The following is a 71,542-nucleotide window of genomic DNA, read 5'->3' on the forward strand; positions in this document are numbered from 1 at the left end:
CTAACGTAAACACGCTGCCTTAACATTGAACTGCCTGTTTACAAGCTCGGGAGGGAGACACTCCACTGGTTTGTTGGACAAGGTCGCCCCCTGGAGATGACTGTGTTTGGGCATTAATGATATTTTTCTTTTACGCACGTCTAAAAAACAACAACTAAATATAACGTAAAGGAAGATACAAAAAAAGTTAAATATCACAATAATCCAGGTATCATTTTAAGGCAATGCATAAGTAGGTACTTCTGTTGTGCGCACAGCACACCTACTCAAAACGTAAACATGTCATGACGCAAACACGTCTTCCAATTTCACAATGGATGTCGTTGATATTTCTTCTGGTAAAAAAATAAATAAATAAATAAATAAATAAATAAATAAATAAATAAATAAAAAAGGAAAAGAAGAAAAAACGTTGTATTCCCATATGCCGAAACCCGGGATCGAACCAGGGACCTTTAGATCTTCAGTCTAACGCTCTCCCAACTGAGCTATTTCGGCATACGTCACTTGTTCGCAATTAAGGTAATTGAACTCATACCATGCCAAGCAAGCAAACGATTGTTTCTCTTGGTAATGATAAACACAATTTACGTGGTCAACATTTTGAAGACAACGTAGCATAAAATTAGGAATAACATTCTTACCGTGACGGTATGTCGAAAATCTTGGCGTTTTCCCACCACTTCAAGCTTTCTGGGCCTTGTGACGTCGTTCTGATTTTTGAACACAAGGGGACGCCAGAGCAGCAAAAATACTAGCTGCAGTACATAGGAGAGCTGGAATGGCATTGTATATCGATCACCGACTGAGGGACCTGAACATTGCCAGAAAACCTACCCATTTTTACAAGTGTGTATGTATATATCCTTTATGAAAACATATGTATTAAACCCAACCACAAGCACTCGCCGGAACATATGAGACGAAATCACCCCTGGACACTAGTTTCACCCATCTGCACAAAATTGGATGTCTATCATTACATGATGCACAAAAAAAAAGTCTCAAGGGCCCATGGCTGGAATTTAAAAAGAAATCAGCCTTTTTGGTTAGAAGCCATTTTGGCCAAATTTTATTCATCCATCGACACTTACATTAATTGGGTGGACATGCCTATCGTAACAGGATGTAAAAAAAAAAAAAAAAAAAAAAAAAGTCTCAGAAAGTTAGCCATTTTGGTTTGAAGCTGCCATTTTTTTGTGTTAATTCCGAGGCTTGGTCCAAGTTTGACGATCATTTTGAGCATTCACCATGAAAAAGGGGGTGTGAAGGACTTCCTTGTTGTTTTCATTTGTTATTTTTATTAGGTAGAAATTCTTATTTATTTCAGTGGCAATCGGGGGACTGGCAGCATGACTAATAATAAGTGTGTCCTGTCCTCATATATTTTACTAACAACATTTTTATAAGGTACAGTATGTAAGACTATTGTACAGAGAGCAATGGCAAACTGCTAATCTGCAGTGATGCAGTGCTTGTCCCTTTATTAGTCATATAATGTTCTGATGCCAGCTCGCACGGCAGCCCCTCCCCTCGTAATCCCTCTCTCTCTCTCTCTCTCTCTCTCTGTTTTTTTTTTGTTTTTTTTTTTGTCTCTTTCATCCCTCAAGGTGACTTTCCTTCCTTCCAAGACACTGCAGCTGTTTCCCACTTTGTTTTGAAAGGCCCAAATGTGGATAAGAGATGAGAGAGATGCAGAATGGTGCACCAGAGAAGCAGGAGGAGAAGCACGAGCGGAAATTGTGGATGAGAAGAAGGGCGTAGATGGTATGATCCGGCAAATCATTGAACAGACAAAAGCTCGCAGAGAGATTTGCTTTGGTACAGGGGAAGAAAACTAAAAAATAATCCACAAAGAAGCGCATCTGAACTGTATAAACTCAGCGACTAAGGGTTCATGACAGTCATAAATACCACAAGTATCTGGGACAGAAATTCTAAATTTAGGGATCAAATACATGTGGAGAGTAAAGAGAAGACACTGACAGGGAGGGACAGCTTTAGGTCCAGGGGAAAATGAAAAGATGCAGCAGTGACCGTCTGTTGTTTTCCCAAGAAACTACAGCAACAAAACCTCTTCTTGAAAGCAAAACAAAACAAAACATGTAAACATGATCGGCTCCTTAATTTGAAGTCATTGTATTTTTGCATTGTCAAATTTGGACTAGTAATTCAAAATATTCAATGGGCATTTCTGCATTGCTTTTTCCACATCTATATTAATACAACTTTTTCTTTTTCTTTAGCCTTTGTGTACCCTGTGATTGGCTGACAACTTGTCTGGGGTGTACCCCGCCTACTGCCCAAAAGTCAGCTGAGATAGGCTCCAGCACCCCCCCGAATAAGCGGTCAAGAAAATGGATTAGCTATTGCCCTGGAATGGTTTTGTTCAACAGCACGTCCTATTACAATTAACAAAAATAATGAAATGCTCACAATTCAATATAACACACGTACAAAGCTGAGTTGGATCAACTCATAGATTACATTTTAATACAGATTCTGTTCTATACAATGACACAGTAATATAAATTTTTATACAATACTAATATGTCTCTATACACAGGGTCATAAATGTACAATACTGTTTACACACATAGAGATATAACACAAATACGATTACATGTATCTCTTTACAGTAGCTCACTTCATCACAATGGCTCTCTTTCTGTCCGGCAGATGATTTTGACCAAAAAAAAGGAGAAAAAAAAAACTGACTATAACCCAAATCTGACACTTCAATATTTACATCCCTGAAAAATGTACATGAACACACAAGAATTTTTTACTTTTGTTTGGTTCACCATTAGTGTAAAAGGAGTGAGTGAGAGTGTGGTGAAGAAGATAGCCCAAAACCTGAGGTGGTTTCCAAGCCTCGAGGAGTTTGTACAAAGTTTGATGTGTTTTCTACCTATGGAGTGACATAAACTTTACTTACTGTAACACACACAATAGGTTAGCTGATTGCGGGCTGGTTTTGTCATTTCATGTCCAGCACGTTTGTAAATGTGAGCCCTGAGGAAATAGAGAAACACAGGTACAGTGTAAATATGTCAAGGACTCAGTGCTGTAGATGGTAAAGGCCCATCCGCTTTAAAGTTCAGTCCAAATCTAGTTTCAAATGGAACAGTATGTGATTTTATTCTTTGTCAGCAGTTCTCCACAGGTGTGAGTTTACCTGCTGTGTCTACAGAGACATTTGAGACACTGTTCACAAAATATTGCCCTTTGATTTCCACTGAAAAGCTGAAGTGATACAGTGAGTGGCCTGTCATATACACATAGTTACAACATAATTAGATAGCCACATAATTAAAGTTAAACCCCAGCGCCCCTGCTGTTAAGCCCCATTGCTTCTCTGTGTTATCAGTACGGTAAATAGAAAACCAACAATTGTGTGTTCACATTCTTTTTGTTCACATCTTAGGGGGTCAATGCTTCGCTCATTTCAATACACACACACGCGCGCAAGCACATCATTATCAGCCACCCTGGACCATATCGCCAATGCGGCTTTCAAATCCATTTTAGGAAGAAAAAAAAAATCATGCCTTTTAAATTAATTCTGTTCTGCTGTGCTGCAAATTAAATTATGAATATCTTGTTTTTATTTTTACATTTTTCTACCAGTTTGCTGGTAATTTCACAATGTAAACTTCTGAATGTTTGCATTTACTGACCATAATATTGCACTAACGTGCCAAGTGTCACCCTTTACTCTGTAAACATACAACAGGACATTCAGCACCACGCGCATATATCATGAACTCAATTAAGGCATGAAAAGAAGAGGGAAAAAAGATACATCTTAAAATTTGTTCTCACTGAGAATACATGTGCAGGTAGATATTATAGATGCTTGTGTGCTTTTTAATGACTAAGCGCAGACCAGTGTGCAGTGTATGTGCACAGTAATTTTCATACAGTAAATTTTACTCGGAAAAAGACACTATATTCGTTGCCAGTCCAAACAGAGTAAACACCCGGAAGAGAGTAAAATATTATATATAAGATGAAAAAATCCCTCAAGGGTCTGTGTGTATAAAAAAATAAAATAAAATAGAGTGGTTAAATAATTATCCTGACCAAAACTAGACTAAAACGACAGTTTTTGTTGACTAAAACTAGACAAATAAAATGTATGTTTTCTTGGACTAAAATAAAGACTATAATGTTGGATTTATAGTCGACTAAAAATTGACTAAATGAAACGGGATGAGATTAACGCACTATGATCAAAACTAACATATATATGTAGTTTAGACTGGGACCGACTATAGTCTTTTTAGAGTAAAATTTGGAAAAGCAGTTTTCAACCGATCATCCAACCTTTATACTCTATTGTGGAATATTGTCAGCTTGTGTTCATTTAAGTTCATATGCTGCCATGGAGACACTTAAACGTGGTCGACTAAGCTTACATTAGGAGTGCAGCAAGGTGGCTCTTGTTTAGACCCTCCGGGCTCCTCATCTGCCAGAGGTCGTGGGATCTGTCCTTTGTAAACTAACTCACACACATGCAAGCATATACACACCATTCATCAACAGACAATGGCATACAATCCCTCAAATTCCAAAGACTTGACAAGTGCGCACGCACTGAAGACCAGCCTCATTCCCTCACCGCCTCAGTGAGGCATCGATCAGTGCCGTCGCTGGCCTCCACTCGGGGCTTGCGACTCTTCCTCTGGCCGCCCCCCTCAACCCAGGAGTTATGAATAACTGTGCCCCCAATGGGGGCTGGGTCCACCTGCAGAAGGGACACGACCCTTTTCTTGACTCGTGTTTTCAGGGCCCGGCGCAGCTTCTGCCTTGTGAAAGCATAGAGCAGAGGATGAAAGATTGTTGTCCCATAAGCCATCGCCAAGAAGCAAAGGCGGATCCGTACCAAACCGTCGCTGGGGCCCATACACAGGATCAGAATGTTGACTGCGGACAATGGAGCCCAGCAGCCCAAGAAGGTGGATATAATGATTAGGGACATTTTAAGGACACGACGTTGGCGCTCCCGCCGGTCCCTGTGTCTGCGAACGGCCCGTCTCAAGGCAATGATCGCGGAAACCGAGGCTTGGACCCCCATGGAGGAAGCCGGTAGTGGGGAGGTGGCGTGGGCCTGCATGGATCCTGAAGCAGGAGTCGGAGAAGCGGGGGTAGCAGGTGTGGTGGCGATGGGGGTAGTGGCAGCCGTACTGACCGTAGTGACCGTAGCACCGCTATCAGATATCCCTTGGGGCATGGAGCAGAGTGGTGGTGGGGATGTCGGCGTCGGGGTGGGAGACGGAATAAGGGGAGGATGAGACAGATTCTGATTCTGATTGGCGGACACGACCTCCGTTGGCAAGCTGAGGTCCTTCTTCTTCGTCCTCCTGCAGCGTATCCTGCAGGTCGAGTCCTTTGTACGGTTACTCCTCATCATGTGGGAACCTATTCGAATGTTGAGTGCCTGTAGGATGCGCGAGTAGGTGAACAGCATGACGACCACAGCGATGAAGAAGCAAGGTACTTGTAGTAACAGGTGGTAGTACATCGCCATTCCTGTGTAGTAGCCTTGCCCCCCAACGCATAGCAGTGTTCTGTTCTGCCATACTGGCGAAAGGTGGTGTGACGGGGAGGAAGGGTGCGTTGAGGGTAAAACGGAAGGTGGAAAAGAAGAGAAAAGTGTCGTGGGTCCTGTAATGGACTGAAAATCCGTGTTCAGGTCCCCTGGCTCCTCATCCTCACTGTCCTCGGCTCTTGAGGAGAAGAAGTCACCCTCAAGGAAAGGCAGGAAGAAGACGGCCAGAGAGACGGCCCACACCGCCGCCAGGAGCAGTCCGGCACGGCGAGGGTTCAGGAGGCGACTAGCCGGACGGACAGAGATGTCGTAACGGTCCAGACTGATCACCAGAACATTAACAGCTGTGGCCACACTGGTGAACGTGACACAGGCTTCGTGAAAGCAGCACAAGGTGGCCAAGCTCCCGACGCCACTTCCATTGGCCGGCAACAGGATGACAGCCACTGTCAGCGGCAGACACAGCACACACACCAGTATGTCCAGGACGTGGAGATTGACGGTGACAAGGTTACTGACCGAATCCACCAGGTTGGACTGGGCGCAGTACAGCACAAGTACAGTCAAGTTGCTGCTGAAGCCCAGTACCAGCTCTAGGATCAGCACTGTGGTCAAAGACACCTGGAAGCCGAGAGGATATGGGGCGCTCCAGTCCTCCTCCACCCCACCCCCACCCCGTCCATCCAGGAGGCCTACCCCCTGACCATCGCTGGTCTCCGGGAGGTCACGATAGCCTTCGGTCTCCATTGGTGCCACGGTACTCCTTTACACATAGCAACAGCGGCTACCACGCCAATTCATCGTCATCGATGAAGATAGAGGGGGTCAGGGTGGTGTTCTGTGAACAAAACAAAAGGACAGGAGAAAGATTAGAGGTGTTAAATTGTGCCATATTTCCTGTTCAACTCAAACTTGTCAACTGGAGACGGGCTTTGAGCTGATGTAGCGAGGTGAAAGTGACGGTTGATTGGAGTCATGTGGCGCAGTCGAGCTGTTTTTGAGGACCGAGGATCGAGAGCAGTGATTACCAATCATTGGGCAGTGTGAGAGATAATCAGATGTGCTTCGGGAGATTATCCATTTTCACTTATCTTATTCACTGGCTCACCACCAACACGGTTAACTGCTTTGCTGCCAAACGTTTTCCAAAAAAACAACTCAGAGTGCCAGCCGATTTTGAGCATTTTCACTCATCAAGGTAAACAGAATATTGTGTGCTCTGATGATGTAAACATGGTGGATTGCATATGAAAGATTGCATTCCATTCTCTTATTAGAAAAAAAGTATGATTCTATCTTATTCCTTTCTTTAGTAATCACCAAGCTATAATGTAAAAAATAAGAAGGACAAGCTTTATGTGATGATACATTTTGTGCACAACAGTGACTTTGACACGAATATTTTTTTGTTTTGTGATACTGTGAATTAGATTTAATGTGACAAACGCTTTGATCATTCACGACATCCTTGAAAATGTATTTTCCAAGATCCGTCATGTTGTCATCTTGTTTCAATTGCTTTGATCCCATTGAAAATAGATACAATGCTGCCATCTGCTGGCAGTAGTTAGTGGCTGTTTTTTTTAATTTTTTTATTTAGTCAGCTCATTCATGAAACCAGAACTGCCGAAGACATTGCGCTGCCCATTTGAACAAAATAAAGCAGTTGACGCCAATTACCGTTGATGGCAGTACTCGTTGGGACTTCCGTTAACGTGAAGTAACGTTGACGGTAGGAAAAGAGTTCAAATGGACTTTTGACGACTATAGTCATCAATGGCACTTGAATGAGGCTAATAATGATTATTTTTTTAACTTCAATGTATCTTTGTTTATCTATAGTATGCCAGCAACGTATAACGAAAAGCAGATCGATTACTGTTCCAGTAGATGGCAGAATGTAGAATTAACCTCTGTATCCACCTTTTGCCAATCAGAGTCCAGATACTGTAACAAGCCCAGATTTCATACCAAGAGGGTATATTTGTCAGTAAATTGAAACAAGATCATATTTTTTTCAGTGTAAATACTTTGCGTTTTTCTTTGGTGATGTGCCGTGAAATTTTTCTCATGTAAAATATGTTCCTTGGCTCACTAAAGGTTGGGAAACACTCCAGAGAGTCTTGATTTGAGAGCATTAGCATGGGATCATTGAGCAGTTAATAGATTTACAAAAGAGACACAAGTTTGAACGTCTCTTATGAAAATACTTTCAATTGTGTGTTGAATATAATGTAACATTCTGCTTAGGCTGAGTAGGCGGATGCTGGATTATGCAATATACATTAAATGGGTCAGAAAGCGTGTGTGTGGTCCACAGAATGGAGACCCGCAAGAACACTTGCTACTACCTGGCATCTTTCAGCCGGATACCACATACAACTCAGCCTGTGATGAGAATGAAAGCTGATTCGAACCCGGCATATGCCAATACAAAACCATCATTTTAAATACTTTCCAATCCCACAAGCAGCATCAAACTGTCAACTTCAACCTTCTTTAGAAGAGGCAGCAGGATTGCTGTGAGACTGTGTGGTGAATGTCAACATCGCAGGCACCCGACTGAGGGTGGCAGCAGTTAATAGTTCTCACAGGGGGACGTAATGAAGACGAATGGATCACTGATCCGCAGACAGTGGCACATAAACAAACCTATCAGAAAAAGACCAGCTTTTCACAGCCCTTCCCCCTCCTTCACTTTCCTGCGCCCCTCACATCCCATCTTGCTCTGCTCCCATTTTGGTTTACTGGAAGAGACAGACTGTTTTGCATAAAGATTCATGCTGGCTGAATTCTCTGGCTGAAGAAAATACAGTGGTGAACCTGTCATAAAGAGACCATCCAGCATTATAAACTCCTTTAATACTCTTTGACCTCCAAAAACGTTTAATAACGATAAGTAAAATAACCACCATGAATGTCAAATGACGTCAACTCCGTTTTTGTTTTTTTTGTTTTTTGTTTTTAAATCAATGGGCAGTGCAACGTGCAGCGATGCCTGGTCAATGGGTTGTGGAATCAAAAACACTCACTAACTATGGCCAGCAGATGGCAGCATTGTCTCCCTTTTCAATGGGCTGCCAGTGTATGAAATTACATTGAAACATGATGAAATCTGATGAAATAAAACGTTTTCAAGGATGACGTGAATGATAAAAGCTTTTGTCATATTAAAGTGGTTTTTTTTTTGATAACGTGTGGCAGTAAAAGAGTTAAATGCCAGTGAAACAAACGTTTTAATGGGAATGAAAGTGTTTCAAAGTGAATGCATCTTTTGTTACAATTAAGAATAATGAGATTTACAGCTTTTTTTTTTGGTAAAACTATATTTTGGAAAAATGTGGACAACTGATGTTATAGAACTTTTTTTTTTTTTTTTCTTTCATATTATTGAAATCAATAGTGGGTTATTTGACTTGACTTGACTTGAATGAGTTTACAGCTAGATGGTGCCAAAGATCATATCAGATCACCATATGGGCCCCTACATGCATAAGTATGTAGCATAAACTCACATAAACTCTATACTGAATGGTGGTCAAATTCATTTGCTTAGCACTTAATAAAAGTTGTTGGCTTGGGCTAAGAGGAGCCTTTTGGCCACACCTGACGCTGCTCTGCTCTGTAAATGAAGAGTTGCAGTTGCATTGTTGAGCCTTGCCCCGCTGTTGACCTTTTCTTTAACACAATTGCTGTTCTCACCCTCATGTGTGCCCTTTTCGCTTTGTTTCATTTCACACCTTCCATTTGTCCAGAGGGAGGAACCTGCAGGCAGAAGGGGGAACTCCGAGAGGAACAGTGGTCCATCTTAATCCACTAATGGGTTCCACGGGGTTTGCAGTGTTGCTGGAACATTCATTTTAAGCATCATCGATCTGATGAGCTTGGGCAAGAGCATACAAACACACCCCTATCGTCCCCTCACAGCTACCTGGGATCTCATTTGATGGGCTGTGATGAACACTTGTGAGTGTTGTTAATTTAGTGTGACACTACAGATCACGATATTGTTTGTTTTGAAAGCAGAAAGAGAAAAGACCCTACTTCAGAATCCTAAGTCCTTTGCATTGCTTCATGGTCATGTGTCATGGGAGACTGGACAAAAGACTGGCTTACACCTTGTCAATTACAAAGATGACACATACTGTGGATAATCTAGATTCAGAACAGCTGTCAGGGGAAAAACCCCCCCCCAAAAAACCAAACTCATCCACCATGAGAATTAACAGTGACATTGATTCGGCCAGTAGAGACAGACAACCATCCACACGCCCATTCACGCCATCACACAGTCGGGACTGAATCCATGCTACCTGCAACAGTCTAGATCAGAGGTGCCCAAGTCCGGTCCTCGAGAGCCCCTATCCAGTCTGTTTTCCATGTCTCACTCCTCCAACGCAGCTGAATAAAATCAAGCTCATCAGCTCAAGCTTTGCAGAAGCCTGATAACGACCCTGGCCATGAATCAGGTGGGTTGGTGGACAGAAACATGGTAAACAGGCTGGATAGGGGCTCTCGAGGACCGGACTTGGGCACCCATGGTCTAGATCAGTGGTGCCCAAGTTCGGTCCTTGAGAGCCCCTATCCAGCCTGTTTTCCATGTTTCTCTCCACTAACACACCTGATTCGTGATCAGGCTCGTTATCAGGCTTCTGACAAGCTTGCTGATTAGCTGTCATTAGATTCAGCTGTGCTGAATTAGGGAGACATGGTCAACAGGCTGGATAGGGGCTCTCGAGGACCGGACTTGGGCACCCCTGGTCTAGCTAGTGAATCACTACAACACGTCAATGATTCCAACTTAAGAATGCTTAACTTTAAAACAGTTCTGGAGGCTGCAAATGTTTCCTGCTGTTTCAATATAATCTCCATAAAAAGAAAAGAGAAAATCCTTGTGTGCCATCCTGCAAAAAAAAAAAAAAGGGAAAAAAATCACTGAATCTTGACACCAAGATATACATCTAAGCAATCAGTTTCTAAGGAGGCAGCAAAGTTAATGACATTGAACAAGTGTCTTTTGTCCCACTCTGTCATCTGTCAGCTGCTCAGACACAAGCTATCACCTCACGCCACCGCCATTTATAACTGATTTGTTTGAACAGTTCAGGGATTACCTGTTTGATAAAAACGACACAATGTTCTTGACAATAAGGTAATGCATGGCAATCCGCAGTGGCATCGCGCATCAGGTCGTCATCAGGTTCTCATTAGATGCGGTTAGTACATACAAGAACTGTTGAAACGGGCAATCAAAGAAGCTTTCAACAAGTGTAATTGATGCTATTCTCTGACTGACTAAGTGCAACAATGACGCCAGTTTTGTGATAATGGACACTGGGTAGTGTGTGATGAGCTGGTAAGAGACTCAAAGGGACACAGACAAAAGAGAATGTCTGGGTTAACTCGTGCTTTGAGGGCAAAAATGTCAAAGCCCTTACTGGAAGTAGATGTGGTTTTCCAGACAGGTTATAAGGTGGTGCATAGCACAGTAGCCCTGTGACGAGTTTTTTTTAATGAGATCCAGGCTAATGACACTGTATGTGTGTCTTCTTTTGACTTGGATTTGAACGTGTATCACAGCATTCTTTAGACTCATGTGCAACACCAGGTGGGCAAAAGTGGTAGCACTCTAGAGTTGTTTAGTTCTTATTTGGCAGACAACTTTTTGTTAGCCTCATTGGTTGGTCCCACTGTAGTATGGTGTTCCACAGGGTTCAATGTTGGGGCCCCTGCTGTTTTTCCATTGTATTTACTGCCCTTGGGTTCCATCTTAGGAAAACCATAGTATTTCTTCGCACACCTATGCAGATGACAGTCAGATCTATGTTCCGCTGAGCCACAGTATTGTTACATACAGTTTCAACATTACCACTGTGCTTAAATATAAGAAAATACAAACTATTTAAATCATGATTCAATTAAAAGATAGCGCACCAAAAACATCCATCCGTTTTAATAACCTGTTCATGGTCGCAAGCAGCTGAGTTCGGACAAAAGGCAGATTCCAACCTGAAGTGGTCGGCAGTCAGTTGCAGGCGACATACAGAGACGGACAATCACTCACAGTGACGCTTTCACTGAATGGGAGCTGAACCTACGCTCTCTACAACCAAAGACAGGTACATGTGAAAAAATAAATACATTAATTAATAAAAACAAACAGTTGTAAAATACTGGACTGGGTTAAAATATGTTCAAATTAAGCCACTGTAAGATATATCTAAAAAAAAACAACACACAAATCAGAGATTCTTTCACATAGCACTCGAGTGAGCACTCTTGACCGTTCTTACATCCAATCTCTCAACTGAATGTGTCAAGGGTGAATATTACGTGTAGCTTCCTGTTGACAGGATCATGATTGGCATCAGCTTGTTAATGTCTGTCAAGGCCTACCTCATGCTTTCCTCATGCAAAACCTCCATGCAGCATGTGCTGTGTGCACTCCATCCAATCACATACATAGTGTTTTTGTGTGTGCGACGTGCGTGTGTGTGACTGCGACTTGTTTCTTGCCAGAGACATAATTGCTTCTGCACAACTAAAGACAAAATGTAGCCATTTTTCTTCTTGGCACAGAGAACAAAGTAAAGAACCGCGCATGTTGACAGCTACGGATGGGAATTGATCAATCATTTGTGTTGTGAAGCAAAAATAAAATGGACTCCACTACCACTATGGATCCATTCGCAACTATTTTATTGTCTAAAGAAAGAAGACCTACACGATTGTCAGATATGGGAAATTGAGGCAATCACACAAGTCTGAAAAGGCCTTATTTCATTTGAGGTGCTTCTTTTTGGCAGATTGCATCCAGATAAAATTTACATGTGCACTTGTATACACGAATGCACTGACTGAACGTTAGGTCAGATAAAGAGAGGATGTGCACACGTGCAATTCTTCAAAGTGCTTCTCAGTCTTGGTCCGGAGGGACCCGAGCCTGCACGTTAGATGTTTCTGTTTAGACTGAAATTAAAAGGTCCTCGGCAAGCTCCGCCGATGCCTGCTGAGGACCTCATTATTCAATCAGGAGCGTAGGAGTAAGAAGTGTGATGAAAGGTCAGAATTAAAACAGATTCATCAAAGCAATCAAGGAGTGCTTGATAATAAGATCGTTATCAACACATCAACAACTTTGGCATGTTGTTGTGTTGACTTTGTATCAGTGTGTTTGCATCGTATTTCTTGTCTTTGCTTTTATTTTTATTTTTATTTTACATAGTAAGAGTGTGCAATCAACAGCACAATGATTTTTCTAATCACAGAGTTAATTATTTTTGTGTACAGAACATCATGTTTTAATCAGAACAATACATTTGTTGTTGGGACAACACGGTGCACAAGTTAGATCTCGGCTTAGTCATTCCTGTGTAGTGGAGGCTCCAGGTCTCCCACAACCCTAAACAGGACAAGTGATGTAGCAAATGGATGGATGATTTTACAGTGATTCAGGGATTGTCTCATTTATGAATGAAATAGACATTCATAATCAACCACACATGCCTGTGGGGTGCCGAATCTGTCTGTGCCTGCACCACTAATTAGACCTGGTTTTACAGAGTCTATAATATTATCTCCTTTTTGTCACCAAATTGAAGATGCGGTAAAATACGCCAAACAAGACTTGCCCCAGCACGAAAATTAATATGTATCCGTTTTTACGCGCACGTACACCTGTCTACAAAAATAAAGCCCCAAGCATTGCTTCGAATTTTTTGACATAAAATATACACATAGAATGCAGGAGAAAATGTAGAAAGTGTCCAGTGTGACACATTGTGGTGACATCCACTACACTATTAATGGAGAAGTGTTCCACCTGAGATGAAAAGTGCACTTCCAGTCTGGTGCACCTGCTCGCAACACTTGACAAACTTTTGAAGGCACGCTGTCCATCATTGCTGCTTGCGTGCCATGGGCTCAAGCCACTGCTCCTCACCTCTGATTTTGACCCTCCACTCAGTTGTCATTGTAAGAACAGATGGGACTGTGTCACGCTCCAACGTGATCTATGCATCGTATCTGCTTGAGGTTATATTTGAATGAAATAATAATAATAATAATAATAATAATTGCACAATTTTCCATACACTGTAAAAAAAAAAAAGGATAATATTAGTTGGTTTTAATTAATTGCACAGTTTTTCATACACTGTAAAAATGTAAAAAAAAAAAAAAAAGAAAAAAAAAGGATATTATTAGTTGTTTAATTAATTAATTTAAGTAATTGCACAGTTTTTCATATCACTGTGGGGGGAAAAAAATCGTAAATTAAAAGCAGCTCGGGCACCAGAAAAATACTGTGAAATAACAAAAAATTACTTGTTCCATAAAGTACAGTTTTTAAACTGTAATTTTAACAAAACCGTACCTTATTTTTAGATTTTTTAATTTATGTTTAATTAGATGCATTTCCACATTTTAAAACAATTAAATTAACGAGAAATGCAGTAAGTAAACATTGTATTACAAATAGTAATGCTTAAAATTTCAGAAATGGGACATTATTAGTTTTAATTTATACACTGTAGAGTTTTCCAGTTACAATTAATTGTGATTAATCACATTCTTTTCTATTTTTGTTTCTACTTTTTTCTTCAAAGCATGTAACAGATATTTACTAGAGTAAAATCGTGGAGTTAATATAAAAACATCAAATAGAAAGTATATTTACAATCAAAGACTGTTCTAATAGCATTCTTAGAGCCTTGAATAGAATAATTCTTCTGTAAAATACAAATGTTAAACAAATGATCAAAATGGACTCAGACAATTCTTAAAAATTAAAAAATTAATCTCCTGAATTAACGCTTTAATTTTGACAGCCCTAATTTGAATATGTCATTGCCACTTAAAGGGCTCTTGTTACTATTTTCCTTCATTTTTTTCCCCCCGACTGAAGTGCATATTCAACTCAAGAAAACATACTCAGTATTCAATCTGAAATTCTGGTTCCGCCCAGTGATGGGGATAATTGTCACATCGTCAGCGTGCCAAGCAACTCCACACTCACAAGGATGGAAGGCATTGTCGCTGCGTAATACGGTTTACTGAGGCCTGAGAAACTTGTCATCTGTTCCTTCTATTATGGATTTTTCATTGTTAAACTGTGAAATGTCACCACAAACGGGGGAGGCGAGGAGAAAGCTTTGATTCTGTGCGACACCAGAAGTTGACATTTAGGCAAGATGGGAAAGCGAGCGAACAAAGGAAGGAAAGGAAGCCAACGGGATGATTGCGCATGCAACACGCTGACTCACGGCTGTTTTAGGGATTCCCGATGTCCGCAGTGAGACAATCGATCAAGGCCTTCATGATCTCACTCAATTCTTCTCGCGGCGCTAACGGCACGCAGCCAGCAGGTGGGCAGCAGCATGCCTGGCAGGCCCCCAATGCGGTGATGGCCACTGCTACAATGCAGTGGCGATTCTCCCGTCAGAACTACATCAACAGATCCAACAGATCACATTGATTTCCTTTCCACTTGATTTCTTACAGCGGACAAATAAACTTACTGCGTAATCTTTAAACAAAAGGTAAATAGTTTGGTGGTCAAACAGCTCTGAATTTCATGCTGTATTTAAACAGAAGTATAGTCCAAAATTTGAACCAAAATCCAGTGTGAAGATTATTGAGACGTATGAATACTGCCCAGCAACAAGTGACCACAAAAATATATATGAGTTCATCTATGTTTCAAGGGGACACATTACGGAAATGTGCCTATGCGAGAGTCATTAACCTACACAATTATTGCTCCCACAAGTTAGTTGGCAGACTAGACTTGGCTTAGCAGCTACTTGCCATTTTCAAGTGATAATTGGACAAAAATGTCTAAACAATAACACTTTTTTTTTTTTTACACTTTTTTTTTTTTACACTTTTTTTAGATTCAGGGCGCAAGTGTGGGCTAATTTTATCAAGTTATTTTAATATATAAATTCCACCTTTTATTAAGACACCTTAGAACTTTCAATCATGAAAAATTTGTACAAGATATTATAATATATATATATATATATATATATATATATATATATATATATATACACACACACACACACATTTTATTTTATTTTTATTTTTTTAATGCTGGACAATCTACCACTTAGCAATGTCAGCAATGTAAATGAGAATCTGTTATCAGGACTTGGATAAAGGTTAAATAAATAAATAAATAAATAAATAAATAAATAAACAAACAAACAAACAAACTTTGGTAATGCAGCAAATCGCCAAACAATTGATTTTGTTTGTTTCAAATTTTTGTGTGGTCACTTGTAGCCGGGTAGAAAATGATTAAAAAAGAAGGAAGGAAAAAAAGTGATTGGGTCGATGAACATTGGCAAGGATGTTGGCTCAATCACAACTTCTTCATTGATCAATGCAAAATATTCCCAAATTCTCTGCTGTTTGCATGACAACAAGGGGTTGATGGCATTGTGCCCATGGATAGAGAGTTGGCAGGAGCAGAAAGTGTCATGCTGCACACATGAAGGTCATAAGAAAAACATCCAAAAAGGATTGGGGAGGAGTCGGACTCCCTGTAGTACATTTTAGAAATTAAAACAGCACAATCTGCTGGAGAGGGTGGGGCACTGCCACCCTTGTCCCAAAAATGAGAGTTCTGGTTGTTCATATTTATTTTGTCACATAAGGAAAAAAAACAAAGAGAAAGAATAGTTTTCCAGCTATGAAGCCTACTGAAGTGGTTCATGTTCCACATTTTTTTCCACCTATAAAAACAATCTTGACTCTACGTGCGCTTCAGCAACAACATGCTCCCTGTGTCAGATTTTCAAATCGTACTCGTGCAAAGCGGTTTCTCGCCACCACCCACACCGCACACCCACAGGCGCCCACGCGGCTCCTTGCACATGCTCCCTGCCAGCGCGCTCGCTGCGGATGAGGCACAAGATGGATCGCGAGGTGCGCGACACGACGTGCGCTTAAGAAACTGCTGAATCTCATCCGCACGTGAGAGGAGTTGGGCGGGGCGGCTAATGGAAGTTGAGATCAAAATTGGAGGTGAGGGGGAGAGAATAGATGATGGATGCGGAGTCGCGTGATCGCTGGAGGGGAATGTTTACTCCCTGCTTGCCACCTCCATCCATCTCCCTTTGAAAATGTCCCAGTTGGGCCACCTTGCCCCCCATTTTTCCTTTACATCATCCATCTTACGCTTACGCTTACACGCCACCATGTTTGCTCACTATTCAGCTGGGGAAGTTGTCAGTGACCCTGCTCACATATTTTTATGATTAATGTAGAAGTCAACCTTAAATATTTCTTGACAACAATATGTTATATGCGACCTCGCTAGTCTGAACATGACATTCTGATTAGCATTACATTTGTGGAATATGAGTTATGAAGCAAAATCCAGCCATTTTTGTCCATCTCAGGGGGCGGCCATTTTTCAACTTTCCGTCGACTGAGGATGACATCACAGTTGCTCAGGGCTCAGGAAACGACCAATCACAGCTCACCTGTCTTCTGAAGCTGAGCTGTGATTGGTTGTTACCTGAGATGTGAGCAAACATGTCATCTTCAGTCGAAAGCAAGTAGCAAAATGGCCGCCCCCTAAAAGGGATAAAAACGGCTGAATTTTGCTGCTTAACTCATATTTCTCTAATGCAATATTAACCAGAATGCCATATTTAGACCAGTGTGGCTGCATAGAACACATTATTGTCAAAAATATTTTTTGGTTGACTTCCTCTTAAAACGGCCGGATACACATATCATTCTGTTGTTCTTCCCGTATCCGTGACAAAACATGGAGCCTAAATATTTGGAAGGGAATCTTAAAGTAGAAGTTCTTGAATACAACCTCTCAGTGCATTCTCGTTGTTTTTCGTTTAGTCAAATTGTGTAAATAAAGAGTTATCCAACCTCCAGCACATGACAGTCCAGCCCTGACAAGACCACAACAAGTGACCCAAAGTTTTCTGCACTATACGTGTTAACATCCTGAACATAACCAATGTAATGTCCCCATTTTATTATAGTGGAGTATAGCCACATTTTTAGAAAACTGACAGGCTGCTACCTGATCATCAATAAAGACGTCCGGTTAATTATCACAGCCTGTAATCCTTACAAGCGAGCTGTGTCTAAAGAAAAGACCTTAGTCTCAAGGTAGCCAGTCCACAGGGTGTGAGACATCATTACCATCTGACAGCTTGTTTGATGGATTTCATTTAGTTCCGCCATTCATTAGCGCGCGCTATAGGCGGTGATGACGTCCCTAGCCTGCAATTTTGCCATTACAGTACAATAAGTTCTAATCAAAGCTGCCGTGCAATCACTCGTCTTTAAAACGGGAAGAATCAAGATAAAGTGGCAACGGTGCTTAAATTAGAGTAAGTGAGCATCCCAGGGCCAATGATGGCCGTGATGATGATGATGATGACACTTACTTAGACAATAAGCCCATGATGAAGAGGAAGCGTGTATTATACATCCCTCATGCTGGCAACAACGCCTACATTCCTTCTGTGGTCCTTCAGTGTTCCATTACGCCACCATTTTACACGTGAGCGCGTACACAGCGGGAATGCACAATGCGGCTCTGTTGAGCTGCGGCGTTGTGAATAAGTAGAGAAGTCTTCGCGCGAGGTCATCTGTCACTTTGGCGCCGCTCTCCAGCTATTTGTGTGATAACAAGCTTCTGCACTGCCCTTTTCGAAGGCCTCAATAAGCTTGTGCGCACAGGACGGTCGCTCTGTAAAAGTCACGGCCAGGTGGCCGTGAGTGAACATTTCTATTATGGATGCCGATTGTGTTATATACCGTTGATATAAAAAGTCAACACACCCCTGTTCAAATGCCACACTTTGGGCCATTTAAAAAAAGAAAAAAAAAGGAAAAAGAAAAAAGAGACCAATCAATTGTTAGCTAGCTAGTTAGCTGTTTCTGACATTTTTATTTTTTTTGGCTTTGTCGCAGAAGGCTGAAGCTTAGAATAAAATCTTCAGGCTTCTGCTACAAAGGAAAAAAAATAAAAAAATGTCGGGAACGCTTACTATAACATGTACTTTAGCCACAAATGGGGGCGGGCGTATACTGACTCCTTTTTAGTTTGAGATTGAACGTGATTTGCGAATTCTAATCACAACCATATCCCAATTAGTGGATGTTGTTTATTTTCCTTTCCATCTTGCAAAAAAAAAAGAAGAAAAGAAAATATTTTTGATTGACAAGTTATACAATAAGTCACATTAATTGTGGATTTATCTTGGTCTATTTTTTTTTATACATCACAGAAAAGAAATGCTTTTAATCAGGGATGTGTAAACTTATGTCCGCTATATTAAATACAGTAGAAACCAAACACACTTCACACTGAATGTATTTATATATTAAATAGTAGAGTACTTATTAACAATAGCATTAGCACAAACAACCGTCTCCAAGCTTTTGAACAATAGTTTGAGCAGGAAAGCTTTTGTGGGGAAAAAAGTTGAGTAACATGGTAAATCGTTCATTTTGATAATAAAATAATTCTATTTGTACATTTGCAAATATATCATACATTCTTAATTTATTCAGAATTAAGTTGACTAAAAAGAAACATACTAAATACCAAATTAGAGGAACAAAACTAAATGAATGCAACAAATTTTATAGGACTGTTGAAAAACAAAGCAGGCCATATATGTGATTATCGTGACATATTTTGGCCACCCTTGCTCTAGTAACAATCTACAGTACACAGATTTACAGAACCATGCAAACATTAGGCCACCGTTATTTTAGCAATGCCATATTGGTCATACAGTATAAGTACACTATGTAACTACAGTATATCATAGACCAGTACATGTTCAGACCTCCACCAAGGCAGAAAATTCATAGTGTTGTACTTTTGTTTGTTTAGCCATCTGTTTATTAGTTAGCAGGCTGCTTCCTGATTCATGGAAAATGATAAACTAACTGGTGTGCCATTATGTTTCTGGTGGGTGGATGGTTCCAACGTTCTGAGTCAAATGGTAGAAAGTACATTCCCATATCTTATACAGATCTCCAGCCTTAACAATGCTATGAGCAAATTTGTTTGACATAGTTTGTGTCGTATTATTTAATGTTGAAAAAGTCAAAATGAGTGTTGTCACTATAAAAGACATGGTGCTTAAATTTGCCCAGTTGCCTACAGCGCATAAATATGTGCATAGGTTGAGTTTTCTTTTTTCCCATCCGCAGTGCTATGTGCCGAGGTTGGATTCCAAAAGCGCAGAAACAAATAAGAGTTTAACACTATATTCAGATTAATTAGTTCAAAACAGACACTTGATCTCACTGTCATGACCCAAACATACATAACCCTGTCATGACCCAGTCATGACACGTGGGAATGCCCAGCATGGAGCAGTGTTGTCTTCCAAATTCCCAAACATGCTAAAGGAGGCTTGCTTCCGCACAAAAAAAAAAAAAAAAAAAAAAAAGTCAATTTTTACAGCTGCGTAAATGAATCCCATAATCTCTGTTTTTGGAGTCATTTCTTTAGTGTGTGACTTCAAACAATTAGTGGATACACTTTTTTAAGATTAAGATTTATTTATAATACATTACAAATGAGTTAATTAGTGTTGGAATATAATCTGATCTGAAACTAACTCATTCACTGCCTTTGACAAGTATACTTGTCAATTGTATTTTTTAGAGCGGTGCTAAATGGGGGCGAATCTGAGCATGCTCCACTGTAAATATCAAACTTGGAAACAACTTTACTGATGCCCAACCACCGGTAGATGACATCATTGCCCCATTTTATAGGAAATAAACACAGTTTCAGAGTCCATGGGAGAAATGGCTGTATTTTGGCAAACCTACATTTTTCTGCTGTCAATTATAAAAGAACGGGACGGGACAAAAAGTAGGGAGTCTATTCTGTTATTTGGTAGATTCGGTTTATATATAATTATTGAATGGAATATCACGTGAGTATTGGAAATGTAAAAATTTTCTATAATGACTGGCAGTGAATTTAAAAATCACGAGGCAGTAAGCGAGACCATTTCGATTGGATCTTTCAAGAAAACAAAACTCGCCAGTTTGCTAACATAGCAGTCGTCATTCGGTATGATTCAAAAACCAATTGCGGAATAAATGCTGACAGTTGCACATAGTGGTAGATCATTTTAAAGTAAAGGTGACAGTGTCTCTTGCGGGCGAGTACACACCCGTCATCTCCAAACTCGAGGTAACTTGTTTCATGATGTTAAAAAACAAAAACAAAAAAAACAAACAACTTTGCAATTTCATGCAAAGGTCTCTCAGTGCACGACTCAGGGATCTTTTTGTATACTGTAGCTGCCTCCACTTTCTCTTTCACGCTTGCTTCAACATTGTGCTCTTGATGTTCACTCTTCGAGCATCTTCCATAGCTTAAGTCGTGATCCATACTTGAATGCGTTCTCCACCAATGTCCAGTACCACAAGCACTCACTGCGTTTCTCTATCTAAAATTGATTTTTGCAGTTGTTATATTTAGGCACAATGTTATGTAACGCTGCTAAGAATACGCAGCAAGGAGGAGAAGAACAAGAGGAGGTCAGAAATGGCACGACAAGTAACGACGTGACAACAAAGGAGTAAAGTGGGACTGATGAGGCAGGTTAAAAAGATTAAGCTGTTTCGCCCAACCAAGCAATTAGCAGTCAATTATTGCCATTTATCTGCGGCAGACAGGACATTGCTGGCCAAGAGGTGAGCACATCCTGAAGGTGTTCCTATCATTGCTCCTTCAAGACAAATGGAGGTCTAACCTGAAGGAGAATACCACACAACACTGGTTCATTTCCTACAGAAAAAAAGATAAGATTATTTGCTACTAAAATGTCATAATGGTCGCAGTTGTCGAGTGAGCATGAGATATCTTCCGATGGAAATCTCATTTCTCTACTTCATCACAATTTTGACTGTTGAACAGAATGAGATTCTCGACGGAAAGCGTGGAAATGCCATTGTGGAGTATTGCTGTTTGAACGCATTGGAAAAATGTAGGCCAAATGCTAACAACATAGCATTTTCCCCATAATGCCAAGGGGCAATGCCACGTGCATGGCATATGTAATGTCTTTAGCATTTAGCTTACGTTTTAGCAAGACGTTTGAACGACTTTACCAATAAGGCCGAATGGCAATACGTTTCGAATGACATAGCCCAGTCAAAACTGTTTACTGCAGTTCCACACGTCTGCATTTCTTTGCATTCTCCTGCATGCATTACTACAAAATGGAGAAAAACTGGGTTTAAAAAAAACAACTGAGAAACAAGTAATGAAATAAAACATTATTGCTCAATTAAGCAACATTATCTTATTTGACTTCTTAGTCAAGTAGCCTAAACATAGCGAGCATGTCAATCCTGTCTTAAAAGTCATTACTTACAGTAGGCATACAGATATTTGTTATTTTAAGCTAAACTTACTCATATCCAGTAATAAAATGTCAAAAACAAGTTAAAAGTGCTTAAGGATAATGGCATCATTTCATTATCTTTCGGCCAATCATGGCTCAGTTTGCCAACGTCACATGACCAAACCCAGAAAACAGGTGAGGAGTGATTGGTCGTTACTTCTTTGCTGAGCACCTGTGATGTCATTTTCAGTTGACAGCAAGTGGCAAAATGTGTTTTTTTAAGTTATTAACTGGACAAACAAATGGCCAAAAAACACATCTTACATTTTAATGAAGACACTACCTTTTCCATGGATGTGAGTTTGAATGGTTTTATGTCTACATGTGCCCAAAGTAAGCTGGGAGAGACTCCAGCTCACTCAAATGATGACAAGAAATATAGAAAATGGATGTATGAATGTTGCTAAATATAGATCTCCATTTGCTGCCAGAACTGTCCTTCAAAATTTAGATTCTCTTTAAACCACACTGCCCCCGCTTTCACGGGAGAAAAGCATTCCCCACCACTTTGCTTTAATGAACCAACTATCAACAACCTTGGATGATAAATAAAGACTACTGACATACGTACACTGCTATAGTGTACAGTACTGTAAGTAAAGAGTTGTCCCAGATTGTCCATTCATCAATTTTTATAGCACCTGTCACGAGGGTCACGGGGGAGCTACAGCCTGTCCCAGCTGACTTTGAGCAAGACCAGACCAATCGCCAGACAGTTGCAGGACACGTGAGGACTCACATTCACACTTCCGGACAATTTGGGTGTTTAAATTAACCAATGTTATGTTATGGGTTGTGGGAAGAAACCGCAGTACTCGCAGTTAATCCATGGAAGGAGCAAAAAGTCGAACGGTGAGCCCACAGAATTGCTAACCAACAGCCACTGTGCTGCCCATATCTTCCCTGTGTTTTAAAAACTAAGCCCATCATGGCAAACAATAAGTCCCGTTTGAAGCAAGGAACAGGATTGATAATAAGCAGCAAGCACCAAATAAGTCATTGTGTACTCAGATAGTTACATCACGTAATGCCGGCATTTTTAGACTCACATTTTGGGTGAAAATCACTCCTGATTTTGGAAAATAAGCCCATCACTAGCAGCCTTGAAGAAGAAAACAAATATAATTATGGTAGTATGATTCGTCTTCAGATAACATTTCGATGTTGACTCAGAGTAGCAGGATGAGTTTTTTTTTTTTAAATAAAAGTAATTGTGGCACCTTTATGAAACATTGCTTACACTCAAGGTGAGTTTCCATCTCAAGAAACAAAAGTAAAAATAACACACTGGTATTCTGAAATACAATTTGTCAAGAACACATAAAGCTGCACTGTGTGTTGCAGATCGGTCATACTCAGTCCATAAAGTGTTCATATGTGTGCCCTGTAGTCCATACAAGCACAATTTCCCTGCTCTTGATAGTCAATTCCAGCCGGCTCACCATGCTACTGGTCTGATTTATCACACTGCCTGCTCTATATATTGCATCTTGGGGTGCCTGTTTTTTTTTTTTTTTAAAACAACCATCCACCTGTCTTTGTCCCACTGCGCTGAGATCTCTTTCACCTTCTTATTTGCACACGCAGGCACTCTTCAGAGAGCCGTGCTGTTTACGAAACAGGTGATAAAGTGCTGTTAATTTGACACCACAAACACGGGGCATTTGGGGTTCTGTTTGTTTTGCACCTAAAATCCTGATTGTGTTCACAACGAAACAACAGTACTTTCTTTTAAATCACTTTGCTGAAAATAAGAGGCTATTTACACAAAGTCATTTTACTTTTTGGGGGACATTTTGGAACCCAACAATGTATCTATCCATCTATCCAATCAACATGTAGCTAGCTAGTTTGTTAGCTAGCTTGGTATCTATCCATCTATCTATCTATCTATCTATCTGTAGCTAGGTAGCTATACTAGCTAGGTATCTATCCACCATCCATCCATCCATCCATTTAATCTACATGTAGCTAGCAAGCTAGCTAGCTAGTTTGTTAGCTAGCTATCTATCTACCATCAATCCATCCATCCATCCATCCATCCGGGGTTTTGTATGGCTTCCTCCCACATTCCAGAGAATATGCATGTTAGGTTGATCTCAATTGTCCATATGTGATTGTAAGTGTGAATGCTTGTTTGTCTATATGTGCCCTATGATTGGCTGGTGACTACCAGTAGCCCACCACACATGTAACCCTAACGAAGATAAGCAGTAAAGAAAATGGATGGATGAATTAACCTGCAAAGACCTTGGTGGTCCAAAACTGTTTTTCATACACATACAAAAAAAGTCATTAGGTATACATGTGACATGCGTAGTGTTTCTTATATTTCTATCTCTTCACATGTCATCTACATTTCAGTCATATTTTCCCCTCGTGTCTGTATAAACAGAAATCATATTAAAGTTTTTAAAACCCTAAGAGGAAAACCTTCCATTCCGCTTTTTTAAAATGTGAAACTTTTTAAGTCTGTGCTGCAAAAATTACCATCTCCCTACTGACTGAACAGATCAGCACACAACACAGTCAAGGCGGACTGTTTTCCAGGAAAAATGAATGATTTTTCACATTCATGGCAGTGCATGTTAAGATTCCTTTAATTCGCTGTTATTTACAAAATCTTTCACATTGATACTTGTTTTCAAATGATTGTATTTTCAGGCTCCAATTAAAAGAGAAGGCTCAAACAACATTGTTCTCATCCAAATAAATTGCCCCTAATCTGAATAATTATACGCCCAGCCAATTAGATGTAACACTCCAAGATGGTTTTTGCCAGTGAAGTAAACCCTAAATTGAATCCAAATGCAGGCAGGACGCTTTATGAGGACTTCTTTGTATGACAACGGAGCAGCTCTTACATAAATCCTGCACACTCGGGACGCTCCTTTAATCGGCTCAGCAAGAGTCTGGCCAACCACTCAGCACCGTCACGCGTGAAAGGTAGAAAAGGCGCACGCAAGTGGACCCATCGTATCACTTTGCTCATTGCTGAGAAAGTAAATACGACAGCCGGCCTCAACGACGGCGCGTCGTCTGGCTGCAGAGTGACTGGCTGGTGGTGGAATATTTCCCTCATAAGCAGCATCAAAGCGTCTATAAATACACGCACGCAACGCAAACTCTCAATGACCCACATGCAACGCAAATACATCAATGGAGAGCTAATGGGAAATACTTTCTAATCATTTCGGAGTAAGAAAATACACAAACAGTAGCAAACATTTCAGGAGAGATGGGCTTTAATTGACATATGTTATCGCTGGATTTTGAATCACTGATGTTCAGTTAGTGGTGAGCAGACTTAAGAGCTGAGGCAGCTTGTTAATGAACCAGAAATGGAACTTGAGATGGAGAAATTAAAAAGCAACAACGAGAAGATGTGGTAACTTGCAATATTGCAGTTATTTCAAGCCATTTAACATGAGCCACATTACATATTTTTATTAAAGGGATATTTGACTCATTGAGCCATTTTCAGCAGTGAAAAGTTCATTTTTTTTTTCCTGAATTAATTTGATAACGTCATTATTTTTTTCATGTACAATTAATACCTTTAAAAAGTAAATTTTCTACTTGCTGTCGACTGATGATGACATCACCTGTGCTGAGGAAGTAGGTAACGGCCAATCAAGGCTCACTTGGTTTCTGGGTTTGGTCAATAAACTGAACCATGATTGGTCGTTACTTACTTCCTCAGCACAGGTGATGTCATCATCAGTCGACAGCAAGTAGAAAAATTACTTTTTAAAGGTACTAATTGTACATGAAAAATAATGACGTTACCACAATAACTCTTTGACGGGCAAAAAAAATGTTTAATAACGATTAGTAAAATCACGATGTATGCCGCCATAAACGTTAAATGATGTCAACTACGTTTTTTTTTTTTTTTTAAATCAATGGACAGTTCACCGTCTAAGTGCAGCACGTGCTGTCTGGTCAATGAGTTGTGGAATCAAAAACCCTCACTATCTATAACCAGCAGATGGCAACATTGTATCTCTTTTCAATGGTCTGAATTTGTAAGAAATTTGATGAAACAGAACATTTTCAAGGATAATGTAAATGATCAAAGCCTTTGTCATATTATTTTTTTTTGATAACGTGTGGCAGTAAAAGAGTTAATTACAGACAAAATGTTAAATGAGTCAAGTATTACTTTAAGAATTGTATAGGGTTATTCTTTTAAAAAAAATTCTTTTTCAAAAATGTAATCAATGAAATAGCAGTGTCGTTTTAAAATGGACACATTGATGTTACATCTCATCTGCATTAAAGGGGAGTTTGCGATTATCAGAAAAAAACAAACAAACATATTTTGTCATAATTGTTCAAACTGTCTGTGTGTCCTAAAAGTAGAATGTCAGTAAAATAAACTGTTAAAAAATAAAATATATAATATATATAAAATAAAAAATAGAAAAATTAAATTGAAAATTAAAAGCACAAGATGGTTGTCTCATCATACTGACCAGTTTTAACAAATATGACAAGTTTTTTATTTTTTTTAAATTACAACATCACCCTCCAAACACTCAAACAATATAATGAGATCCAGTATTAGAGGTACATTTCTGACTCAATAATAATAATAGCCAGTTTAGATCGACGCCGTCAATAGATATTTCTGTAAATTGTGTTTAATATTGTTCCGTTTTGTAATATGGTTGTACTAAATGAGTGACCTCAAGCTCCGTGAGCCGGACAAAACATTAGAAAGAGATATCAGTCGGATGCAGTGCACTTTTACACCACTGCAAACTCCATCCATCCAGTTTCTTTCCCATTTATCCTCATTAGCGATGCAGGTAATTGGAGTCAATCCCAAATGTCCCGGGATGGTGGCCATATTGATAAACGAGCATTAATTGAGTTTTTGCTGAACCTATTATGCATGTTTTTGAAATGTGGAAGGACGCAGAATTTGGCGTACGAGAAGAACACCCAGATTTGAACCCGGATCTTTTGATTGTGATGCAAACGTCATAACCACTGTGCTGCCCAGCGGCAAACTACGACCATTCTACTAACCAAAACAGAAAAAAACGGGATTAGGATTGTAGAATGATAGCGAAAAGTCCTGATAGAGAAAAATCAATAAAAAAACAATTAACATAAAGTTGAACCGAGGCGGTCTGGTGACAAACGATTGCGTGACACTTGCTATGTATGCAGCTAATTGGGACCTTGAGCATCCACGTCATCCTAATGAGATGAGATGCGACTTTGCACCACGCAGCCTCCACTGGTGCTGAAAAGCCACCATGCTGGTGTCACCGTGCACGGGCCAATTTCACCAATCTCGTCAACACGGATGCGACACGCCGGTGGCGTGCTTTTCAAATCATGTCATAACTACATTACGTTTCAAATTGAAATGTGCCCATTAGGAGTCCTGTCGAGGAACGCTGTCGTATACGCGGAGGTGCATGATTGTCCCGGGAGGTTAATGCCATTTAAAAGCAATTTGCGGGAGACAAGGGAAGCATGTGGGCCCCCAAAATGAGCATCACGTTAAGCGTGGCCCGTCCATGTGACAACAACAAGCGCCACTGTATGCAAGAATCCACTCACATACTTTAAATTGCAAAGTGCATGCTTGCTTTGAAGACTATTGCACCATTTCTAAAACAATATTTTTCTTTTGCATATATGAAAATATCTTTTTTTTTTAACAATTTCATACTAAGAAGTCAACTCACCAGTGTGAAGAGTGGGAACTCCGTTTACATCCTATTGCAGGGTCCGTCTCCGCCGCTGGACCGGGTTCCACTCCAGCGCTCCCCAGGACAGCCGGCTGACAGCCACAAAACGTGACCAGAATATTTCGCTTCCCTTTTGTCATAAATATTACATAGGCAGGAGGTGGTGGTGGTGGTGATGGGGGGGGAACTTCCACCACTGCAGCGCACAGGTACCACCTCGCCGTCTCAGCGTTTCAATTCCACGCTCTGCGCTCCACTTACGCCGCAGCACACTTTCCTCCGCATCCCGCACACGGACCGGCCGAACGCATCTGCTCCCGAACGGTCTCTCTGATACGTTGATCTGCAGGAGGAGGGATGGAAGGAGGGAGGATGGAGGGTGCTTGTTGGAAGGGGGAGGAGTCAGGGATGCGGGAGTACAGGGATGAGGGACAGGAGTGTGCGCACGAGACAGGGAGAGAGCCAGAGATGCTTTTCACAAGGACGACCTGAGATTCCTCAAGGGTGAACGCTCTCAATTCAAGCAGATTTCCCAATTACGTGCACCCCCGCATTCCCCTTTCCCACACAAAATGACTAAATGGAGAACATTGCCATATATTTTTGAGAGGGATGTTGAATAACAGCAATTGGAGCATCCTCCTCTGCTGTGAGCTGCCACTTTGTCACAATGAGCTATGAGCAAGGTCACACTGTTTAAATGGTGACCTTGCTCACGCCATAAATGCGAGGTCCATGACTTCTGCTGGGGATATGCACACACTTGTTAGAGGACCCACCCGAGACAGGAAGTGGGGTGAGGGAAGAGATTACATTTAAAAATGTAAGGTGAGAAGACCTGCATAGTTGGAATGGACGAGGAGAGCTGATGTCAGCAGTTGATTGTTCCACACATGGAAGAAGAGCCTGCTGGAATTATTATCTACCGTAGTTGGCAAACAAATATGGCCGACCGCCTGTGCATGCCCGCCACTGATCATGTACAGTAATCGCATTCTTCTTACCGATGAAATGTGGATGTAGCGCTGCTCCCAGTCTTCTTGGTGGCATTATCGTTGTGGAGGCAGAAAATAACTTGAAAACGCCACAGCGAAATTAATGTCTTCAAGTTAGGTGACCTTATATGGCAACGTAAGATGGCCACCGGGGGCTTATAGGTCAGGCTTACTCTAAAATGATTTAATTTACATGGAAGATAATTTATTCATCTTCAATTACAGTTGTTAATGTCATGTTTTGTGCTGGGTTTTGGTTTGTTTTCTTATATTTTGCTTTTGCCAGGGTTCTAATTTTGAGTGGGTTTTGTTTCAGTTTGTCATCATGTTCCTTCAAGTTTCTGTTATAATCTAAAAAAGACCACAGTCAAACGCTGAGGTGGATTCGCAGGCTGATATAGCACGGACGTAAAAAAAAACCCAAAAAAAAACCTTTGCTGCTCATGCTGAAGCGAGAAGTGAAGCCGCCGGTGACCGCCATCTTGTGTTGCCACTCCTACAGTAAGATGAACACATTTGACTTTTCCGCTGCGTACTTTTGACATTATTTTCTTCCTCTACAGCGAAAATACGTCGTACGGTTGTACCAATAAGTATAAAATAAAGTGTGGAAGAAGCTCTTAATGCAGATTTCATCAATAAGAATGGGAATATAAATTCTCTCTAATAAGGTATTTTTCCGAGTGCGACACAAAGATTGGTCTGCATTATCAGAACCAGTTATCAGAAACCTCAACAATGAAACGAAAGCAAAGCATACAAGGAAAAAAAACAATTGCTGTGAAATGTACACCGAACTTCTGAAAGTCACAATTTACGATACTGAGGTGATACTCTAAATGGTTGATGCAAACAATGAAGTTTGTTTTTTGCTTGGCTCTCATGATCCCATCCTGGAGTAAAACACCCACTGATAAGTGTTTTTGGTGAAAAAACAAAACAAAAGAAAAAAACAACATAAATTGTCAGTAACTGCCTAATTACTGTGCATGAGCGGACAGAAATATTAGGGGAGTACCGGCACTTGTTTTTTTTTCACTTAAAACACTGCTTATCGTAAATGTTTAATTATTGGGTTTGAGGCAAGGCGGCATACAAGGTCGATTTCAAAGACATAGCCACTTATGTTTCTGTTCCTTACTAGCTGAGAAGGTCAAACGATGATACCAATTTCCATGTTTGATCCTCGTATGATCCACAGTATGGCATAAACCTCTCATGCTCTCAGCTCAAAGGTGTTACGACTGCACAGTCACACCTTACCAGGTTTTCTCCGGAATCCACCTTTCCCCTTTCACACCGCATTTACCAAACAGGACCCCCCTGTGAGCCTCCAAGGCAGCACGCGGTTATTTATTCATCCTCCCGAGCAGACACAGATGTGCGCTTGCTACCACAATCTCTTGTGAAAACAGTCACAAAGCTGGCCAGCAATTAGGAGCATGTGCCACACACCCACATGCCGTATGCTTGTGCCACTCAGACACACACACGCGCGCACACATACGTCAGAAGCAACCAAATGACAACACATGCTCTCACATTTCTTACGCCTTTCTCATTGGACGCTTCCGACATGATGACATCGCTACACAGGGCAGATAGCGAACATTTTTTTCAAAAACAATACGCGTCAAGATCTTTAACTCATTCACTGCCAGTCATTATAGAAAATTTTTACATTTCCAATACTCACGTGATATTACATTCAATAATTATATATAAACCGAATCTACCAAATAACAGAATAGACTCCCTACTTTTTGTCCCGTCCCGTTCTTTTATAATTGACAGCAGAAAAATGTAGGTTTGCCAAAATACAGCCATTTCTCCCATGGACTCTGAAACTGTGTTTATTTCCTATAAAATGGGGCAATGATGTCATCTACCGGTGGTTGGGCATCAGTAAAGTTGTTTCCAAGTTTGATATTTACAGTGGAGCATGCTCAGATTCGCCCCCATTTAGCACCGCTCTAAAAAATACAATTGACAAGTATACTTGTCAAAGGCAGTGAATGAGTTAATGACGGTGTAAAAAAAATAAATAAAAACTCACTGTCGGATTGTGAGGGTCTAAAATAAAAATTATATATATATATATATATATATATATATATATATATATATATATATATATATATATATATATATATATATATATATATATATATATATATATATTATTATTATTATTTTTTTTTTTTTTTTTTACTGGCGGGAGTGGGCTTCCATAGTAATCAGAGGATTTGGACAATTTGAAATAAAAAAATGGCTCGATTATTAAAAGAGTCGATTAACTCATGCACTCCCAGCCATTTTCATTAAAGCAATCCCGTTCGCTCTCGGCTGTTTTACTGGATTTTGACTGATTTTGCAAGGCCTGCAGAATATTGTGTTCTATTGCTATAAAAACATGGAACCTACAAAAAGAAAGATTAGAGTCTCTTCTTTCATCAGGAAAAAAAAAAATAATTTAACTATAAATTTTGCAGCAATTAGCATATTATAGCTCAGTTTCATCATTATTCACAAACCTTTTGAAAACACTGGCAAAAACAGCTTGTTGGAACATGGTCTTGGTTGATCTCTTGCTGCCACCTTCTGGTCGTTTCTTTGTAATAACTATCATTGCTTTAAGCGACCTTTTCAGGTCAGAGGCTGCATCACAGCCTTCTGTATACCCTAGCTCGCAGAAAATGAACAAAACTAAAACTTTTGGGACCATGGCAATATTTAAAATAGAACGTTTTTATACGTTTTTGGTATCAAATGAGTTAATTTCATCATCCAATACTTTCAAATAATCGATTAATTTTGGAAACATGTTTCTTGGGATGGTGAAACTGATTAATCATATTGTTTGTCAATTCAATAGCAAAAGATGATTGGCGATACTGTATGAATTTAGATGCATCCATATTTTACATTTCATGTTTTCTGCATCAGGAAACAACAAGCAAGACACAGGCGAACATTTGATTTCATCTGGTCTATAAAGTCTCTGAATCTTTTATCTTTCTTTTCTCCACAGAAAAAAGAAGAAGTCCTTTTTAGTTCTTAAAAGTCCAGAAAAAAACTTGCTCTTTGATCCAATATTACAAAAAGGTCTTTTTTTTTTCGCCTCCTCATATTTGAAGATTTACTGTGTGAAGTTATCCGCATTTTTCATTCGTAACAGTAAATAGCAAGCACTGAAGCATGATGACATTTTGCTCCCTGTGGTGTTTGCGTGAATATCCGCGGTCACATTTTCAAATCAATGTGGAGATGAAGTATTCATTGAAGTGATAATGCATGCGGGCTTGCGGATTTGCCCACGACCGCTTCGCTATGGACCGTACGCTCGTGTGTCCGCGGCAGCATCAGAGAGCCCCGTCGCGCCTCTGGTCAACCTGGACCACGGTCAAGCCCTGCGGCTCGGCCCGCCTTCAACCTCGCAGCACGCTCAAAACTGGGATTAGATCACAGCGCAGTGGGCGCACATTGCTCAAATGCATGCTACACTGTACGCAGCATGTACAGTAGACAATGATGGAGAATGTGGAAAATATTTTGACTTTCCAGCATCACTGGAGCCACAAATGGATCAATCAAAGAGCCAATAGGAAGGTTGTATCACCAAATTTTTCATTACAAGGGTAATCATTCCAGAGGATTCAAAACAATTTTCTCAACCCAAATCCGTAGCACTTACTAAATATTGGAGGTCAGAGTAGAGCAATCTGTCGCACGCTATTATTAAGCATTCAATCAGATTGCTCAGATGTCATCATGATACTTTTCAGAGCCTCTAGGGGGCATAGCTGCATGATAAAATGGAACCTGAAACTCAACTCAACTCAACTCAAGTCGACGAATCGGGGATCCATTGAGGCGGTCTTTTAAGTAGTAGCTCCAGGTGCAAATACTCAGCATTGCTATAATTCACTGGAATCAGCTGTGATGGAACCGAAAACGCAGAGTTTCCGAGCTGAGGGTATGTGAACTCGTGGGGTTAATTTGTTGAACCTGTTTTGTGAAATACACCCCAGACCACATCTAAATACTGGCACAAGGTAGAACACTGATCTTATGTGATTTTGACTCATACTGAGCTCTGTGGACATATTTATGTCACCTCCAGTTTATTCTGCTCGCATTTTTTGTTGCCACACTATAGCTAAAGCAATGACAATGCTCCACACCTCCTTCTGGAGGCAATGCCCTAGGTCACCTGGTGGCAATATATACAACCATATACATTTATACATGTAAATAGAGGAGACTCATAACTCCTCAGTAAGCTGGTAATATTAGTTGTTTTTAGGAGGATAAAGAATATATGCATGTGAGTAGGCAGACTTTCCAAAGGCAAATGTACAGTATGTGGTTGTTTGACATACACTGATTTCTCTTAGATTTAGTTTGAGAATAAACGTCAACTGTAAGTGGCGGTGAATAAATAGCACAAAACCTATTTTTTTGAAAAAAAAAAAAAAAAAAGTTCTCTATCTGCCAAACTGCTTCTTCCTGTGAAGTGAGTTGAGTTCAACTACCAACATGTCATATCTCAAATTTTTGCTCACAAGCAGAACAAAAATCTGAGGAACAACTGCTCATATCTTGAAAAAAATGTAAGTTGAGTCACTCGTATCTCAAGAGATTTCTGTATTTGTAATATTTAAAATAATGTGGAAAAAATATTAAAGTTTTTTTTTTCATTTGACCAGTTTATTTATTTATTTATTTATTTATTTAACAACAAATGAACCCACATCCTTCAGGTTGGGTGACCCGCCACTCTACCACCTGAGGCGTGCCGCTCCTGCTGTGTTAGTACATCGATGGTGTTGGACTGAATCCTTGTACCCCCGAGACCAGTTTTTGATCTCACTCTGGACACACCAGTAATGCAGTATAGTGGCAAACGGTCAGAGTGGCATGGCTCAGGTGGTAGAGTGTTTGTTTCCCAAAACAAAATGTACTCAAACTCTCCTTATTTATTTATTTATTTATTTTTTATTTATTAATTTATTCATTTAAATTTACTCAGAATTTCTGAGTGAATTTTGTTTTTTAATGTAAATATTACTATTTTTTATTTTTTATTTATTTTTTTGCCCAGTGTTAAATGTTTTGGTACTGTTTCTATCCAGCATCAGTTATGGATGCCCTTGAAAGCAGCGCGCTGTCGACGCACCCTCAGAGCTGACCTTATAACAGTCACGGCAACGAAAGACCGCTGGCTGGAGTATCCTATTAAAGGCAGACAGTGCAAATGAAAATGTCACGATGCCTCCCCGTGTCAGCCACTGACTCAGCGACACTTTCCTGCTCAAACCGGGAAGCACTTGAGTGTACGAGGAGAGAATGAGCAGTCACATAGAAGGGAAGTGGATTCCAATAAATCATACAGAATGATGTCTAACACACGACAAATATTTTACCGTGGTGAGAAAACGGACTTTGGGCGGAGAGGATTGTGGGCAAGCAAAGCCAAATGGATGGAGAGGGTGAAGGTGTAAGCCGGAGACGCAAAAGACAAGAAGATCCGCAGTGGCTGATGAAATGGTCCCTAGCCAATTAAAACGCTGCATCATAAATGAGCTCACATTTACCTTTTGCCAGCCCCAAGAAGGCGATGAAGGGCATCGAGAGACATTTTGACTAAAGCGCTTCTAAAAAGGTTGGCAGCTGGCTTCGCCCTCTCATTAGTGCACCCAGGAAGCCGTCCTCCCGCACAAACGCTTCAATGTGGACATTGTCCATATGACCGCGCGACCCGCTGAGACCCGCTGAGGGCCACGATAGGCACCTTTCGCGTCTGTTTGGCGGTGATCGGATGCGGTAATTGTCCTGCTGGTGCTCATGCAACCTCGGAAAGTTTACTGGCGACTGCTTTTCAAATACGGCGGTGTCATTTGGAATTAGACGTCCTTGAACGACTCCATGTGGCCACTGACCATGAATGGAGTGTCCCTCTAGAGCAGGTCTTGGCAAATGACTTTTGTGCTCAAGGGCCAGATTGGATTCTTTGAAAGAGACAGGTGGGCCAGGTCATAGATATTGGTCACATAAATTAATTAATTATAGGGGTGTGAATTGCCTAGTACCTGACGATTCGATTCGTATCACGATTCACAGGTCACGATTCGATTCGATACCGATTAATCCCGATACGAATGGTCACGATTCGATACCGATTAATCCCGATACGAATTTATAAGTCGATTGTTGCGATTTTTTCCCATTCAAATTTAGAAAATACTATCAGTAAATTTGTACATGTACACTGTAAGATTTGTATGAATATATTTATCTAAAACTTGAGGCTTATAACCGTGAGCCACTGTACACAAACAGTTTGCAATCTGTTTCACATTTGAACAGCATTAAAATAAAAATATTAAGGCTTAATGTGCCGTTCATATAACATTCTTCCATGCTCAAGGTGTGAATCCTAAAAAAAAAAAAAAAAAAAAAAAAAAAAAAAAAAAAAATCGATTCTGCCGATTATTGAATCGATTCGAGAATCGCGCGATGTAGTATCGCGATATATCGCCGAATCGATTTTTTTTTTTTTTAACCCCCCAATTAATTATATTGAAAATAATACAATTATACATTACAGCATAGAAATCGTAGTATTTTAAGTATTGGTACTCGCAATGGCGGCCGATACCGGTCGCGACTGCTGTGTTGTGAAGCACAACTTAAATAAAATGGTTTGTGCCATTTTTCTTAGATTTCAAGTGTTCTCAATTGAAAGACAAGTGCAGGTCTCAGCAAGGCTTCAATGCATTGACTCACCAATTGTTTGGTCAGGCGATGATGTTCCTTGATGATCCTTTGGCTTGAAATATTACAGGATATCAAATGATAGTCAAATAATAATGCGACTAATACTTGAAAAACCTTTTCAAGCCGAGAGGCCTGCCTAGCTTGTCTCCCCTCCCACACACACACACATACACACACACCAGAGCTAAGGCAGCCATCTTGCTTTTAAGCCTTTTACCCAGCAGGAAGTGCACACATCTAAATGCAGTAGCCATACCTGGCCAGTGGGGGCATACTAAACATAAAATTACCACTATGGTCAAACCTTCAAAACAAAGCAGGACTAACACAAAGTTACAACTTGGATAAGTGCTTATTTAAACTTAACTAATCTTAACCTCTTTACAAATTCATTAACTTTTTAATTCCAAGTCCCCTTCGCGATAATGGCTCCAACAAAAATTAAAAAAAAAGGGAAAAAAAGCCATTAATGTCATGCAATTTTTGGGGAATATAGGTCTTTTAAATTATCTGTCATTGTTTTTTGGGAAATTGTATTTATCAAAAGTACTAGTGGCATCGTTACTTGGTATTGGTATTGCTGACTAATCAAGAGTTGAGTACTCGGTTTGAAAAAAAGTGGTATCAATCATCTGTAATAAATAGTCAGATTTGAATGCATACATTGTCTTGTGTATTCAGATTTTATGATATAAAACTACAAAAAAAAATTGATGCATAAAATAACACTTATAATTAATTTGAGTTTAGAAATTTACAAATTAATTTTAAAAATCAAGATGTTATGATGTAAAATACAAATAATTTAATGCATAAAATATTATTTAAAACTAATTTAATTTTAATTAATTCACTAATTAATTTCAAAATAAAATATTTTTGAGAGGGGAAATAAAAATAAAGAACTGAAAAGATAATGTGGTGTGCAAACCCTGTTTTAGAAAATAATCGATCAAGTTTAATCTTCTGCTGTGACCTGATACCAAATAAGCAGAAGATGGATGGATGGAGGGATGGATATTTAAAAATAACTGTTCTAGGGCACTTTTTGTGGGTAAATTGGGAGGGAAACAATCCCAGGGGGGAAAAAAACAGGGGGAAAAAAAAAAAGACAAAATACAAGGAAAAAAATAGTTTCCCCCCCCCCCCCCCAAATCCATAAATATGCAAATTTACAGGTGCTAAACTGCAAAAATGCAACGGCTGTAGTTTTAAGTTGTAAAATCCCCACTAGACAACAAACATGACTTTGTTGCACAGTCTTGTGTCGTCCTTGAACGGCAATGATTATACAAGAGACCTTTGCACTGGGGGAAAACATTCACAGCATTTTATGTATTATGAAAAATAAAATGTATTAAGAGCATGTAATTTGCACATGTGTATGGAAAATATCTTTTTTTTTTTTTTTTGTCATATCTGGTTAGGAAGTGCATGGTCTTATGTGGCTTTAAGATGCCCATCCCTGTGCTTGAAAGGAAAAAAATAAATAAAAATAATAATAATAATAATAACGGTGGAAAAAGCTTAGAAATGATTCCTTTTATGTTTACAATATGTACATACCACTGGACAGACATTTGCCACTATGTTAAACCAAGCTCAAAAGAACTGTGTGATGGATCAAAGATGAGACGTTCACTGACCTGTCACTTCAATGCCGCCTGTTTCCATTCCCGTCCCCTTCTTCCTGACCCCTCGTCTCGGGTTCTCCGCTCCGGCCGGGTCCCGTCTCTCCTCCGAGCGTTCAACATGTCAGCACTTCGCCTTGCCCACTCAGCCATACGCAACTGGCGCAGCGGCAGCATCTGCTCTCCAACCTGCATGGAAACTTTGCGACGGCTCGTGGTCATCACCTCCCCAAACATTTGTCGACGGGCGTCAGCGTTTTCTAGCGCCGCGGTGTCGTTTGATGCTGAGGGCACACATTTTAGGTGAGGCCTGTCGGGGATGATATGCTGAATAATTGAGATGGCGCCCCGAGGCGGATTAACCCCAAGAGAGATAAACCTGGGCGCAAGTCATTCGTCGTCATTCTGAAAACACTTCTTCATGTCACATTGCCTCAAAATATACGGTTATTGTCAAAAGACAATATTCTCTCTCCCTGATAACTTATCTGATGGATTTGACTCCCCATTGATGGAATAGAGAGCTTTGAAAAGAGAAAGAAGAGGTGACCAACCTCCGGGAAGTTGATGTCAAGGCTGTGAGTGAGGAAGAGGAAGGGGCGTGATGAAGGGAACAAGTGTGAGAAGAGGAGGTTGTTGCATCTGTCACAGTCTGGATCACAGGGAAACACGCAAACAAGCACGCACACAACTGTGGAAAGATGCATTTTGTGTGATAATTACAATTGACAAGGGTATACGAAGCTGTACAAATGAAGTAAGTGTCATCGATTATGATACATTTAGGTCAGAAAAGCACATGTGCAATCATAGTAAAATGCATTATTTTCTGTGGGGGACAAAAAGAATTTTAAATGTGAAAATAATAGATCCATTTTCTGTAGCGCTTATCCTGATTGAGGTACTTAATTCAAGTCTCTTTCAATGCCAAACGGGGCAAACGTTCTTGAGGTCCGAGTGGTTGTGATATGAGAAGTTATCAGAAGGGTCAAACTGGAGCAGACATCAAGGTCTTGCATCTGTTCCCAACAAGTGAGCGTGACGTTCCAGCTTCCGCTCCTTCCAATAACGATTTATTTCCAGCAATCTCGGCTTCCTCGCCAGCTGCTAAATTACAGATTACAGATTTGTGTATAGGCCGCGGAGAGGGGGGGAAGATGGAAGGAGCGCTGATGGCAGGGGAACGTGTTGGGCCAAAATACGAAGGAAAAAAAACAAAAAAACATCTCAGAATGGAAATACAGTTTAAGAGGGCAGATGAGAAATGACATATGCTAATTCTGTTTTACGCACCTAAAATATCCCTTGAGAGCTTTTTAATAATGCTGAGGCATTGTGACAGCCAGCTCATCAGAGCCATAATGAATATAATATGCTAATAGCTGACTCATTTTCGGGAGGAAAAAAAAACACAAAGCAAACAACACATCGGATACTCGCCTATCTTGAAGGGGGAGATGGACACCAGATAAGGTTGAATGAGGACGTGGGAAGGGAAGTTGGCCGGGTGGGAGAATGAGGAAGAGAGGAGTGGGCAACATTAATATAGCCTACATGTAAGACTTCTTTTCGATACAAAAAAAAAAGTCCCTAGGAGGCAATTAATGACTAACAGTGAGGAAAAAATAAGAATATGAAAATTAGCCAGAAAGTTTTGTTCAATAAAAAGTGTTATACACTTACTTTTCCTCTTCCCTAAAAAGTGCTTGCACTAAGGGAAGCCATTTTCTAAAGGTAGAAAAGCCCCACCCCTACACATTTGGTAACATTGGAAAGCTCTGAATGTCCTCTATAGAGTTAATTCAATCGTATGCACTGGTGGGGTGCTATTCAAGTTTAAAAAAGGTCCACTACAGAGGACAAATTTGAATTGCTGGTAGTCAGGAGGTTGCGCTGAGCACTGCAAGTCGCGTTGCTGCTCTGAGTTTTATGATTACGTAACATAAATGTTAATGTGCTGGCAGTAAAATATAGACCGATGTACACAAAGCCGGTCAAAGCTCCTTGTTCACTGTGACAGTAAACTGAGATTGGGAGTGACATTAGGATCTTTTTTTTTTCTGGCGGGTGGGTGGGGAGAGACACAATAAAAGCCTCCTGAGAGTGACCGGTAAATATGAGTAATCAAAATGTCTTTATCTGCCAAACTGCTCTTCTTCTACTCCCTCAATAGTATACTTATTTAAGTATACTTATTTAGCCTTGGCGGAGGTCTGTTCTCTCTTGAGTGCCTTGTAACACTTATGTAGTACAACTCGGACGTGTACTGGCTCCGCTTGCTTTACAGGAGCAAATAACACAGTGTGCAAAGCGTGTTGAAAGTGCAGTTGAAAGTTCCTCCAGGAGCCACAGAGGTGAGCGCGGCTGCTCCGATCAATAGGAAGTATAAATCCTGAGCTGAAGGACACACACGACTGCTATATGGGAGATCAAACATAACATGGGGGGGTTCGGGGAATGCGCTGCCAACAGCACAGACGAGCTTTATAATAATCCCGTCTCTCCTGAGATGCACCCACATGCGAGATGTAGCCATGAGCGCGTGCGATTCTCGACAGGACACACACAAAGCAAAAAAAGTGACTTGACGAGCGGGATGGAAAGAAAGATGCAATCGAGGCGGATCGTATGCTAATAGAAGCGAGAAGCTAAAAGTGAAACAGAGCACATTTCATCGCTATAGCAACAGCCTTTGTACTTGCCGAGGCAAGTGGGTAGCGTGTGGGAGGGAAAATCTGGGGAGGGAAAGAGAGCGCGAGGGAGACTTTGGCTGGCCTCTTGGTGAGCTTCTAGTCATCCAGCTTCTGCCAACCAATCACCTTCGGCGTTAAACAGTCAAGGTCACCCACGGGGAAAAATGAGCAACTCTTACACAAACATATGTACACGATTCAACTTATCTCTAACACACACAGAGAAGGCCACCAGCTACTACCATGCATGTGCTCTTCTCACAAACAAGATCTAATGACCTTGAAGAGCTGCAAAAGTGCATTTTATCTACATGAGAATAATTAACTCATTAATTCCCAACCATTTCCACAGAAGCAATTCCGTTTGCTCCCGGCTGTTTTACTGGATTTTGACTGATTTTGCAAGGCCCACAGATTATTGGGTTCTATTGCTATAAAAACATGGAACCTATCAAAAGAAAGATTAAAGTATCTTATTTCATCAGGAAAAAAACTACTTTTCTATCTGTTTCAGTCTTGCAGAAATTAGCATTAGAATATAGCTAAATTTCATCATTATTCACAAATCTATTTAGAATTGTGAGTAATTGAGCTTTTTTTTTCCAACATGTTCCCTGGTTGATCTTTACTCTGGTGTCACCTGCTGGCCGTTTGTGTAATAACTACCATTTTTTCAACCATTCTTTGCAGTTGAGAGGCTGCATCAAAACCTTCTGTATGCTCTAGCATAACAAAATAAGAAACTTATAAATACGTCTTTGGGACACTTAAAACATTTTGGGAGCAAATGAGTTAAGGATGGTTTTAATAAAAGGATTTTTACTGAGTAACAGTGCTAAAAACATAGTTTCCACGATTATAAATATATTGTATTTATCTCTAATTATTACAATAATTTAGTTATTTAACTCATTCAAACTAAATTTCTTATGTTTTATTTATGCTAGCTCATATAGAAGGCTTTGAAGCAGCTTCTGAGATGAAGAGGTCGCTTAAAGCAATGTTAGTTATTACAAAAAAAGTCCAGCAGGTGGCAGTAGAGTATAAGAGATCAGCTGGGGCGATGTTGCAACAAGCTCTTTTTTCCAGTGTTTTCAACAGGTTTGTGAATAATGATGAAATTTAGCTCTATGCTAATGCTAATTGCTGCAAAACAGAAACAGATACAAATATACTTTTTTTTTCCTGATGAAAAAGAGACTAATTTTTATTTTTGTAGGTTCCATCTTTTTATAACAATAGAAGAGAATATCCTATGGACCAGGGGTGGCCAAGTTTGGTCCTCGAGATCCCCTATCCAGCCTTTTTTCCATGTTTCTCTCCACTAACACACCTGATTCATGATCAGGATCATTATCAGGCTTCTGCAAAGCTTGCTGATTAGCTGATCATTAGATTCAACTGCGCTGAAGGAGGGAGACATGGAAAACAGGCTGAGTAGGGGCTCTCGAGGACCGAACTTGGCCACCCCTGCTATGGACCTTGCAAAATCAGTCAAAATCCAGTAAAACCGCCGGGAGCGAAGGCGGTTGCTTCAGTGAAAATGGCTGGCAGTGAATGAGTTAATTTAGTGCTTCTTATTAACGGGATTTTTCCTGACTGCGTTAACCACAACAACAATTTATCAGAATCAGCCATCTGTTGTTTACATTTGCCTCAAATGCGTTGTGGTCGGAACTGGGACAGTCTTAGTGGAATAAATCCGACAATACTCGCATGCAGCGCAAGTCCGTGACTAAAAAGTGCATTAATGTGGCGGCCATATTGGTAGGGGCAACTTTCCCATCAAGTCAATGTATGGACAGACGTAGCAGCCATGTTGGAGTGAGTCTCTCAAATGTAATAGCGCATAGATGTTAGCTTAGCATGTTGTATCAACCTTTTTATATCTATGGCTGTTGTTTTGGTTATAGTATCCAATAATAATGGTATCTAGCAAAAAAGTAAAATTGGTCCAATCACGTCTCATATCTTGAAAAAACTAACTGCTAAAGTACGAAGTGTGAGTACTTTGTTGAGAAGTGTCAACTCTGACCGTGATTTCTATTTTCTGCGGAGAGGTCCATAATCTCCATATTAAGGCTTTCATTGGGAATTACAATAACATCAATGGGATCAGAAATGAAGAGGGGGCGCTCACTTCAATCGGATTCAATTACAATTCGGTCGCCAACATTTGCACAATTTCGCTCTGCTCGGGATAACCTTGACTTTCCTAAACACCGAAAGAAAAGAGAGCCAGATTATGAAATTGATGAAGGTTGAAAAGTCGCTCCATTCACAAAAGCCACTCGTGATTTAAAACTCGCTTACACTCTTCTGACATCAGTGACTGCTATTTTAAGAAAAATACACACTGGCGAGTTTCATGACGAAAAAACAAAACGTGCTGTTCCGTATCTGACAGTCATAACACTTAAAATTGGCATTGCATCTTTTGTCAGCAGATTTGTATTCTCTGTAATGAACCCACCATTCCTCAGCCAAACAATAACACTCACTTCTGACAATGAACAATCGGCAGCAGGTGTGTTTGCCTTATTTCAGCTGTCACGCTGCGCACTTTGATAGTGTGCCGACTTTGGGAAGGATGCCAGGTGAAGACGTGTGCTCGAGTGGATGCGGAGTCACTGAATGCTCCCACCAGGGGAAATCAAGCGAAGGCAGACGGCATGGAAAAGCAAAAGGCACGCGCAGTCGTGGCCAACAAGCAGAAAATCCTCTCATTAATGAAATATGCTGATGAAAATGGAACATCCTGATTGGTCTCACATGCGCAAATTGAAATGATTTGTCTTGTGTCGCCACAGATGACACTGAGATTCATTGTTCAGGAAAGTTTACATTTCGTTTATTCAAAATGCAATTTAAAAATAATAATAGTATTTTTTTTTTACTTTCTGTATTACTACTTTCTTTGTTTAGTAAACATGCATCCACGCATAGAAACACATTGTCCCCAAATAACAGAAACAAAATACGATGCTGCCCGAATCTTCAACTCTAACCATGATGGATACAATTTCTGCCATCTAGTGGTTGAGGATATAATTGTTCTGCCTGCCACTATATGTCACTGGCATAGACAGATGAACAAAAATGACATTTTATCTGTAGTAGCCAAAATAGTTTTAGGCCCAATTGAGTGAAATTGAATAATTTCCCAAAGGACATTAAGTGGCTGTGAATCACTGCCATACAGTACTTGCGAAACAGTATACTTAATAAAGCTAAGCTTGTCAGTATGAATATTCTCTGGATAAACATAGTTGTCTTTTTCAATTTGTTTCGGTTGGGAAGTAATAATAAATAAAGAAAAACAAATATTTACCATTGACATGTAACAAGAATGCTATAGAAAGGCTGATCTTGGTGTCGAGAACAACTTGGTCACCATCACCGGACTGTTTGCAGCAAGGGAGACCCTGGAGAACAGTTGGAACATTCAATACCCTTCCGCCTCTTAGCAACAATGCCAACACACACGAGCGCATGTGCGTGTGCGTTCCTACCTTGAGCCTTGCCAAGGCACACCTCCTCGCACTCCTCCAAGTGGACGAATCGGTTGTCGTTTCCTCCGCAGCCGCTGTAGATGAAAGGCCTGCACTCTTGGACGTGACTGTTGAAGTACCAGCGCAAAGTGAAGCGCACGCAGTTGCCCTCCTCCATCGGCACCAGGCACGCTTCGGCTGGAGCTGCAGGGGGCGGTGAGTCGGTGACGTGAAAAATAAAAATAAAACAAAGAGGGCGCCAAACATAAAGTAAGCACCTTTGATTTATGTGATACATTGCGATCACACCAAGTGAATTGTGCAATGCACACAAAAATGTACTGGTTTAGTTAATCATTACAAAATGTTGGTCATAAAATTAGCATGGTTTACTAATAACCTACTAGGTAACCCGTTACTTGGTAGCTTTAACTCATCAGTACTGGTCGTTTTTACCCAATGTTGGATCAAAAGCTTGACCTAACCTCCTGGGTCAAATCCTCAACCCAACTGTTGGGTCAAAAATAACCCAATTTGGGTAAAAAATGGACCGGTCCACTAGTTTGCAACAACCCAGAAAGTTGGGTCAAATTGACCCAAATTGGGTTATTTATGACCCAAAAATTTCTATCCCCACAATTATTATTCCCCAAATACGTTTTTGATCTTTCCTACCTTGGCCTGGGGCTTTTTTGATGGACCTGACCGTTCTGGGCTTGGATGCTTTCAAAGCCGGAACTTTCCCTCTTCTCTCCCCACCAACTCGTACGACATTGGGCGCATTTTTGCCCTCAACTTTGACCGTTTTGTGTTTCTCAGGCTCATCTGTGGAAACACGGGTTGCAGCAGGGATAAGTGAGTGAATGGTCACAACAACACTGTTTTAGAATTCTACACCCATTCAAACATTTCAATTTCATCTAAACATGCCTTATCATGTTTTTCCAGAGAGCCTTTGACCGCATCATGGATAGGTGGCGACAGCATATTAACTCATTCACTCCCATCCATTTTCACTGAAGCAACCCCTTTACTGGATTTTGTGTTCTATTGCTATAAAACATGAAATCTACCAAAAGAAAAATTAGCATCTCTTCTTTCATCAGGAAAAAAAAGTGTATTTCTATCTGTTTCTGTTTTGGAGCAATTAGCAATAGAATATAGCGAAGTTTCATCACAAATCTGTTTAAAACAACGGGGAAAAGAGTTTTTTGCAACATGGCTTTGTTTGATCTCTTAAACTCTGCTGCCACCTGCTGGCTATTTTTGTAATAACTACCATTGCTTCAAGCGTTTTCTTCAGTTTAGAGGCTGTATCAAAGCCTTCCGTATGCCCTAGCATAAAAAACAAAAAAAACGTATAACTACGTCTTTGGGAGCAGATGAGTTAAAAGGTATGCTAGCTGTGGCACAAGTGAAAAAAAAAATGCTAAGTAACACTGTCACTGACTTTAAATTGTTATTTTTAAATTTGTTAATGAGGATAAGTGGTACAGAAAATGGATGGCTAAATCCAAAAAGTCTTCCAAACTTTATTACTTCCTTTCTTTTTTGAGTTTAGTGGCAAGAATAACATTTGACTGTTTTTGTTTTTTCTCTGCTCATTGTCGCCATTGGACATTTAATCACCTGCCTGCTTATGCATTACTGTCATTGCATGTCACTCAACTCTGTCAGTCAAACGCAAGAGGATGATCAATCATTTGCTCATAAAAGTCCCCCCCGCCCCCCCACCCCCACCATCACCCCGCCACTTGTGAAATGAAGTGCTCCAGGCCAAGTTCATTACCATCAGTCTGATTGTCAGCAGGAGGGAAATACAGCAGCTCATCTATGGGGTCGTCGTAGTTCTCGATGGAGTAGATGTGCTCGTAGTCGGGGTCGTTGGTGTTCATCACCACGCGCAGCTCGCGGCCTGAAAGAGCAATGGCAACATGCTACACATCCAAAATGGTGGGATGGCAATCTGTCTGTGCACACCTGGAAATAAATATACCCTTATATAACCCACTAATGATTGAGTCCAACGGTGAGGGCAGGCACACAAGACGGACAAACAAACACAGAAGCCACCAAGCGGGTTGACGGACGGACGGACTGACGGACGGACGGACGGACGGACTCACCCTTCACAGCCTTCCGGGCCGCGAGTTGCTCCGCCGCCACGGGCTGGGAGCGAGCGACGGGACCGGACGCCGAGAGAGCTACACAGGACGCGGAGGACGAGAAAGGAGGCACCGAAGGAGAGCAGACAAGAGTGGAGAGAGGCAGCCGGTAAGCGTCCACCCAGGAGGACACAAAGAAAAGAAAAGAAGCTCAGAACATTCACAAACCAACCCAAAATCACCACAAAAGTCATTCGGCCGTTCCAGACACAAGGGTCATCCGATATTGTGACGCGTCCATGTGACCATGGCATGCAACGGCAAGCATGTACATTCTTGAGCTCGCAATCACTACACGCCTGGCAATAAATAAATCATGGCTGAAATGATTGATTTGGCCCCATTCTCAGCAGTAATGTATATTGATTACCTCGTGTGTTTATTTTGAGACATGGATCTCTCTCTGAAAAGGATTCTGCTAATTATACATAATGTCTGAATGAATTATGAACACGTTATAGTTCACAACAAAGGGTTTATTTATTTTGTGGACGGTATTATGCCACGCTAATCAATAATTAGGTTATTGTTAAAATTCACAACTCTCTTTGTGAGTCAAAATGAAATCTATCAGCACTTTTACTGGAATTTATTAGCAATTGAGGAGATATATTGACCAGATTTGGTCAATATATTTAGTGCGTATGAAATCATTTTATATTCAATTAAAACTGCATCATCTTCTTGACATATAATTATTATTTTTTTTCAAACTGTTCTAACTGTAACCATTCACTGATTGATTGATTGATTGATTGACTGATTGATTGAAAACAATTGTTTTGTAACTACATCTTTTGGAGATTTTTATTATCTTCATAAAATGCTGATTAACATTTCACACATACACACACACGATGGATGAATATATATATTCTCAATGATAATGAGGATAAATGAGTCATCTGTAGTTTTAAGTGCAATATCACCATTCACCACTTGATGGCAGACATGTCCCAATAACTACAACGTAACTCGGCTTAATATTTTGTGGAAATATAGCACCTTGATGATCAGAACATTTTGAGAGAGTTGGTTGATTTTTGTGGAAAAATAAGATACAGTTTATAATGGTCCGCCATTTTAGCCCCATCCGCCATTTTGGCTCCTCGTCCGCCATATATAGCCGGCAGTGTTTTTCCCCTCGTCCGCTATTTCGCCCTTACTCTGACACTGGCTGTAATTAACAAGTATGTGAGATCTCAAAATGGGTCAAAACTTTTATTTCAAGGAAGTTAACAAAACGGATGTCCTTATCAATCACTTTTCAGACATAACATTGGCATGCATGTAAATCCGTTGAGATGCACATTACATTACACAGCCTGCCGCAGCATACTGTATGTGCAATATGACTCATAGCCTGTGTCCACCACCCAACCCCCATCCGACGGCTCACTCACCTCCACATGCTACTCAGCAGACAGATGGACAACCAGAGACAGCCAAAAAAAAAAAAAAAAAAAAAAAAAAGGTCAATTCAAAAGAGTCGTGACATTGCTGTACTGCATTTGACTAACACTTTTGACAGTTGAATCATACGCGGCCATCTTTGCTGAAGTTCAATTTGGGGACAGCGCACCTATCCATTAGCAATGCAAATTGCATCCAAGACTTACCACAGTGCTGACTCATTTCCGTGCGTACGTACTCTCTGACCTCGCTCTCCTGAATCACAAACAAGAAAGAGGAATAATGAAACACTTAAAAAAAACGTGTGTCACAACCATTTGTGAGGATTGTGTTCCAGTCTTCAGAATGAGCCTTGGGCTGAAGTACTGACCGTCATGCCCGGCTCTCCTCTCTCTCCCTTGGCTCCATCTGGGCCCATCTCCCCCTACAACATGGACAGGTATTAGAATTTAGGACGTGCACAACCCACAGAGTGGCCTGCAGCACATTAATTCATTTGACGCTCAACTAAATGCAAAGTCAAAGTGAAAGGTTAATTCAGCATAAACCCTCGTCAGAATGTGAAATACAACTGATAGAAAATCATGTAATTGCCTATAAACTGGATTAGAGGCACACAAATGGAGGAGAGACTTGAATCCTGAAGCAGAGCGGCTCAGTCAAAAAAACAAAAAAATAAAAAAAAAACACCACAGACTCACATAGTCTGGAAAAATGTAAGTGATTAGAATTTATTCATTCATTTAAATTCACCATATCTTGTGGTCTATTAAAAACTAGGGGTGTCAGGTGATTCAAATTTTTAATCATAACAAATCGTATGACTTCAATAGTTAACTCAAATTTCTAAAATCTGTTCTAAATGTATAATAAAATGTACAATAAAATGTTTTTTGTATTTATATATATTTTCATACTCAACATAAAAGTGGGGAAAAAATGCTAAACTAGCAGAAATATGGCTGCATCTTTTAGTCATTGTAATTTCATAATAATTAATAAAATTGAGTTAAAAGTAAAAAAGATGTCCTGTACTATAAAGAATGAGTATGATACTGATTTTTTGTAATTTTTCTGCCACTAGGTGGCATAATTGCATTTGTAAGACGTTGGTGACCGCTCAGTGCATTTTTCCAAGTAATTAGTGAAATTCTGCACATTTTTAAAATTATAAAATACAACTTGACTCCAATCTCCACAAATGCATGCATTATTATTACATGTATTACTGTTAAATTTTGACGTGGACATGTCTGCTGTGTTTCAGGTGGATTTTCCCCCAGTACAGGCTTTACAAGTAAGGGGTGGTCATTAGTCACATGTTAGAAAAAATAGTGGCATTAAAGGAACTTTAACTTAACTCAAAATGAACACACTAATTTTGACACCCCTATTAAAAATATATATTCCATCAAAAATTGAAAATGAGCTATAGCAGTTCCTAACTCATTTAGAAAGCCATAATTGAAGAAAACTACAAACCGACTCTCCACGTTCCCCTGGGATCCCGGGAACACCACGTGGACCCACCATGGCGGGACCAGCAGGACCTCGCTCTCCCTAACACAGAAAATACAAAAAAAAAAAAACAGTTGACACAATGTAGCATATATTGGAGCTCTTCAAGTCAAGCCTCCATGCAGATGAGTCATTATTGAGAAGCAGTGGCATCCATAAATACGTTCAATTAACAATCTGTTCAAACATACATGACACAATCACTCAAGAGTTGTACATTTACAATAAATGAGAATAATACGAAAAGTACTTTTTAAGATGAATCTTCTCCCTACCTGAAGTTAACTTCCTGCTTTCATGACTAAAAAAAAAAAGAAAAAAAAAAAAGAAAGAAAGAAAGAGAACCTTGCACCTCAGCTGTGAAAGTAAGTGCAATCATAAGCGAGATATTGCTCTCCTGTCAAGAGCTTTTTTATTTATGAGCTTGATGATGAAGGAGACAAGTGGGTCAAAGTCAGGCCTCGTCAAGCTGTCAATCACAGCACGAGCGACAACGCACACCACTCACTCAAGGAGGCGTGTGTGTGGCAAAGCAAAAAGCAAACACGCTACTTTATTATTATTTTGTTGTGCAACTAACTATTTTTTTCTTTCCAGTGACGACTGCTCACGATTTTATTTGCTCACTGTATAATAATAAAGTTATGACTCATCACCTTCTGTCCTTGGAGCCCTTCAGGGCCTTTTGCACCAGCCATTCCCTGGGGGCCAGTCAGTCCAGGCGGCCCTTCCGCTCCTCTGGGCCCAGGGGGCCCGAGGACACCAGGCGGACCCTGCACGGTTCACAGGCACCGTTCATTTCGTATTTCTTGCCGTGAGATGAACAAAACCTTGAGGTGGGCGCGCTCCCTCACCCTTTCACCTTTGTCGCCCTGAGTTCCTTTGGGGCCCTCGACCCCGTCAATGCCGCGGTCCCCCTGCAAAGACAATGTGGTGTTATTGAACATTGAAAGTACTTTGCTATTTTGATGAGATCACTGAAGTCACCTTGGGGCCGACTAGTCCCTCTTTTCCTGGGATTCCCGGTGCTCCGGAGGGGCCCACATCCCCCTGAAGACAAAAACACATTATGAGTGACATCGTCAATGACAGTAAAACGAAAAACAAAAAATTTGGCTTTGCTAGTTGCCATACCTGATCACCTTTCCTTCCTGGTAGACCCGGTCGCCCATGGAAGCCATTATCGCCCTGATTACAAACATAGCGGCACATTTCTATTGGTTCAATGTATTTATCATTACATAAAAGAAAAAAAGTAGACATTTTTTCATTTATGGAATAATAGTGAAGCAGCAAAATCCACCCGTTTTTATCCATCTCAGGAGGCGACCATTTTGCGAATAGCTGTCGACTGAAAATGACATCACAGTTGTTCAGGGCTTAGGTAACGACCAATCACAACACCCCTTGTGAAGGTCACGTGACCAAACCCGAAAAGCAGGTGAGCCGTGATTGGTCGTTAGGCACTGTGATGTCATTTTCAGTCCGCAGCAAGAGAAGGATTAAAAACGGGTGGATTTTGTGGCTTCGTTCATATTCCATCCAAACATTTTTGACTTGACTTTCAACGATATTTTGACTCTTTAGTGCCATCAATAAGGTCGCTTCTGAACTTTACAGCTTTTACTAGTCATCATTTTGATGCTAAATTTTATTTTAAAGACTTGTGTTCACTTCATAATGTCGCTGCTTAGTGTTGTTAAAACTTTTTTTTAGTATATTTGATGTTTGTAAGATATTTTTATCAGCCGTGTCTGTGTACATTTCATCATTTCAAAATCAACTAAATCAAGGAACCTTGTACAGATTAAAAATAATGCGTTCAAGGGATCTAGTCTGTAAAATAAACAGAACTCGTGTGCAAGTTTTTCATGTTGATTACCAGATTTCTACATTGTGATTTAAATATGGGAAATACAATAAATGTTTGCTTTTAGTTTTAACATAAGTAGCACCACAACTGGCTTTTGTCATTTTTCCTTTTGTGTAATTTATGTGACTTCCAGTGTAAGAGCTTCATCAATCATGATTCATAAATGTATTTGGTTTCTTTTCAGCCTTTGAATTTTCATTCTGTCTATTTTTAATGATGCATCATTTTTCATTCTGTCTTTTCGGAATATCCAATATGTCGTCTTGAGATTGAATAACAGTCTATTAATATCCAGCCACTTTGTAACATTTTCCAACTCATAATTTAAGCGAAAGTTAAGCAATGTTTGTCATATTTATTGTTTTTTTTTTTTTTTTAAATAAGACAGGCAATGTTGTTGTGTTTTTTTTCTTCTTTTTCTGCTCATCCGTCACCTTCTCTCCTTTGGGCCCATCGCCTCCACAAAGCCCCTTGGATCCTCGGTCGCCCTGGAAACGCACAGAAGTTCATCATCGTGAGAGACACGGAGAGGCTTTTAAGTAACAAAGGGGATAAAAATGCAACCCGGCCGTCCATCCACAGGCCATCAGTCCTTTCAGCGGCCACCTAGACTGATGCGCTTCCACACACACACGCATACGCCAGCCTCTGTACTGAGTCCCACAAAGCAAATGGGCATGACAATTGTACATGATAATGGTTATTGAGGGAGCACTTATAGATAAAAGTGGCAAAACAGTCGCAAAAGAGTAGCAGCGGACAGAGAGATATGGACAATTTACAGTGAATGCCTTGACAATGGCATACAGTTATTATATAAAATTATACTTTAATGTACAAACAATACAATGCATTTTACACTTGTATGGATGGTTTTTAAAATTAGATGGCTAAAGCAAGAATTCTTATACGTTCCTGACGAGGGCTTTTTTGTCATTTATTTTATTCTGTTGTTCAGAAATAACTTACAGGGTTCTATTTTCGTGATCGGTGGAAATTCTGCGTCATGCGCGCAGGGGCAGGTTAGACCCGATGTTGGTAATATCTCAAGACACAAATAGGCTGGTGGATTTGTGAGAGGGAGTGCTGCACTGCTGTGGGAGTGATCACAGCCGACTTCAGTTATGGCCAATCAGACAGAAACGAGACAGGTTATTCGCACACTCGAGTCTCGGCAGGGCGGAAGCACATCTGCTCCTTGAAGTGGGCAGTCGGAGACACACGCCCCCACCAATAAGTTGATTTAGAGCAGGGGTGGCGAGATCCGGTCCACGAGGGCCGTAGTCCTGCAGGTTTTGGATATTCCCCTTCTTCAACACAGCTGATTCATGATCAGCTCAACAGCAAGCTCTGCAGAAGCCTGATAACGAGCCTGTTAATTGGAATCAGCTGCACTTTGAGTAGGGAAATCTATCTAAAACCTGCAGGACTCCGGCCCTTGCAGACCGCAGTTTGCCACCCCTGATTTAGAGGGTTTAGAGGGGGCTTTGGTGCCATGTTAATGTCTACACCAATGATGTCCAAACTCGGTCCTCGAGGGCCGGAATCCTGCAGGTTTTGGATGTTTCTCTTCTCCAACACAGCTGACGCTCATCAGCAAGCTCTGAATAAGCCTGATAACGATTCTATTGATTAGAGCAGGGAAACATCCAAAACCTGCAGGACTCCGGACCACGAGGACCGAGTTTGGACACAACTGGTCTACACGGATAATCAGGGGGGAAAAGAAAAAGCAATTCTTGTTGTGTTGACTACAGGATGGTCTGATTTATTCATTTTGCATAATTCAGGAGGAAAATATGAAAAATGATTTCCTGTATCCGCACTCATTCCGAACAAGATTTAATTAGTTTTTTCCCTAACCCCATTGTTGACCCAAACACGTTGTGTGGAACTTTGTTATTCTGTTAGGTACAATTTACATTCATTATCTTCAGTCGGATCAATTTCATGCTGTTATGCAGTTGCTGGTCGCATCATCCACCCCTGAAAGGCATTTTTTCGCTTGAAACCACAAACTCACCTTCATTCCTCTCATTCCGACGATGCCGATCTCTCCTTTGTCGCCCTTGTGCCCGAGCAGACCGTCTTTCCCAGGAAAACCCTGCAAGAAAAAAAAAACACCACACGCACATTTTGCGGATCCAAGCCAAATATAGATAACGCAGAATTCGAAATATATTTGGACGTAAGGATACCGACCGCTTCGCCAGGCACGCCGGCCGGGCCTGCTTCTCCCTGTAGACAAAAGTCACAAATACAGTAATTAGAGCGGGGAGATGATGATCTGCACAAGAACTATCTGGCTGTGCTATTAATTCCAATGCCGTTTAATTATAACCATCATCCATGCGGAGCGCCGTTGCTTGCCTTCTGTCCACCAGGACCGCGAGCGCCAGGGAATCCATTGGATCCTCTTTCCCCGGGCTCCCCTCTCAGACCCTGATGATCATTGAGGGAGAGTCAGGTGATGTTTACAATAACAATTAAAATTTTTGGTTTCATGACAGTAGAGAGTACAACAGCCAAAATGAGAATAACTTTTGAATCAACCACTTTGATTGGAAAGGAGCTGAAAAAGAATAAAAATAAAGATATTAAAGGGATACTTCACTTATTTAGCCCATTATAGCAATAAAAATTTATTATTTTGTCTATAATTAATTTGATGCTTCCATTATTTTTCATGTACAATTAGTACCTTTAAAAACACATTTTGCAACTTGCTGTCGACTGAAAATGAACTGTTTTCTAGGTTTGGTCATGTGACGTTCACAAGCTGAGCTGTGATTGGTTACCTGAGCCCTTGTGATGTCATTTTCAGTTGACAGCAAGTTGCAAAATGTGTTTTGAAAGGTACTAATTGTACATGAAAATAATGAAAATATCAAATTTATTATAGGCAAAATATTAATATTTTGACTGCCAAAAATGGCTAAATAAGTAAAGTATCACTTTAATAAGTACTCTATGGTCTATTTAAGACCACTACTACATTTATTTAGTATTTATTTATTTTTTGTATGTAATTATTATCAAATTCAATAAATGATTATCTATCTGTCAAGATTAAGAGATACACAAATGTTTCATGCTCCAAAATAAAGCATATTGTCAATCATATGTGAAAAATGGGATGGGATGTTTTCCTTTTTTTTTTCTGTTTTTGGGACAAAACTGAATTTATTTTTCTTTATTTTTCTGACACCCCCCCCAAAAAAAAAAAATTAACACAAGTATTTTAGTTTCTTTTTTTCTTTAATATTTTTGGGATGAAACTGAATGCAGACATCCCAAAAAAAACCCATAAAAATAAAAAAATGGGGGACAAAATGGTCATGAAGTATTTTTCACATAGCCGTGACAATATGCTGGATTTTCCACACCGTTCCAAGTGTTTATTGAATATTAGAGTGGGAATTATTTTAATGATGTCCATAGAGTGGAACTTAATATTTTAGTTGTGGAAGGATGAAGTGTCTTGCAGACAAAAATGTCTTCCAGGTAGTTCACACACTCACCTGCTCCCCTGGTGGCCCCTCTTGACCCTTTGATCCTTTTTCTCCTTGCACACCTTTAGGCCCTCTGTCACCCTAAAAAATAGCAGGACGTGAACTATTTTATAGATATGAATTTAACAATATGAAGCCATTTTTGTTGATGATGTGACAATTGTGTAATTCACTGACTTGTTCTCCTGCGTTGCCCTTTTCTCCAGCAGGTCCGCCTATCAGCATGGTGTCCCCCTTTGATAAAAAAATAATGCAAGAATCAAGATTAGAAAATATTTGCAGGTGAACTCCCATTACATTAACATTGAGTGTAATTATAAGCTCTTTATGCACTTTCTGAACTCCTTTTTTAATCTCCTGAAGCAGTCTGTCAGTATGTCTTACATCAAGTGTTTGTTTGGCTTTATGTATATAAATCACTGCAGGAGAGCGACGGGGCGGGCAAACCACTGCAGTGGCGCTTATTAGATATTAACATGCACACACCTTCTCTCCTTTGTCCCCTTGCAGGCCAATATCTCCCTGAAGACAAACAATAACAACAAAAAGAGCAAAACATTTCATCCTGGCACGTCAGCGGACTTTCATTCACATGAGCAGAATGCTTATGGGATGATGCTCGCATGATGACATGAACAAACGGTAAAAGGACTGTCATTAGTATTCACCTTCTCTCCCCGAGCGCCACGCACCCCTGCTGGACCCTGATGGATGGGGCACACAATTATACAGAGCTTCACAATGCAAAGCGTCATGATTCTTTTGCTGCTTATACTCAAAATATACAATAGCTTTTCATTGCACCAAATGCTGCTATTTTTCTTGATTCTGTTACAGCAGACCTTTTTATAATATATATATATATATATATATATATATATATATATATATATATATATATATATATATATATATATATATATACACACATACATATATACACAGAGAGAGAGAGAGAGAGAGAGACTTTTTTTTTCCTTTTAACTCAGAAGTATAAAGCGGTAGCAGTCATGCACTTGATACACGTTACTGTTTGACTCAAATTAAAATTACCAGCAAATAATTAAACAAATGCATGCCACAATAATTTCACATTCATCAATAAATCATTTTACAGTAGCAAATTTATACTTTTTTTTTTTCGTGCAATTGCTCTGTACATTTTAATGACACCATGGCTGTGTATACAATTCATTAGGATCAATTTACTTGAATAAATCAAGGCTTTTTTTTTTTTAATAATCTAAGCTAAAATGTTATTTTGAAGTATGTATTTATTACTTTTTTCACACAGTAATATTATTGTTCCCAGTATTCATCAAACACCAATGCTACCCACCCACATACTGTAAACAGATGCACTATTTTACTTTACTGTAAGGAAACACCAGACTGAATAAAACCAAATAAATAAAAGCAGCTAAAAATATCATACAATTAATAATAATAATAATAATAACAACTCACACAGAACTCGTCCAAGTGTTGTGATATTCAGATCTTTGCTTGGATTCATAATGTTGCACCATTTGGCTTATCAGTGAGCATTAGTCGATAAAAATCTAAAGTCATTATGTGTTTTCACATGGTGAAGAAATGCTACAAAGCAGGTTGGGACATAATATGAATAGTCAACAGTGATGTTTCTCAAGATGCTTTTCTCAACGCAACTTCAAAAAGCAAACTTTCTTTCAAGGAAGTGTGATTGCAGCCCAACGTATTTCAATGTAAGAAAGCGGAATAAATGTTTTTCCTGTGGCTAAAGAAATATCAGTAATACTGTGAACCAGTAACTAAAGAAGAAAGGTACACCACAAACTCCACAGTGAGCTGCATTTAGTCTCTTAAGAAGTGAGTCACCTTGAAACTCACTAATCTCTCTTTTTATGTTTGTCATCAATTATTTACGGGTCAGCATTTATTGGTTGTAGGTTTCACAATCAACATTTATATGACAACTTGGAATTCAAATGTTACTTAAATCATTGCCTGCTCAAGGTTTTATAATGGTGACAGTTTGACAATGAAATGACTACATATAATTTACCAGCGTCCGACAACGGAGTATATTCAACCTTACAGCTTCTACAGAACTGCATTTCTATATTATAGCAACCACTGAAGTTATAGCAACAAGTGATGTACTCACCGTTAGCCCCCTCTCGCCATCCAAACCTGGGCGTCCCTCTTCCCCCTAAAAAAATAAAGATCCACAACTACATCAGTCTGTATGAGCTTGAGGTTATTTCTATTTGGATAGCAGAGATCTTACTTACTCTGGTTCCGGGATCTCCCCTCTCTCCTCTTGGACCCGTCACACCAAGTCCAGTTTCACCCTGGTTGAAGAAATAATGTGTATGTTCTTATCAACCTCACTGACATATAGCTGTACTTGTGTGTTGGATAATTGTTACCTTGTCTCCTTTGAGCCCATCTACACCAGGAGAACCCTGGAAAACAAATTTTTTTAAAAATCTGAATCCCCCCCCCCGCACTCCTAAGTTAAATTAAACTAACTTAAAATGGGATCTAAACTCACAGCTTGTCCAGGAGGTCCGATAGGACCAGGAGGTCCAGTATTTCCCACCCGGCCCAGAAAACCTTGGAGACCCTTCAAATGACAAATTGCTATTTTACAGTGATACCAATCACATTAAAAAAAAAAAAAATCACACTCTTGTGTCCACTAACCCTCTCTCCTGGTGGCCCAGATGGTCCTGGTTCTCCATTTTCTCCTCTTAGACCAGGTGGTCCACTATCCCCGGATTTCCCCGGCAGCCCTGTAGGACCAGCTGAACCAGGAAGACCCGGATCTCCCTTACATTTAACAGACGACGACAGTGTTGGGACATGTTTCTTAAAGCGAAAAATTGGTGTTAACAGGGCCGATATGTCGGCATGTACGATATTTACTCACCTTTAAACCTTGCGGTCCGACGCTCCCTGCAGGACCTAACATTCCTACGCCCCTTTCCCCCTGCAGCAGAAATGTGTCATGACTTCCACTCGGATGATATGGAAATTTGTGGGGGGAAATAAATAACACACCTTATCTCCTTTTGGGCCAGGAGAACCTTGAATCCCCTGAGGTAGAACCAAATCAAAATATATGGATTGAGTGGCAACATCAAGTATTTAGGGGTGAAAATATTTGTTTCCATCTTGGAAAAATTTGAGCATCCCAAATCATGCTTTAGTGGCAAGGCAGGAACATTCATTTTACAGTGCAGTGGTGTCTTGAGATAGAAGTTTTTTTTTTTTCCATGACTTTATTTTTTAACAGCTGTTACAAAATTGAGTTGAAAAATTCAGATGTCAGTTTGTGTGACCTCGGGTTTTAAAGGCATAATTTCAAGGGAGAGTTTGGCATCCAGGCAGGGTCACAATTTTTAAACACAATGGGGTGTATTCACTAAGAATGCGCTCCATCCGGTAATAGCTCGAAATACTGCACCACAACTGCACCCGCAGTCTGCGCCAAGACTGCGCAAACACGCCCACAAAACTGACAGCTTGGAGCAAATTTGCACCTGATTTACCACACATGGCAATGGATTTGCGCCAAGAATATGGTTGTTATAGTAACAGTTGCGAGAAAGATGACATTATCAGGAAGCAAGGTCGGACCGAGAGTAAGCGTTTATAGCGCCATTAAGCTGTGCAGAGCAGAGAGGACGACAACGATGTCATTCATTCATAAAAGTACAAATTATTGGTGCGATCGTTTTTTTAGTAATATATTTTCAGAGGTTGGCGTGGTCGTACAGTATGCATCTGGCATGTAAGAATGATCGTAAAATGCCTCCCCGCCATTGCCGATCAGCCCGGGTGACGTCATGTGTCCTAAACCAACACGGAAAAATTTCCCCCTCCCTCTCTCTCTCTCGCACTCTCTCTCTCTACTCTCTGCGTGATCAGCCACGCATGTTGTGCCGCAAATGGCATGCACTGCTGTCATAATCCCGGAGATCTAGATGCGGCAGGTTAATACGTGCTTTCCAAAAACGTTTTTGCGTCAGTGAATTAGACGCTGCATATCAATGAGTCTCATTTGCATTGGTGTGGGCATAATTTGCGTCACATGTATGCAAATTACCTAATTTATATACGCGCAAATAACACCGCCGCACCGTGACGCAATATGGTTGACAGTGCACTTAGTGCCGGATTTCCCCATCTGCGCGTTTAGTGAATTAGGAGCTCGCAGATTGCTCCATTTTTACCGGTTAGCGCGGTGCAAAGGCGACGCAAATCTTTAGTGAACAGGCCTCTGTTTCGTTTGATAGCAATCCAACTGTGAGTTTTATTAAATAGCGTGAAGCCTCATTTTTGAAAAAAATATTCTACCATTTGTCAAATTGCCGCCCAATATGAAATGAGTTGAGTTCATTGCCACCATACAGCAAACGACCTGCGTATTTTGAAAAACTCGAAGCCGGGTTACTCGTTTTCGAAACAAAAAAACAAAAAATGTGTGGACAACTAGGCCGACTGATACTCACATCTTCTCCCGGATCTCCTGCTTCACCAACCTCGCCCTAATGATGATAACATATCTTGATGATGATAACGATGTCAATTATAAGATACTGCATGTGATTCCACTCACCCGTTCGCCTCTGATGCCAGCAAGCCCTCGGTCTCCACGGCCGCCCTGAATCGCACAAATGACCAGTTTCGAAAAGGACATTTGTCCGTAGTGCCCTCAGTCTCAGGTAAGGACCCTCTCACTTACCTTTTCACCAGGCAGACCTCGCTCTCCAGGTATTCCTGGCAGTGTTTGTCCTGGAAGCCCCTGAATTGAAAGGAATAGTTACATTGTGACAAGAATCTCACCTTTTTATTGAATGTTTACCAACTCAATTGACAGTTTTAAGCAGTTAAGCAGAAAGAGCATTGTTAAACTGGCTCACCTTTTCTCCTTTGACTCCAGGGGGTCCTGCTGTATCCTGGTAGAGAGAACAAAAAGTGAAATAATATGATAATAATTACCTGAGAAGCACAGCATGGTGCTGTTTTTTTCAAAGAATAAAAGCTTTTTCAATATAGCTGTGGGAGATTATTTGAAAATGACTTTTTTCTTATTCCACTCCGGAGGTGGCAATCGTTGCAGCCACTCGAGTGTGTGCTAATATAATTATTCAGTTTTACTTGTTCATTGTTGGGCGCTTTGATGATTCACTCGCAAGAATCAACCTGCCATAATTATTTGACAATCTTGGGAATGTCAAGTTTGCTTAGTAGTATAGTACCCTTTTTCACAAGACAACAAAATAGAGAAAAGATTGCAAAACCCAAGGGCAAGACCGCAATCCAGCCAGCTGTATGTTCTCCAAATATTGTCTGCTGCTTGTTCGAGGGAACAAAGTGGAGGTACACGGTACTGAAATGGGTGTCGCAGGTAATTTATCAAACTGTTGAACTGCCTGACAGCGTCACGGTGGCTCTGTCCAAGGTGCTGAGCCTGAGGCGCTCATCTGTGAGGAGGCCACCCAACACACTCGTCACGGGTCATGTCACCAGCACAAACAAGGGGAAAGACGGATACTACATTAAAGCGGAATGGCAAATCTCAACCTTTACACATTCATTCACCAGCCATTTAATAAGGTCCTAATGCAGCTAATGGCATCTAATAAAAGGACTTCATCGACATGTCAGGATTCATTTAACAATCTGTTTATTTTTGTGGTTGTAGTTTGATATGTCTAACATTTGGGAATAGGTTAAAATTTCACACCTGTCAGTATAGGTTAACCAAAATTTCACACCTGTCAGTATAATGATCAGCTTGTGCGTCTAATACTGTAGCTAGTGTGTGTCTAAGCATTACAGGTAGAGCACAGCAGTCAAACTCAAGGCCTGGGGGCCAAATCCAGCCCACGGCAGGCATCATTTTATGTGGACCACTACAGCAAATAAAGTGGATTTACTTTGTTTTTCTTACTAAATGGATCACATCAGAGGATTTACTAATTTGCGTATTTTTTTTTTCAATAAATAGTTTTTTTTACCTGGAAGGGTGTTTCAACTCTTGTGTCACAACACATTGTAAGATCATCCGTTTTTTCGAGATACATTTTTTTAATTTTTTTTAAAAAGTAATAATGACAAACATTTTTTTAATGGGTGGCAATTATACGCAGATTTGTTTTTCAATAAATACTTTGGGTGTTATCCCAATTTTTCATGGAAAACACATTGTTTTCCATGAAATCATTGTTACTTTTTTTTCTGGAAGGGTGTTTCCCCTATTTTTTACGAAAACACATCATTGTAAGATCATCCCTTTTTTTTAAAGATTTATTTATTTTTTTCTGTAATGACAAGCATTTTTTATCGTTGGCAATTATACGCAGATTTTTTTTCAATAAATATTTTTTGCTTTTTTTGGAAGGTGTTAACCCCTTTTTATGGAAAACATTGTCAGATCATCCCTGGTTTTCAAGATTTTTTTTAAAGTAAGAATGACAAGCATTTTTTATGGTTGACAATTATACGCAGATTTTCACACTTCACAAGCGACTCGGTCCCTATCCCACATGATTAGTGGGGGTCCACTGCACAGTATATACATTAAATTGCCAAGTTATTTATTTTACTAAAAATCTCACTATGTCTGAAACATAGGGCTCTAATTTCATAGACAACACATCTGCCAAAAGGACACAAATGGGGTGTCACAAAGTCCATCAAAATTTACACCTACACAGACCATGTCTAAATACTGGTTCAAGGTAGTCTAATGCGACTTTGGTGAATTTGAATGGGGAACAGGCAGACAGATACTGAGCTTCGCGGACATATTGAAGTGTATAACTGGTCACATTGACTTTTGTCACAACATGGCTAGAGAAATGGCAAAGCTCCACTCACGCACGGACTGCTGCGATTATGTATCATCCCCAACTGTTGGTTGTGTCATATTTAAAAGGAGGAGCCACTTTGATTGGCGGCGACTTAAGCCGGCTGTAAATACTCCCAGGGTGGTGCAGCCCACCCACTCGCAGATCCAAAATTTGCAAAATTATCAACACTAAAGTGACAAACTTCTTAGCAAGCAAGAAACCGCCATGTTCATATTGAAGGCCTCAGAAAACCCTGCAGTTGTGAATTAACATCAATTATGTGCCACTGCATGCGTCACAAAGTCTGCCAGAGTGTACTCTCAAGTTGGCGCTGCTGCAGGCTCTGATGTTTGATGGCTTGTGCCTCACGCAGAAGAGAATCAATCGCTGCAGCCTTTGAGAAAATGATGACTACGTAGTACTTTGGTATGAGTCATTTTACAACCAGATGCATGCAGCTCACACATTTCCTCCTTTGAACAAATACCAGGTTAGTGGATAAATGACACGAGCGGCTGCTGATTGATTAATCTTGACTCTAATACAAGGATAGAGAGTTTTTAAAAATACACCTAGACTGAGATGATTTTGTTTTACAATCCAGATTGTCCCACAAGCTTATGGAGGACCAAAAGTGCCAACATTAAATAAATGAATACATCCATCCATTTTCTTGACCGCTTATTCCTCACAAGGGTCGCGGGGGGTGCTGGCGCCTATCTCAGCTGGCTCTGGGCAGTAGGCGGGGGACACCCTGGACTGGTTGCCAGCCAATCGCAGGGCACACAGAGACGAACAAATGAATACATTAAATAAATAATTAAATAAAATTGTCATGAAACAATTAAATGTGTCATCAATTCATTAAATTTTAAAGTTTTTAGTTGTATAAATAATGGATTAGTGTGGTCTCTGTATCCACAACCGCAAACAACACGAATTTGAAGCGGTGTAGGTTTTGGCTGCACACCCTCACACTTCAATGCAATAAGTCAGGTATGGAACTATTAATGAATTATAAGACTATAACAAAGCATTCTTGTTCAATGATTCTTTCGCCGTGTGTAAAACTGCTACAGTTTGTGATACCGCAGATTTAACATATTAACATGTAATTTCCATGTTATATACCTATATACTATACCTGCAGACATACTCTAAATCAATATTTCTGACCTTGCCTGTCATTTTTACTCAGCTTGAGTTTAATTTAGAGGTTCTACGACAGAATTTGAACAGTCCAAAGCCAATCTCCCAAAAGACGTCTGCAGCCATTTAAATGCAGAACGTCAAAAGCAGAGCAAGGCGACCATTCTCCAGAGTCAGCTTTCAATTTTAAAGGCGTAACAGTGCAAAGAATTGCGGCTGAGTGAAGGTTGGTGTGTAATGTGCTTTGCAGGTTAACTGAATACCGGCGACTCGGTAGGCAAGGTGGGGGGAGAGATTTACATGTTATTTGTCAGGACAAAGACATAGCAAGCCACCAGATGTGCTTGTTTGTGTGTCATCCAAGGTAAGATTTTCGTTCTGGCAACAAAATGCAAGGCAGCTTGTGACATTGGCCAACATTCTAGAGGCCATCTAGAGAATCTCGTTAGTGGCCGGGCAAATTGTCCATGTAGGGATGCAAGGCTGAGGTTGATCTGCGCGTTCGTGGCTCATCTGTTTGTTTTTGGATGCAGCAAGTACTTTTGTAAATGAAAAACAAACAAAAGCACGGAGCCGAATGCACAATGCTGTCCTCTGGTGGGAATTGTTTGAGCGCCTAAGCTACAGAATAATTATCTTACTTTTACATACGCAAACACTACAGCCTGCTGAGAGGTAAGTAGATATTCTGGTCTGTGTTACGACCGGTGTCTGTTCAAAAGGTTTATTTCCCGCTCGTAAGTGGTGCCCTGTTAATGTTCAGCAGGAGGCCGGACAAGGATAGACCGTACCACATTCGGTCCACAGTGGGAGAAATGCACAGTCTACTACAGTTTATAGAGGTAACACATCACTGGGACACTAATGGGATTGTGGTCACAGTTCTCGGATGTAATTTCATTTTAGTAACATGTGACTTTGGCTCACTTAGCAATGTGAAGTCATAAACTGGCCAAAGGTGTTACTAAAAGTAATGCTGACTATAAACGAGACCTCTATTGCCTCCAAAATGTATTGTTAGAAAAAAAAAAAAAAAGTGTAGGCCTACTGATTGTACCACATAAAAATCAGAAAAAAAGTTGAATAATCACACAAATAACAACAAAAACTAATGATAAAAAAGTGTGATGTTTTTATGTATCTTTCGTATTCTTTTGCAAAATAGATGGTGTTTTTTTTTTTTTTTTTTTTTTTTACATTTCTGATAAGCAGACAGATAGAATTTCAGATTCTATAAATATTGCACATAATCAAATTCCATCTATTTTAAAATAATTGTCTTTCTGGGCTTGGAATAAAGCAGCAAAATCCACCCATTTTCATCCATCTCATGGGCGGCCATTTTGCCACTTGCTGTCGACTGAAAATGACATCACAGTTGCCCAGGTAACGACCAATCATGGCTCAGGTTTCAAGGGGTCACATGACCAAACTCAGATAACAGGTGAGCTGTGATTGGTCGGTTACCTGAGCCCCTGGGTAGTGTGATGTTATTTTCCGTCGACAGCAAGAGACAAAATAGCCGCCTTCTTGAGATGGATTAAAGGCGGAGACTTCCATTTTCACTCAGGAAAATGCACTATATAAATACAGGATGTATACCCATGAACTCCTTCTCAATCTACACCTTTGGGCTTCTGTTAATGTGTGGTGGTGATTTTTCCCTACCCCCCCAGTCTGTATTTTGCCATTTTGTGTTTGTTTTGTCAACAGCGGGACGTTTCTGTGGACAGATAGTTGTATACTCCTCTAGCCAATCGCAGAGCAGAGAGGGGTGGGTGGGGGGTGCATGTCACTCACTGTCTGCAGACGGGGCCGGGCAAATTTGTCGGCTGCATGACGTCACTCCCACGGCAACTTGACAGCACGCGCAGATATATATATTTTTTTTTTCACTCACTCACTCACACAAGCTTCAGACAAAGACTTTGTGCACAGCACAGTATAGCAAACTGTTGGGCTCCGGGCCAGCTCAAGAACTTTTACAGAACACAGAGGGATGACTCCTCAACATCATCATTATCATCATCATCCTCACTTGGACAAACAGCAGCAGGCAGGCCAGAGACCTCCCTGAAAGAAGACCACGAAAAGCTGTGCATCAAATCAAAACGATCTCTGCAGGATCCTACTAATAGCACCGCAGAGGTGCTACTTTATGACTCGAGGCACTAAATCCTGCCGCTTGGATCGTGCCCAATACAATCTGGCAGCACAAACTATTGCAACATATTCTCACCTTCCCTGGAGGACCAGTGTCTCCCTGCTCCCCCTTGAAGCCCGGCTGACCTGGAGGGCCAACAATGCCCTGAGGATTACAAATAGTTAGGAGATTGAACACTACATACAGTGAATGACACAAGCACACATTCACAAACACGGAAACACACCAACCTGCTTCCCTGGCAATCCAGGTAATCCATCTTTCCCAGGTATTCCATCTCTTCCAGGAATCCCAGGCTTTCCTGCTTCACCCTACGTGGTGCCACATATTTATATTTACTTGATGACTCACATCATTTGCACAGCTGTCACTTTTTGATACTACAGAATAGTCTCATGGTTGATACTACCGGAAACAGATTCCTTGGGTGTTTCTTTTTTTGTACATACTTGGCCCATAAAAATAGATGATTCTGATTAAGTCATTTAGAAATGTCACATTTAAAAATAATAATAATAATAATTCTGACTACATCTACATCATAGGAATTGACCTAAAAAAAAATTGTATTGCCAATTAGGGCTCTAATTCCGTGACCAGCGCGTGGCATAACTGGCAGGCGAGACCCAATGTTGGCCGGGGGATCTGTGAAAGGGTGAAATGCGCCGCTGTAGGCATTGTCACTGCTGATTTTAGTCAAGGCCAATCAAAGCAGCTACTTTAGTTGTGCCCTAGAATATGCTCCGAATTGGGCACTTTGAGACGGCCCTCTACCCCCAGATTTTTCATGTGGGATGATTTTGTTCAGATATTAAAGGGGAAGTCAACAAAAAAAAAAGAAAAAGAAATTCTTGACAATAATATACTCTATGCAACCCCACTAGTTTAAATGAGGTCATATGGTTAATAATATTGTGTTTGAGAGTTAAGCAACAAAATCCAGCAGTTTTCTATCAATATCAGAAGGCGGCCATTTTGCCACTTGCTGTCGAGTGAAAATGACATCACAGTTGCTCAGGGCTCAGGTAACAACCAATCACAGCTCAGCTTCAGAAAACTGGTGCGCTGTGATTGGTCTTTGCCTGAGCAACTGTGATGTCATCTTCAGTCGACAGCAAGTGGTAAAATGGCCGCCCCCTTAGATGGATTAAAAACGGCTGGATTTTGCTGCATAACTCATATTCCACAAACATAATATTGATCAGAATGTCATGTTTAGTCTAGTAAGGTCACATATAACATATTATTGTCAAGAAATGTTTAATGTTGACCTCCTTTTTAATGAATGAATGTTTACCCAAGCCGGTTTAATACACGTTTTGAACAAGCGTAAAGTTTAAATCAATTTTCTGTCAATTATGTTCAAAAGGCTGGCCCACCCATCTTGGCAGGGACCAACCAGTCTGCCAAATTGGCCAACATTTGTAGTCAGCCTTGCACTAATGCAAATATTGGGATCCGCCGCCATGTGCGCCATTATGCAGATGCGCTCTTTATGAAAGTAGAGTCCTTACTTTGTTGATTTGAGAAAATGAATGGCATAATTTTAATGAAGTGAAATGTGCTTTGATTTTGGTTCGCAGAAAAAAAGGGCAACTTATTGTACTCAGCTGTTCAATCCATGCACTAATTAAAAAATAGATTGCCGCAGTCACACATTGTAAATAACAAGTATTACTTATTGCAAATGTCTTTGAGATCTGTTATTAGCAGCGTAATTCATGCTGTGACATTCGTCAGGAAATTACACCTAACAAACGCTATTACAAGCTTTTATGACTAATTACGTTAAAAATCATTACTAAACACCACAATGCAGTAGCAGCGTGCTCAACGCTGTACACTTACCACCTGCCCTGACAAGCCTGGAGGCCCCTGTGGACCCTGCAGGAGGAAATAAATACAGCAGTATGACAAAACACACCAACGCCATGAGAGAATTTCATGTGGAAGCGTGAGAGCATTTCACTCAGAGTGACAGGGTCTTTAATACTTACTACAGCTCCTGGAGGACCCGGGTTTCCTGGCAGTCCTGTGCTGCCTTGGGCACCAGGAGGACCCTGCAAGGAAGCTGATAAACTCACTAGAACTCGGAATGGTTATGTGAATATTGAAATAAAACCCGGCAATAAGAAAAAGACTGGTGCCTTACCTGAACACCGACACCGGGTTCTCCTTGACTACCCTGTGGAACATATTTCACATCATTTCATGACTTTATTCAGCGGGAAATCAAATGAATATCATTTCAGAGCACAAATATTGTTTGTTTTATCGCAGCGTTTTTTGAAAATAAATAAATAAATAAAACAGAAATCTCACCTTCACACCTGGTGGACCAGGAAGTCCATTTGGACCTATGGAGCCCTGATAGAAAAAAAAAAAAAAAATGTAAACACGTTAAAATTAAAAGTTGGTTTGAAGAGGTTGAATCGGGGCAAGTGGATTCTTCAAGTTTGTTGAATAGGTTGCACCTTTAATCCAAATGGCTTATTCAGATAAGTCAACCTTAAACATTTCTTGACAATAACATATTTGACCTCACTAGTCTAAACATTGCATTTGTGGAATATGAGTTATGAAACAAAATCCAGCCGTTTTTATCCATCTCAGGGGGAGGCCATTTTGCCACTGGCTGTCGCCTGAAGATGACATCAAAGTTGCTCAGGCAACAACCAATCACAGCTCATCTGTTTTGTGAAGTTGAGCCGTGATTGGTTGTTACCTGAGACCTGAGCAAATGTAATGTAATTCTCACTTGACAGCAAGTGGCAAAATGGCTGCCTTGTGATATTGATGAAAACTGCTGGATTTTGCTTCTTATCTCATATTCGACAATATTGCAATATTAACCAGAATACCACATTTAGACTAGCAGGGTTGCATAGAACATATTATTGTCAAGAATTTTGGGGGGGGGGTTGACTTCCCCTTTAATTTAACTCATTCATTCCCAGCCAGTTTCACTGAAGCAACCCCCTTTGCTCCCGGCTGTTTTACTGGATTTTGACCGATTTTGCGGGCCCCACAATGTCTGTTTCCGATTTGCAGAAATTAGCATTAGAATATAGCTAGCTTTCATCATTATTCACAAACCTGTCCAAAACAGTGGGGGAAAAGAGCTTTTTGCAACATGGCCCTGGTTGATCTCATACTCTGCTGCCACCTGCTGACAGTTTTTGCAATAACTACCATTGCTTTAAGCGTTTTCTTCAGTTCAAAGCCTTCTGTATGATTTAACATTAAAAAAAAAACTTTTTAAAAAAAAGTATAAATACATCTTTGGGAGCATGGTAATTTTAAAACAACATATTTATATGTTTTTGGGAGCAATCTTGCATAACAACCGATCGTTCATCTGCCTGGTAGTGACGATTGCTATGCAGGATGTTTATTCACCAGTCACACGGGTCAACCAAAACAATAATTCTATTGTGACAACCCTTGAGGCACATATGTGGAGACGCTACACTTTAAAATGTAGAAGTGAAAATGAGTTTTGGATTAAATGTGAAATATTTTCAACAAACAAGAACAGATCATCTATTTTGATTCAATCTTTGCAAATTACCATTACGTGAATGACTGAGAAACGAGACAGATATTAAGGGCTCGATTCTCATGCTCAGTGCAAGTAGTCTAGTGCAAAGCGTTGTCGAATTATGCGCACTGATGTAGTTTTGTTTCTTTTGACATTTTCGCAAACTAGCTTGATTACAACACTCCATTTGTGCCGTTGTGGGTGTGAACACATTAGCTTCACTGCTTTCAGCTGTTGGTCCGGTGGCATTCCCAGTATGGCGCAGCACGGTTTGTCAAATTCCCAAACATACTAATCAAGGCTTGCACAATGAATGATAATCGACAAAAATAGAACCTTCTGTGCCGTTTGCTACTTATTGGATTACTTGTGTGTGTGTGTAATTGTGCGTGTGTATCATTCTTACAGTTAACCCCCGGATGCCAGGTTCTCCTGGGTTTCCCTATGAGTGAAAAACAAGTCAAGATCCCACGTTAAATATGGAATTTCAGTAATAAATGACTCAGTATGATGGGCTATTAAACCACAACAGATCTATAATGTTACATTAGTAGGAAAAACAAAGAAGCATTTTCACAAATTACATTTAAAAGTCATACACATTTCTGACTTATAACAGTGAGGTCAGCATAGAGGATGAACAATGTCAACAAACAAACACTCACACTATAGATAAGCTTTGCAGTGCTGCAGAAGGGGCAAAGCCAAGAGCAAGCTCAGCATGCACAATTAGCAGAGCCAAGCGACAACAACAACACTACTACTACGTATTTGGACTGCATCCAAATTGAAGCAACAGCCCCAAAGCCACACTAAATACTGGAGAGAAATCTAGTTAGTCTGGATGTGAGCTGACTTCCATGTCATCTCGTCAAATGAAATCGGTGGTATTTTACATATTTAAAAAACACACACACAATAACTCGAACTTCAAATACGGTGAGTTGGACGCCAACGCCTTGAGGACCAGTGGTCGTCATTAATATTTCAAGAAGAACCTGTCACTTTCTCAGCTACTTCCAATACAAATGGAAAGATTAAAGTGGTGAAATCTGTCTGCGAGGAACATGATGTGCACGGCTCAATAATAACCATGTCTGGATTGCCCAGGGAGGCTACAAGTCACATTTTATAGATGGAAAATCTCGCAACTCATTTGCACCCAATCATGCAAGAGGTAAAAGTGGTATCGAGAGTAAGGAATTAAACAAAAAAAGAGTTTCTGATGTAAATTGAATGCAAGTCCTAACTGACTAAAATGTCACAGAAATAAATACGTTATTTTCATTGGTGGCATACTGTGATTGCCTCCATAATTAACTACACATTTATATGGATTAAAAAGGTAAAAAATAAATCATAAATAATAGTTAGATGTTTTGGGGATTTTTGATTGTAATGTTTTCCATCTATTTTTATTTTTTTATTTGTATTTTTTAGTTTTAGTTATTCTTTAGAAAGTTTATTTTTTTATAGTTTTTATTTTTTTCAAAAATTCTTGATTTTAGTTGTATTAGATTAAGTATTCATTTTTATGTTTTTTAAAATATGGAATATTTGTTGAGCTCAAGATTAAAAAAGAAAATGTCATCATGCTACCTACCATAGAAATTGACCAAAATAAATACATTTAAAAAAAATTTAAAAAAAAGATTTTGGAAGATCTAATTGAGACGAAAACAAAGAACGTTTTCACTCTAATTACATTTACTTTTAGTTAGTTTTACAAAAATAAATAAATACATAAATAAATAAAATGCATAAATACGCTTGTTTTTTTATTGTATTTAGTCATCAAAAAAGTTTTTTTTATACAAGTTATTTTGTTAAATTTTGTTACCCATAATAACCTGGGTAAATAAGTGTCAATATGTAACATAGAGGACAATTTTTACTATTCAATTAATTGTTAAAATTGAATTGTGCAAATCAACATATTTGACTTAATGTTAGTGTTCAGTGTTAGTTTCCATTCTCAAGATGCCCAAAAGTCTTTGTTCGTTTACTCACGGGTACTCCTCGAGGACCACCCAGCCCCGTCAGACCCTGCTCCGACAGAGGAAAAGAAAACAGATTGTGAAGAGGTGATTTTCACAGCTTGGCAAACACAGCTGAACTTTGGTGTAATCACTCAAGTGGCATGAGGCCTTAAAGTGTCCATTGGTCCATCAGATTGTTTTAGATTGGCAGTAAGGAAAGTGAAACATCTCTTTTCTGTCATATTGCACTCAAAAAGAAGGTAAGAAAAGCAATACGCAGTAATCAATTTCTATGCTATCATGATGATTAAAAAAAAAAAAAAGAAGACATTTATGCTATGGTGTATGAAGAAAAAAAACAAAACAAGTATCCAGTACTTACCGGTTTTCCATCCTGACCAGGTTTACCAGGTTCTCCTGCTGCTCCCTGAAATGAAAACATTTTAATTCATACAGTGGCACCATAGACATTTTTGATTGAATGTTTGACTTTAATGTTCTCAAAACATAAATTAAAAACAGCAACTCACCTGTGAGCCATTACTTCCCTTCTCGCCTGCCTCGCCCCGGCCTCCTTTATCACCTCGAGGTCCTTCAAATCCCTGCGAGTCCCGATGACGCAGCATTTAGAGACGTGCCGTGATGAAATGTGGCACAGGCTGACAAGGCATTTAATTCCACTGCACGTAAATCTTACCCGGTCACCTTTATCTCCCGGTTGTCCAGGAGCGCCAGGGTCTCCTTTAGGTCCTGCAATTCCAGGAGGGCCTCTGGCGCCAGGTGCACCATTCAGTATGGAGTCAGCAGATGCACCCTGTTGTTTAAAAAAATAAATAAAAAAAATACGAGGCTATCTACTTGTTTTTCAATATTTAAATAGTGCTGAATATCCAGAGTTTAATGTGAATTCACCTTTTGACCAGGTGGACCAGGCAGGCCCGTAAGCCCCAGTTGACCCTGTTTGAAGAGAATACACATCAGAATAGTGAGATGTAAAAGGGGGAGTTACAGAAAAAAACAACTTGTATTATATTTATATATTTATGTAATGTTAACTCATTCACTGCCAGTCATTATAGAAAATTTTTACATTTCCAATACTCACGTGATATTACATTCAATAATTATATATAAACCGAATCTACCAAATAACAGAATAGACTCCCTACTTTTTGTCCCGTCCCGTTCTTTTATAATTGACAGCAGAAAAATGTAGGTTTGCCAAAATACAGCCATTTCTCCCATGGACTCTGAAACTGTGTTTATTTCCTATAAAATGGGGCAATGATGTCATCTACCGGTGGTTGGGCATCAGTAAAGTTGTTTCCAAGTTTGATATTTACAGTGGAGCATGCTCAGATTCGCCCCCATTTAGCACCGCTCTAAAAAATACAATTGACAAGTATACTTGTCAAAGGCAGTGAATGAGTTTTAATGTTGACAATAAATTTAATTTAGTTATAGTCTTTTGACTAAAATTAATGAAAGTTTTAGTCAAAATTTTGTTATCTGATTGTATTTTAGTTTTAATTTTAGTCGACAAAATAAAGAGCAATTTTAGGCGACTAATTTGACAATAAATTTTAGTTTAGTTTTAGTTACAGTCGTTTTACTAAAATTAATTCAAGTTTTAGTCATGATTTAGTCATCTGATTGTATTTTAGTTTTAATTTTTATTCGACACAATAAATAACAATTTTAGTCGACTAAATTGACAATTTAGTTGATGTTTTTCCCATACATTTCAACTTTTATACAGAAAATTATAACACCTATTTGTAACTGTAGTTTAAAACGCAAGACACATTTAACACAACAGTGTATTTATTAAACTTTGTTTCATGAAACATATTGAACTGACAATAATATGCCGTATTAAAACTTAATTTTCACGAAAATAAAAATAGAAGTGCATAATTGCCTGAGATTAATTAATCTTGCAGCTGCACAATCAATGGAAATATGTTTCAATATGAAATAAAGTGCAGTGAACAGTTTTTGGGTGGTTCTTTTCTTTCACCCGCATTTCATTCTTTGTTCTGACTGGATTTTGTGAATGTTCGTCACTGTGATGTTTTTGTTTTCGCTTTAGTCATTG

The 71,542-nt window shown here is 40.0% G+C and overlaps 3 protein-coding genes and 1 non-coding gene across 9 annotated transcripts in view; all 4 read right to left on the reverse strand.

Moving 5' to 3' along the window:
• Window positions 1-425: 425 nt before the first annotated feature.
• trnaf-gaa (transfer RNA phenylalanine (anticodon GAA)) lies at window positions 426-498 on the reverse strand. Its single transcript has one exon. It is a non-coding gene; the product is annotated as a tRNA-Phe (tRNA).
• A 1,865-nt stretch (window positions 499-2,363) lies between these two features.
• On the reverse strand, window positions 2,364-37,860 carry LOC144024549 (G-protein coupled receptor 22-like). Of its 3 annotated transcripts, XM_077530931.1 has the most exons (3): window positions 37,114-37,860; window positions 27,690-28,035; window positions 2,365-6,392 (listed from the first exon to the last, which is right to left on the reverse strand). In XM_077530931.1, exon 3 carries the CDS (start codon window positions 6,299-6,301, stop codon window positions 4,613-4,615), a length of 1,689 nt encoding a protein of 562 aa, XP_077387057.1. In that variant the 5' UTR covers window positions 6,302-6,392; window positions 27,690-28,035; window positions 37,114-37,860; the 3' UTR covers window positions 2,365-4,612. The 3 variants fall into 3 exon arrangements, with proteins under 3 accessions (XP_077387059.1, XP_077387058.1, XP_077387057.1); XM_077530933.1 differs by lacking the exons at window positions 27,690-28,035; window positions 37,114-37,860 and adding an exon at window positions 35,477-35,620 and having other exon boundaries at window positions 2,364-6,392; XM_077530932.1 differs by lacking the exons at window positions 27,690-28,035; window positions 37,114-37,860 and adding an exon at window positions 9,868-9,940 and having other exon boundaries at window positions 2,364-6,392.
• A 4,765-nt stretch (window positions 37,861-42,625) lies between these two features.
• LOC144023614 (uncharacterized) lies at window positions 42,626-45,721 on the reverse strand. Its single transcript, XM_077529258.1, has 6 exons — window positions 45,694-45,721; window positions 45,409-45,597; window positions 45,072-45,197; window positions 43,958-44,107; window positions 43,304-43,486; window positions 42,626-43,216 (listed from the first exon to the last, which is right to left on the reverse strand). The coding sequence occupies exons 1-6, from the start codon at window positions 45,719-45,721 to the stop codon at window positions 43,188-43,190; spliced, it is 705 nt and encodes a 234-aa protein (XP_077385384.1). The 3' UTR covers window positions 42,626-43,187.
• Window positions 45,722-46,958: 1,237 nt separating this feature from the next.
• Window positions 46,959-71,542, reverse strand: part of col7a1 (collagen, type VII, alpha 1) — a 95,425-nt gene continuing 70,841 nt past the window's right edge. For all 4 annotated transcript variants that reach the window (XM_077528930.1, XM_077528929.1, XM_077528928.1 and 1 more), the window contains 38 exons: window positions 70,357-70,401; window positions 70,142-70,258; window positions 69,975-70,046; window positions 69,827-69,871; window positions 69,476-69,511; window positions 67,872-67,907; window positions 66,247-66,291; window positions 66,077-66,109; window positions 65,922-65,984; window positions 65,773-65,808; window positions 64,155-64,235; window positions 64,000-64,068; window positions 58,677-58,712; window positions 58,499-58,558; window positions 58,373-58,417; window positions 58,266-58,301; window positions 56,812-56,847; window positions 56,681-56,740; window positions 56,455-56,580; window positions 56,303-56,374; window positions 56,178-56,213; window positions 56,040-56,099; window positions 55,913-55,957; window positions 54,432-54,467; window positions 54,250-54,285; window positions 53,941-53,997; window positions 53,773-53,844; window positions 52,622-52,693; window positions 52,454-52,489; window positions 52,275-52,355; window positions 50,686-50,739; window positions 49,513-49,566; window positions 49,366-49,428; window positions 49,233-49,295; window positions 49,035-49,151; window positions 48,343-48,420; window positions 47,231-47,284; window positions 46,959-47,115 (listed from right to left, as the gene is read on the reverse strand). In XM_077528930.1, the coding sequence (XP_077385056.1) occupies window positions 46,984-47,115; window positions 47,231-47,284; window positions 48,343-48,420; window positions 49,035-49,151; window positions 49,233-49,295; window positions 49,366-49,428; window positions 49,513-49,566; window positions 50,686-50,739; window positions 52,275-52,355; window positions 52,454-52,489; window positions 52,622-52,693; window positions 53,773-53,844; window positions 53,941-53,997; window positions 54,250-54,285; window positions 54,432-54,467; window positions 55,913-55,957; window positions 56,040-56,099; window positions 56,178-56,213; window positions 56,303-56,374; window positions 56,455-56,580; window positions 56,681-56,740; window positions 56,812-56,847; window positions 58,266-58,301; window positions 58,373-58,417; window positions 58,499-58,558; window positions 58,677-58,712; window positions 64,000-64,068; window positions 64,155-64,235; window positions 65,773-65,808; window positions 65,922-65,984; window positions 66,077-66,109; window positions 66,247-66,291; window positions 67,872-67,907; window positions 69,476-69,511; window positions 69,827-69,871; window positions 69,975-70,046; window positions 70,142-70,258; window positions 70,357-70,401 (2,295 nt within the window). In that variant the 3' untranslated portion in view covers window positions 46,959-46,983. The remainder of the gene's footprint in view (window positions 47,116-47,230; window positions 47,285-48,342; window positions 48,421-49,034; window positions 49,152-49,232; window positions 49,296-49,365; window positions 49,429-49,512; window positions 49,567-50,685; window positions 50,740-52,274; window positions 52,356-52,453; window positions 52,490-52,621; window positions 52,694-53,772; window positions 53,845-53,940; window positions 53,998-54,249; window positions 54,286-54,431; window positions 54,468-55,912; window positions 55,958-56,039; window positions 56,100-56,177; window positions 56,214-56,302; window positions 56,375-56,454; window positions 56,581-56,680; window positions 56,741-56,811; window positions 56,848-58,265; window positions 58,302-58,372; window positions 58,418-58,498; window positions 58,559-58,676; window positions 58,713-63,999; window positions 64,069-64,154; window positions 64,236-65,772; window positions 65,809-65,921; window positions 65,985-66,076; window positions 66,110-66,246; window positions 66,292-67,871; window positions 67,908-69,475; window positions 69,512-69,826; window positions 69,872-69,974; window positions 70,047-70,141; window positions 70,259-70,356; window positions 70,402-71,542) is intronic.

The sequence above is a fragment of the Festucalex cinctus genome, chromosome 8, assembly GCF_051991245.1.
Source record: "Festucalex cinctus isolate MCC-2025b chromosome 8, RoL_Fcin_1.0, whole genome shotgun sequence".
Lineage (NCBI taxonomy): Eukaryota > Metazoa > Chordata > Actinopteri > Syngnathiformes > Syngnathidae > Festucalex > Festucalex cinctus.

Coding starts and splice junctions, on each gene's coding strand:
- LOC144024549 (XM_077530933.1), bottom strand. CDS start 6,301: ATGGAGACCGAAGGCTATCGTGACCTCCCGGAGACCAGCGATGGTCAG.
- LOC144023614 (XM_077529258.1), bottom strand. CDS start 45,721: ATGTACATGCTTGCCGTTGCATGCCATG. Junction 45,198..45,408: donor GGCCCGGAAGGCTGTGAAGG/GTGAGTCCGTCC, acceptor TTGCTCTTTCAG/GCCGCGAGCTGCGCGTGGTG. Junction 43,487..43,957: donor CAAAAAAGCCCCAGGCCAAG/GTAGGAAAGATC, acceptor CGCCCCCTGCAG/CTCCAGCCGAAGCGTGCCTG.